Here is a 66592-nt window from a genome sequence, read left to right as displayed (position 1 = left end):
AGCTCGGGGGGTGCAAATCCCGGTCCCCCAGCTCCGTCAGTCCGGGATTTAATGAGTTTCACCTTGTTGGACCCCGTCTCCGACGGGGAGAACCCCCCGGGCGTTCACGGCTTTGCCACCAGAGGTTGGTTTGGGGCTGGATGGAGGCACAGACAGCTGAGATCCGGGGCCTGGGGCCACCAGCTGGGACCTGTCCCTGCTGTTCGGGTCCCTCTCTGTCCCCCCACTGGCCGGGGTGCTGAGCAGCGCCGTGCCTCAGTTTCCCCTCACGGAGGTGACACAAGCTCAGGGGGGTGACACGACACTCCCTGGCTGCTCCCGGGATCCGCTGGGCTCTGAGGAAGGGCTTCGGCTCCGTTCCCATCCCCAGACGCTGCCGGGGAGGGGCACAAAGCCCCCGGTGCCCGGCGGGGTCCCCTCGGAGCGGAGCCCACCCCGGCGGCTCCCCGGGACAGGCGTTTGGGGAGGGTTTTTTGTTTTTTAATTCCCTCTCTTTTTTCCCTGTTCTCCGGGATTCCCGGAGCCAAAGGGAGAGCGCTGCTTCCCTCTAGCGGCTCCGGGAACAGGAGGGGACAGGAGGGGACACGGCCGGGGAATGAGGGACCTGTGTCCGCAGGGGCACAGCGGCTCCGGGCCCCTTTTCCCCCGGGACGAGGGAGGAGCGTTTAATGCCGGTGTCCACAGCTCGGGAAAGACAAGGAGCTGCTGGAGAGGGTCCGAGGGAGGCCACAAAGACGGTCTGGGGTCTGGAGCATCTCGGATGAGGAGAGAGGGGGAGCTGGGCCTGGTTAGGCTGCGAAGGGAGGGCGGAGAGGGGATCCCACCAAGCCAGGGAAGTGTCTCCGGGAGGTGTCAGACTCCGTTCAGCGGTGCCAGGACCAGGAGCAATAGCCAGAAACTAAACCACGAGTTCCACCTCAACAGGAGGAAGAATTTTCCATGGAGGGTGGCAGGCACAGGTGACAGGGAGGGCCTGGCGTGTCCCTCTCTGGACCCAGACATCCCAAGCCACCCCTGTCACCGGCTCCAGGTGACCCTGCCATGGCAGGGGGATGGACTGGGTGGTCTCCAGAGGTCCCCTCCCGGCCTGTTCTGGGGTTCTGTAAGCAGGACGTGCTGCCTGTCCCCTGTCCCCCGCATGTCCCCCGTCCCCGCACGCCCCCCACATGCCTCCCCTCCACCAGGACTACATCTCCCAAGAGGCCTTGCGCGTAGCGTGAAGCCCCAGCCAATAGTGCGCTACTTTGCTCAGCCAGCGGGCCGCCGCGGGGCACACCGGGAACTGTAGGCCGCCCTGCAGAGGGCATGGTGGCGGAGAACTACCCATCCCAGAAAGGCACGGGAGGCGCGGGCCAATGAGGAGCGCGCGTCTTGGCCTGGCGCGCAGGCGCGCTGGGGCGGGCGGCCGCGGATTCATGTGGAGGTCAGCGGCGCGGCGGGAGCGGCGGGGCCGGGGGGCGGCGGTGGGTCCGGGCCCCGGCAGCCCCGGGACCGGGGGGAGCCGAGCCGGGACCGAGCCGCGGCCTGAGGGCGGGCGGGCGGGCTGGAGACAGCGAGGCCTTGGCCCGTGGGGTGCCCGTGCTGGGGGCGAGCGGCCTAGGAGGGAGCGGGGAGGGGGAGGCCTGGGGGGCGTTCGGGGTGCGGGGGTCGGGCTGTGGGGGGACGGGGAGAGCTGGGAGGGGTCCTGGAGGGGTGTCCGGGGTGCTGCGGGGCCGCAGGGTCAGAGCCTGGGGAGGGGTTGCGGGGGGAGACCCCCGGGCTGAGGAGACCCCCGGGGCTGAGGTGTTTGTGGGGCCGAGGGAGCCCCCGAGGCGGGGCTGCCCTGCCCGGGGTGGTTCGGGATTCCGGGCGGGGGTCGATCCCCAGGGACCCCCGCAGCACCCCGGCCGTGCTCAGTGGGCTTTGACCGGCCCGGGGGGGTTTTGCAGGAGGGTTTTGGAGCGGGGGCTGGAGCTGGAGCTGTGAAATGGCTGCGAAGGTGTTCGAGAGCATCGGGAAGCTCGGTCTGGCCTTGGCTGTGGCGGGCGGAGTTGTCAACTCTGCTCTTTACAACGGTGAGTGGGACGAGCTGAGCGCTCCCCGATCGCTTTATTCTGTATTTTCGTCCAAATCTTGATTTCTCACTGCTTTTATTGCCCAATAAAGACAGACTGAGGCCTCGCACGGCTGTTTATACCACGAGCATTGTGAGTTCCTTTCTCCAAAAGTCACGGAGCTGCTCCATGGGGAGCAGACTGGGAGGCCCTGGAGTTCCATCTGCAGCTTCTCTTTGCTTTTTTGCCCTAAATGATCCCATTAATTCCCTGCTCTGCTGTTAGTTAAGGCTTTAACCCTCCCAGCCGCCCCGTTCCCGTGGCTTTGGTGGCAGCAGTGACATCCCTGACGTGCTCTTTCCCTCCCCAGTGGATGCAGGACACAGAGCTGTGATCTTTGACCGGTTCCGGGGGGTCCAGGACGTGGTGGTGGGAGAAGGGACCCATTTCCTGATCCCCTGGGTGCAGAAACCCATCATCTTCGACTGCCGCTCGCGGCCCCGCAACATCCCCGTCATCACCGGCAGCAAAGGTGGGTGCTGGCCCCGGGGACACTGGATCCAGGGGATCCAGGGCTTTGGGTTTACCCTGCTGGATGTGGAACTGTGGTCCTAAAGCCCAGGCTGTGAAAAAACAGCCAGAAACGTTAAACGAGTTCCGCTTTGAGGGACCAAGCACTGAACAGGTGACCAGGAAGGGCCTGGAGTGTCCCTCTCTGGATCCAGACATTCCACCTGTGTCACCCACTCCAGGTGACCCTGCCTTGGCAGGGGGTTGGGCTGGGTCATCTCCAGAGGTCCCTTCCAACCCCAACTGCTCCTTGATTCCGTGGAGATCCCACGTGTTCGGAACAGTCAGGAGTGGTTTGATCTCTTTAATAAAGGACGGGTTAAAGGACTCTTCCTTTGGTGCTGTAAATCACTGAACCCCAAGGAGTTTGGGTTGGAAGGGACCTCCTGAGCTCTGCAGCTCATGCAGGGTCACCTGGAGCAGGTGACACAGGTGGGGTTGGAATTCTCCCTTTACAGCAGAACACAGGTGGATCCTAGGGGAAAAAGGGGAGTGAAACCAACTCATTTTTTCTGGCAAACCCGAGTTGGGGAGTTTATTCCTTCTCCTCCTCCTGCTGCACTGGAGAGGAGAGGTCCCTCGCTGACCCTGTGCTGCTCCCCAGACCTGCAGAACGTGAACATCACGCTGCGGATCCTGTTCCGGCCCGTGACCGCCCAGCTGCCCCGCATCTTCACCAGCATCGGCGAGGACTACGACGAGCGCGTGCTGCCCTCCATCACCACCGAGATCCTCAAGTCTGTGGTGGTGAGCACGCCCTGAGCTGCTGCGCTGCCCTGGCAGGGAGTGGGGAACGTGCTGTGCCCTGGAACCGCAGAATTCCAGCCTGGTTTGGGTGGGAAGGGACCTTAAAGCTCCTCCAGCTCCACCCCCTGCCAGGGGCTCCACACCCCGTCCACCCTGGCCTTGGACACTCCCAGGATGGGGACGCCAGACGTCCCTGGGCAGCCCTTTTTGGTGGGGAAAGGCCTCCTGCTGTCCAGGCTGGTGCAGCCGGAGGCCGTGTCCTGCCGCTGCCCGTTGCCAGAGGTGTCTGCCCGTTGCAGGCTCGCTTTGACGCCGGGGAGCTGATCACCCAGCGGGAGCTGGTGTCCAGGCAGGTCAGCGAGGACCTCACGGAGAGAGCAGCGACCTTCGGCCTCATCCTGGACGACGTGTCCTTGGTGAGAGTTTTCCCATTTCCCCCTTTGGAGAGAAGGGTGGCCGGAGGATGGTGGGCTGGACGTTCGGACATTTGGACACTGTGTTTGGAAGGATGCCGGGGTCACAGCTCTGGTTTTGTCCCTGCGACCTTGGGCAGCCCTTGGTGGCCCCTGGGTGTCCAAGCCCTCCCTGTGCAGGGCTTTTGCAGCTCCACCAGGAGCAGATGCTGCTGAGGGTGATGGATGGCGCTGCAGGTGGTTTGGGATTTGGCAGCAGCTCCACAGGAACCACCAGGAGTGAAAATCCCCACTTGGACAGCAGCTTTTCCTACAGAGGGTTCCTCCTGGAACCTGCTGAGATACCCAAGGAGGGAGCTCTCCCCTCCCACCTCCCTTTATAAGTTCAATTTTTCCTTTTGTAAGTTAAATGTTGTAATCAGGCTTGCACACCTCTCCCTCTTTGCCTGGGGTTTTCCTGCCGGGAGCACAGGGAGGTGCAGGAGGCAGCCTGGACACTTTGTTTCTGGAGCTTTCCCGTGCCCCATCCAGGAGGTGGCAGCGGGCTGAGCACACCGGGACAGGGATGGGGATGGGATCCCCACCTGTCCCACTTTGTTTCCGTCCCCATCCCAGTGTCCCAGAGCTGCTGGGATGTGTCCCTGCCGTGACCTGTTTGGTTTGTGCCCCCCAGACCCACCTGACCTTCGGCAAGGAGTTCACGGAGGCGGTGGAGATGAAGCAGGTGGCGCAGCAGGAGGCAGAGCGCGCCAGGTTCATCGTGGAGAAGGTACCCTGTCCTTCTGGGAACCTTGGGGCTGCCTCTCCTTCCCACTCCAGGGGTTTTTCCTTTGAATATCCTGTCCCAGCCTTCCTGGAATGCTGAACAGAAACGTTTTCCCAAATATCCAGCATAAACCTACTCCCAGCTGGAGAAGGCTCCTCTCTCCAGCCCGGCCTGCGGCCGTGCTCATTGCTTGTTCCTGGGTCACTCCAGCTGCTTTGACTCGCACTGGAGGATTTCTGGGAGTCTCCAGCAGGAGAATGGGATTAACGGCTGTTGTGTCATCTCAGATTTCAGCTGACTGGAGAGCTCCGGGTTTGGGAGCATCCCTAGGGACTGCAAAATAATCGGGATCTCCGGGTGGGATGGATGAGGTCAAAAACCAGCTTGAAATTCAGTTTGAAATTGGCTTTTTTTCTTTTCCCACAGTAGCCAAATTGGCTTCTGTTTTTTCCCAGAGTGGCAGCAAACCAGTTTAAAGAACCCAACCCTAAACCAGAACCATTTTATCCTGTCCCTGGCAGGGGGGAACCCCCGCGGGGTGGGGCAGCGCAGTTCCGTCCGTTCATTCCGCTCTCGCTTCCTGCGCTGCCCGTCCCTTTTCTTCCCCGTTTTCCTCGCAGGCTGAGCAGCAGAAGAAGGCGGCGGTGATCTCTGCAGAGGGCGACTCCAAGGCTGCAGAGCTCATTGCCAACTCGCTGGCCACGGCGGGGGACGGGCTGATCGAGCTGCGCAAGCTGGAGGCGGCCGAGGACATCGCGTACCAGCTCTCGCGCTCCCGCAACATCACCTACCTGCCCTCGGGACAGTCCGTGCTGCTGCAGCTGCCACAGTGAGCCAGCCCCTGCCTGCCCTGCCCACGCCAGCAGAAGAACAGCAAAACAAAACAAAAAAAGAAAAAAAAAAAAAATAGGAAAGGGGAAAAAAAAAAAAAATCATTGCAATTTCCTCGCGGAGGAAACGGAAATTTGGCAATTGGAGGGATTTTGGGGATGGGTAATCAAATAAAAGCGAACGCTCGCGACACCAGGCCTGCGGTTCCTCCCCTGGGCGGTCACAGCGGTGGCTTCAGTGGCTCGGGGAGGTTTGGGAAGTGCCCCTTTCCAGGCAGTTTGAGCACCAGGAGCAGAGTTGTCCTGGGATGAAGCCCGGGTGAGTCCCTGGCCACGGGTGCTGCATCGATCAGGTCTCAGAGCTGCCTCAGTGCCTTCAGGCTGGCCGGGGCCATCCCACACCTCCTGGGCTGTGGGACAGCGATGCTCAGGGCCCTCAGCCAAGCCAGTCCTCTTCAGGTGTCACCTGAGAGCCAGGGGACACCTCAGCTTGGGGCAGGGGCTCTGCTGTGCCTGTGGCAGCCGCGGCGCTGGGTGAGAGGAGCAGAGATCCCCTCTGGCACGGTGGAGAGGGGAGTTCCTGTGCAGGAAATCCTCCTGGATCCGGGACATCTCCTCGTTCTCCCCCTGAGCCGTCCCCCTCTCCTGCCCCGTGGGCTCCTGTCCCAGCCCCTCGCTGCTCCAAGGCTCGGGCAGAAATCCTCTGTTCCATCCATGCTCCTTTTACTGAGGGAAGCTGAACTGTGAGGAGGATGTGATGGGTGTGATTGTGTAACCAGCCTTCAATAAATGTCACAGTCCCAAGGGTGGCACCGTAGGTTGCTGCTTCTTTTTCTGCTGCTGTCTCAGGAGAGAGGGAGGTCAGGGTCAGTGGGGCACGGGCTGGGGTAGCTGGGAAAAGTCTTGGCACAGGCAAAGAGGGATTGATCCCGACAGCTTCGAAGCTTGGCCTGTGAGTTTTCACGGCGTTCCTGAGGTAAGAGTGGCACTGTGGAGCCTTTTCCCTGCACGGTTCCAGCCTGGCACCATCCTGGGCTTCACCTGGGGCCTGGTGTCCCTCAGGAACGGCCTGGCCCGGGTGTCAGTGCTGCCCTGAGGGTGCTGCTGTGCGGTGCGGGCTCCTTCCACTCTCCACATCCCCCCTACAGCCTCTGGAGCCCTGGGAAGCCTCTCCTGCCCTTTCTGCCTGCAGCGGTGATGAGGTGCCTGAGCTCACACAGGGTTTCAGGCAGCTGAGTCGGGTGCACAACTCCCAAATAACTTCCAGACCTCTTTCCCCTCTGGAGCTCTTTACTCCTCTGCTCTCCCGCTCCAGACGCTCCGAGGGCAGCTCCCACTCGGCTCCCAAGGCTCCTTTTGAACCCTCCCACGGCGTTTCCTGCGTTCCCCTCTCAGTTTCGCGCTCCAGGTGTTGGGCTCTGCAGAGTGTGGCTGCAATCCCTTCCCAGCTCCCGGGGCTCTGCATTTCCAGGGAGTGGGGAGCATTTCCTGCTGCCTTTGCTGTTGGCCCCTCTGGAGGAGGTGCCTGAGGCTCCCTCGGTGGCCCCTGGGGCCGATTGTTCGCCATTTCCTTGGCTTTTGGGGGTGATTCTCCCTACAAACGTTCCCTTCTCTCTCCTCTGCTGAGAGATCTGGGGTTCCAAATGAATCATGGAATGTCCTGAGTTACAGGGGACTCACAGGGCTCATCCAGCCCAGCTCCTGGTTCGATTCACTCCAAACTCCCACCCTGTGCATCCCTAGGAGTATTGTCCAAAAGCTCCTGGAGCTCTGGCAGCCTCGGGAATGTGCCCATTCCCTGGGGAGCCTGGGAATGCTTTCCTGGCCTGGTTCTTTCCCTTTCTGCCACCTGTTTGCCCGAACTCCCCAAATTCAGTCTATCTGACAGCTTTTAATCCCCATCAAAGGGCACTCAGTGCCCTCCTCTCGGCTCTCCCTCACACCAACATCCCACCAAGTGCTCCTGGACCTTCCCATCTTCCAGCTGCTCTCCCGGTGGCCCTGCCTGGGACTAGAGGAGCTCCAGAGGTCCCTTCCAACCCCAGCTGTTCTGTGATTCTCCAGTTGTCCCGTTTGGCACCGACATGGCAGAGCTGGGGGTGTTGTGCGGGTGAGTGGCGGAGGTGCAGCTTTGCTGCTCGCCGTGACAGGAAGGATGGGAAGAGGTGTCCTTTTCCCGAGGTGCCTTGTCCCGAGGTGCCCTTTTCCAGGCTCAGGGGGACACCCCGAGGAGCAGCAGGGCCGGGCTGGTTCCCACCAGGTGGCAGCAGCAATCGGCCCAGAGGTGGCCACCCGTGGCGACAGCAGAGCCCCGAGGTCACCCTGGCCAGGACAGGATGTGGACAAGGACGGACAGAGTCTCCAGGTGGGGAAGGAGAAGCTCAAGCTGGCACAGGAGCTGCCTGAGGTTCCTCAGAACCCTCTGCTGCCCCTTCCAGCTTCAGGTTTCCACTCCTCGAGCACTCAGAAAGGTCCAAATTCCTGTTTTCCCCCCAGCCCTGCAGGGCTCCAAGCTTTCCTCCTTTCCCACCTGCCCGAGGTTCACCTGGCTCCCTCGGGAACTGCAGGAATGTCTGGGAACGGGCTTCGGAGGTGCGAGCTGGTTGAGCTGGATTTCAGGAAACAGCTCTGAGTTTTTGGGTCCAGAACGTTGTTGTGGTGATTAATCCGTGCTGGAGGGAAAAGCCTGGCAGCTGTTCCCCTGCAGCTCTGTGCTTTCAGTGATTAATGGCAGCACAGACTGGTTTTTGCTTCCTGGGAGACTTTTCCCTCCCTTTTTCCTTCCTTGCTGGTGGCAGGGAGCTCAGAGCAGCCAGCCAGGCTTTTGTTCCCCATAAACAAACAGGAAGCTGCCTGATTTCCTCTGTGTTCACCCTCCCTGAGCCGAGCCTGCTCTGTGGCAGACACCCGGCCTGCCTGGCGTGAGGAGGACACAGCCAGGAGCACGGGGAGCAGCCTCTGGAGCAGCCAGGACCCGCCTGGCTGGGCATGGAAAGGGGCACCTGCTCCTGCTGCAGCCGGGCCGGAGCCTCCCCGGGCCAGGCAGGTCCCGAGGCTGGGATAATCCGTGCCCCGGAGCGAGCTGGCAGCGTGGGGAGAGCCGGGCACGGGGAGGAGTTTCCTCACGGCCTCCTTTGTGCTGTTGAGGTCCAAGGGGACCCTGAAAAACAGGGGCGGTGCGGGAGGAAGGGCTCGTGGAAAAGAGCAGGAATAACAGCCCAGGGCAGGCTGGGAGATGGGGAGCCACGCTCAGCGCCAAGCTTGGATCCAGGATTCCTCGGCTGGCAGCGGGGCTGAGCTGCTCCTCCTGGGCCTGTTTTCCATCAGAGCTGCTGAATTCAGCCCGGCACATCCTGGCTCCAGGGTGAGCCTCGGGAAGATGGGGTGGGAATGGAAAGGACTCCAGTTAAACCAGTTTGTTCCTCACCCTGGCCAAGGCCAAGGACCCTTCCTGCACTCCTCTGATGCCGATGTGAGCAGAGGGCGTCCTTTAGCGCAGGGACAGGAACGTCCAGCACCTGCTGCAGTGACGTTTGTATTTAATAATTGCTCCAGCATGAACTTTAGAACTTCCCTCAGGAGGAATCTAAAAAAAAAAAAAAATCTAAAAAAGGGAAAAAAAAAAAAAAAAAAAAGCACAAAGCCAAGGCTAACCAAAGGGAAATTTTACTTTTTGGTGGTGTTCATGTAGAGGCTGCTGGCTCTGATCCCGCAGTCGTGTTCCCCTGCCCCCAGGACCCCAAAGAAAAGTGAACAACCCCCACACGGAGCTGCCTCTGATCGCAGGCACAAGGAGGTGCTGGTGGGTGTGAGCTCTGCTCTGTTATTTGGAGGCAATTAATCTTTAATTGTGCCTTTCCACTGAACTGGGAAAGGAGAACGGGAACAGGAATTTCCTCTGCTTGAACTTCTCCTCTGCAGTGACACGGCCTCAAAGCCCCGGTGCCTCTGAGCTCGGTGGCGCGGCTCCCTCGGACAGCACAGAGCTTCCTGTGGCAAAATCCAGCAGGAAAACCCCTTTGTTTCCCTTTTGCTTCCTCTCCCATCGCTCCAGGGCATCCTGAGCAGGAGATCTGAAAGACAAAGCCTGACAGTCTGGCTGGCTTGCAGAGCTGGAGGTGTCAGCAGCACCTGTGCCTCAGTTTCCCTCCGCAGAGCCTGTTCTTTCCAGGATCCTCGAGCAGCACCAAGCTCCAAGGACTCTTCTCTTTTGGGTAAGGAGAAATTGTCCCAGCTGTGCCAAGTCCTGCTGGTGCAGGCTGTCCCTAAGGCAGCACTGTCAGGATTCGGAGGCCTCACAAACCACCAGGCACAGGGTGAAGAAGGGCCAGTGCTGCTCCGTGAGGAGCAGTTTTCCCAAGAATCCTCCCAGCAGGAACGGGGCTGAGGCAGGCCCAGAGCTCTGAGCTGGGCCCCCGAGCAGCGCAGCTCACGTGGCACGGCGGGGCTGGGCACTGCCAGAGCATTCCAGCCCTAAAGCCGTGTCGAACACCCAGAGCAGGCGGCCCCGAGCCCCCGGGCTGGCAGAGCCCCGGATCCTGCCCACAGCACCGGCAACCTCCAGCTGGGGCCATCTGCTCACCTCTGTGTGAGCTCCTCCTGCCCACGGCGCCGGGGCTGCTCCCTGAGCAGCAACAGCTCCCCTCTGCTTCCTCGGCAAGCCCAGAGCAGCCAGGCCTCCAGGAAAAACCCCCAGGTGGGTGGCACCACGTTCTGCTGTGTCTGCAGCCCCTGGGCCAGCACGTTCTCCTACTTTTGCTGTACTTTTCACCCTGAAAGGCCCTAAGCTGCTCAGACAAAAAAAAATCTGGTTTGTAGGGGAAGCCAATGTCACCCACAGCTGAGAGACTGCAGGGGCTCAGGGGGCAGATGACGATTTGTGTCACCTTCACCTGACACAGGAGGGTTTTTCCCACTCTGGTTACACCTGGAGAGAAGGAAAATGCAGGGGAGAAGGACACCAGGAGCCACAGCAGGGCCAGAGCTGCCTCTGATGTCACCCAGCAGCAGAGGAAATGGGGCAGATAAGGATCTCCGGCTCTGGGGCAGGTGTGTGCTCAGAGCAGAGCTGCGGGGCTGGGGCTGCTCGGGGCTGGTTTCCCTCTCTCTCCGTGCCCGATGTGTTGGGGATCCCAGGGAGGGATGGGGAGAGCGATTCCCTGTGGGAACTGGGCCGTGGAGCTGTCAGCTGCCTCAGCCAAGCAGCAACAGGGGAGTGTGCCCTGCTGGGTGCCCTGGGGACAAACCACAGCGTGGGGACAGCAAAAGTCTCTCAGCAGCTGCCCCTTCCCTGGGCCACCCCCGGTGCTGGAGGGACACCAGCAGGGCTGGGAGGACAAGTCCCTTATTTCCATCACGCCAGGAACCCAGAGATTTTTGTATCTGATCCCCTTGGTGGCTGTGGAAGTGGTTGATGGCTCTGCTCCTCCTCTGTGCTCCTCTGTTTCACATCATCCCTCAGCTGAGATCCCACCTTTGGGAGAGGGGCTCTGTCGCTGCTTCTTGTGCGTTCATCTTCCAAGGAACAAAAAATCCCCAGTGTTGTTCTTCTTCCTTCCCTCTCCAAGGCAGGGAATTCCAGCACCTGGCATCCTCCACATCCACGGAGGTATCCAGCAGCAGCAGCTGCCCTGACATCATCTCCCTGCTTTTCCTCCAGAGGCTGCACTGCCCAGGGGCGCTGGGCTCAGATGGAGCAGTGTCCACACACTCCAAGGTTCTTCCAGGTGACCGCTTCCAGCAGAGATTGGAACAGCTCTGGACTGGGTGAGGCAGCACCAGCTCCCGTGGGCTGGGTCAGCGTGTCCTGTCCTGCTCCAGGGATAGCTGGGGCAAGGAGGAAAACTGGGAGCATTGTTCTGATCCCACCCCGGGGCTTCCCCAGCCTTCCCTGCCCTTTTAACTTGGGCCTGAATTTGCGTCTGAGAGCTCCAATCCCTGCTCTGCACAGGGAGCTCAGATCTGGGGTTTATGCTCAGGAATCCAGAGCAAGTCAAACCCTCTGGAATTTGGTATTTCTAACTCCGGGGGAGTGAGGGCGCTGAGATTTTTTGGCAGAATCTCAAATCCAGTGCCCTACACTGTTGGGGGCAGGGGGGCCATTTGCAGATGAGGAAACAAACCACAGCTAGGGATTGTGGACTAAAGGATTTAGGAAAGGAACTCAAAGTTGAAAGCGGCAAGAGAGAGCCCCGAAGTCCTCGGCAAACAGCAGCGCTGCCAAAGGGGTTGGTGCCCTTCCCCCTCTCGGTGCCTGCTGCTCTCACTAATTCCTTCACGGCTGCCAAACCCAAACCACAGCAGCGCTGTCCCCTCCTACACAGCCCCAGCAGTGGTTTTGGGGCTGTGGCCGAGGCTCTGCAGCTTCCCAGGGGAGGTGGCACCTGGAAAAGGCAGGGCCAGCCTGCGAAGGAGCGGCCCCGACCTTCAGGAGCCCCACGCCCGTCACCAACTACCTGCCGAAGGTGCTGCTCCTTGTCACATCGCTCTCATTCATCAGGGTGTAATCAAGAAACCGCAGGCTGGAGTTAAGTAGTTATTAGCGTGTTAAGGGGAGAGGAAGATTTGAGCAAGTGGGAGCTGGGGTTTGGCACCGGAACAGAAGGGCCCGACTGCTGAGGCTCCTGCAAATCACTCGGGGCCTCGCTGAGGAGGCGCTGGGGCCTTACCTGGTCCTGAGGGGCAGCTCCGTCACCTCCGAGGGCAGGAGCCATCCCCGGGACTCCGTGAGGCCTCAAGCCGGACTTACCGCAGCGCGGCCACGGCCTGCCCGGCTCACCTGGCTGTGCTAATTAGAGCGGGCTTGTTAATTACCCGCGCCGAGTAACGGACGAGCGGGCGGCCCCGCTGAGGGGGAGCCGGGGCGACCCCCACTCCGTCACACCCCCCCTACCCTCGCACAACCCCCGCGACCACCTGCCGGCGCTAATTAGGGCACGGTCGCTAATTACGCGCGCGGGGTAACGGGCAGGCGCCCCCCGCCCCTCAGGCCGCCCCCTCCCTGTCCCCCGCGCATGCGCGCCGCTCCCCCCGGCCTCACCTGCGCCCCGCGCGCGCCGCCGCCTCAGGTGAAGCAGCGGCGGGAAAGGGGCGGGCGCGCGGGAACGGCCCCCGGCGGCGCATGCGCACAGCGCCGCCTCCCCCGGCCTATGGGTGTCCCGTGTGTGCCCCCGTTCTAGCCGTGCGCGCCCCCGCGCCCCTGCGCGCTCCCCGCCGCCTCTGTGCGTTACCCCCCCCCACCGTGTTATCCGTCCGCGCTCCCGCACGCGCGTGCTTGCCGATCCCGCCACCGCCGCCTCCCCGCTCCCCTCGGCCTATGTGGTGTTTCCCCCCCCCCCCCCCCTTCCTTCCCCCCTCAGCACGGTCCGTTCCCTCCCCGCCTCCGCGCGCGCCCGCGCTCCCGCACACGCGCACTTACACACGCAACCACCCCCCCCCAGCCGCCCCCCCCCCCCCCCCCAAAACCTCCCGGCCCTTCAACCGCGGCCTCGGCCCGCGCGCGCTCCCGCCGCACAAGCGCGCTCCCCGCCCCCCCCGCGCGCGCTCCCGCCGCGCACCGGTACAGGCACGGGGCGCGCCTCCCGCCGCCACCCCCCCCCCCAACCCCGCGCGCGCGCGCGCGCGCCCCCGCGAGGACCGGCGGCGGCTGCGGCGGCGGCCACGTAGCGCTGCGGCGGCGGCGGCGGCCGAGGGGGAGCGGGAGCTGCGTCCGCCCGCCCGCGGCGGCAGCGCCTTGGGCCTGAGCGGCGGCGGCCCCGGGCTGAGGCAGCGGCGGCGGCCACTCGAGCGCGGGGGCCGAGCGGAGGGGCCGGAGGGAAGGCAGGGAGGGAGGGCCCCGGCCGCCCTGCCCTCCGCCCTCCGCCGCCGCGCCCGCCCGCGCCCCCCTCCCCGCGCCGCCCGGCATGGACGGCGGCGGGGGCGGCCCCGAGGGCACCGGCCTGGGTGAGTGCGGGGCCGCCCGCGCGGCCGCCGAGCCCCTTCCCCCTTCCTTCCCCCCGGGCCTGGCGGCGCAGCCGAGCAGCGCTAGGCCCGGCCCGGCGGTGGGCGGCGGGGGGAGCGGGGCACGGGCGCCTCACGGCCGGGAGGGGAGCGGAGGCACCGGGGGAGCGACGGCGGAGCCCCCGCGGGGGGAGGAGGAGAAGGGGGCGGGCGGCCAGCGATGGGGCTGGGGGTCGGAGGGCTCTGCTCGGGGTCGGGGGGGTTCCCCTGGGGTTGGAGGCTCTGCCCGGGGGCTGCCCCGGGTCCGGAGGCTCTACCGGGGGCCGGGGGTCTCCGTCCGGGGGTTGGAGGCTCTGTGTCCCCTCCCCGCGGGGACCGGGCTGTGTCACCTGCCTGGGGGAGGGGAGGGAAGGTGAGTTCCCGGAGCAAAGCGGAGGGAAGACAACATTCCTGCAGGATTGGGTTTGGACTTGGATGTGGAGCGCGTCCCCTCGGCCCCTGCCCTGTCGCGGTTTGTGTCACCCGCGGGTCCCGCGGCCGCGCTCGGGTTTGGGGCCGGAGTTGTCACTGGGGAGGTGAGGAGAGGAAGCGTTACCGGGCACCGTGCTCTGGCTGTAAATCGGGGGGGTTCTCTCCTCCTCAGCCTCTTCCTTCAGCTGCCTTCCCCTTCCCTGCGCTCCCGGCTCGCGTTGTGCTGCGTGCGCCCCGGGCTTGGGGTTTTGGGCGTGATTTTCGAGCGCCTTCCGTGTAACTTTGGGTGTCCCGGTGCAGGGAGAAGCCGAGGCAGCGACAGCGGCATCTGCCCGGGCTTACAGCATTACATAAGGACCTTTAATCACAGCTGAGTTTTGGCATCTCATTTGTGCGTGGAAGTGATGGAAGGGAAAAGCCACGGAGGTCCCGCGGGCAGGAAGGATGTGAGGAATGCGCGTTTTTCATCCTCCCAGGGGCTGCCCTGGGCTGTGTTGGGCTGGCAGTGGCAGCTGGCACCGGCTTTGTTGGCAGCGGCGTGGGGAGCGGGAGGCTGCTGGGGCTGGGGATGAAGGAGATGTGGGTTTGGGAAGCACCTGGGTCGTTCCCAGCTGGAAGTTCTGTTCTGTTTCTCCCTCGGTGCCTGGTCTGTATTTAAAAAGTGCATTTTCTAGATGGTGTTAAGAGGGTTGTGGAGTTGCAAAGTGCGATTTTAAAAGGGCTTTGTGGCTCTGATAACTGATCATTCCCCCTGTGTTTATCACAGCTGATAATTTACCTCCAGTTTAGCGCTCTCACCCTATTTTAACCCCTTTACCTCTCTGCCTGTGTGCCAGGTGCATTTCTCTGCTGTTTTCATGGAGTTTAATCAATCTCCTGCAATCTGGAGGTGCTGGAGAGCCCCATCCCTGCCCCGGGCAGGCAGCACTGACATTTCAGATGTGATCAAAAGGTCTGGATACGAACTCCCAGCACAAGGGTGCAGCGGAGGGACAGAAATTCGGAGAGCTTTTCCAGAGGCTGTTGGAAAGAAAAGTGCAAAATCACGGAGGCTTTTTATTCTTCCAGCTAAGCGGTTGCGCTTTGTGGGCTGCAAAGGGTTAAGGGTTGATTTATCATTTTATTTTTCTGTGGGATGAGGCTCAGGGCTGCAGGGATGGAGATTTGGGACCATCCCTGGATGGTTTGTGGCTTGGGATTGTTTGTCAGAACAGCTTTTGAACATTGATCTGATCAAAAGGGGCTTTGGCATTGTAGATTGTTGTGAGTTTTGAGGGGTTTAATTGACTTTATTACCTAAGAGTGGTACGGGAAACCTTTAACTGATGTTTTCAGAGGGAGTTTTTCTGTAGGAAGGGTCTAAATAGGGGCTAAATTATCCAAAAATAGAAGATATTGGGGTGCTGGGCTTGTTCCCCTCTGCCAGCATCATGGATCGTAGGAATTTTACCCCGAGAGCTGCGATTTCACCTAAAAAATTGGAAGTTTTTATCTATGCCAAGTCTTTTCCTGGGGTCAGAGCAGGAGATGTCTGTGCAGGAGCGCCTTGGGAAGGATTCCCCGAGTTCTGAGCGCTGCCCGAAGTGGATTTTCACAGTAAACAAGATGTCCTGGAGGAGGAGGAGGAGGAGGAGGGATGTGCCCAGAGCACACCTGGGACAGGCACAGGTGGATTTCGGGTGCTTACAAAACTCCCTCTCATCACTGACCCATTTCTGCCGCTCGCAGGGGCTGAAAAAAAAGAAAAAAAAAAAAAACCCAGAAATTTATTCCTGGCCCCACAAAAAAAGCCCCAGGCAGAACTGAAAGGAAGCCCCAGGCAGCTGAGGAGAGGGAGATGCTCTCTAATTTTCTGTGGATAATTATGATATTAAAATATTTTATAACCATCCCCGTGGTTAAATTCCTCCAGCACAGGCTCTCAGCATGCTCTGCTGTCTCCCTGCAAGATCCAGGGCTTCTGAAAGGGAGATGAAGTAAATTGTAAAGATAATTTTCCCTCTCAAAACAGCAGTAATTTACATTTTGCTGAATCTGTGCTGTTTGTCCTTTCAGTATTTTATTATGTGAATATCTGGAAGTTTTTATTCCCTCCACGATAATTAGGAAAAAAATGTGGATTTTTCTGCAGAGTTCGTTTTATTCCCGTGAAGTTTCACACTTGAAATGTTAAAGCAGATCCTGGCTCCAGGTGAGATCCCTGTCCTGAGCTCCCTCAAGGGAACGTGGTTGAGTTCTTCCAGTGTTTTCCAACAAAAAAGTGCCATTTTTAACCTGTTCCTGCCGTGGATGCCAGGGCCTCATTCCCGGCTGTTCCCACTGTAAACACAAGGCCTTAAAAAGCTTCCCAGCAGCTCCTGGATTGCAGCAAAATGCAAGGAATCTCTTGACCCAGAGGGGGGTTTCATGTGGGATCTGTCACAGATTTGATGCCTTAGAGAGCATTTTAATCAAAGGCTGATCTGTTTAAACTGATTCCCATCTAAATGAGGCAAATTCTGTCCCGGTTTGTGCCTTTCCAGGGTGTTTTTCCAGGATTTGGGAGCAGAATTCCTGTCGTTCTCACAATTGGCAAAGCACAGGAGACTCATTTCCCTAAAAACCCCAAACTCCCAGTGCCCAATTCCCAAACTAAATTCTTTTTCCCAGGGATTTTGAACCTGGAATTTTGTAGGTTGCTCCTCCCTCCTGGAAAACAGGGAGTGAAACTCCGGCGGGGTGATTTCCGTGTGGGATCTGTCACGGATTTTCCCCCTTAAAGAGCATTTTAATAAAAAGCTGATTTCTCCTTGAGGTTTATAAACACATCCCATAAAAAAAGAGGCAAATTCTGTCCCAGTTTGTGCCTTTCCAGGGTGTTTTTCCAGGATTTGGGAGCAGAATTCCTGCTGTTCTCATACCTAATAAAGCACAACAGGCCCATTTCCCCAAAAACCCAAACTCCCTGTGCCCAGTTCCCAAAGTACATTCATTTTCCCAGGGATTTTGAACCTGGAATTTTGTAGGTTGCTCCTCCCTCTTGGAAAACAGGGAGTGAAACTCGGACAGGGCCTCGGTGCCAGCAGCAGCTTAAACTCATTAACAGAGGAGCTGCAGGAGGCTCCTGCGCCCTTCCCGACACCCTTCCCTCGGGAGGTTTCACACTGGGAGTTTTCCCAATATTTCCCAGCAGCTCTTCCAGCACTTTCTGCTGGGGCTGCTCTCTTTGGGAACAGGATTTTTTTTCCCTGGAAATGGGATTTTTTTTTCCCTGGAAAGGGGATTTTTTTTTTCCCCCCCTGGAAATGGGATTTTTTTTTCCTCCTGGAAATGGGATTTTTTTTTTTTCCCTCTGGAAATGGGATTTTTTTTTTCCCCCCCCCTGGAAATGTGGGGTTTTAGGGAGGTGATGGGAAAGGCAGGGGAGCTGCTGGGATCGGGATCTGGGTTAGGATTTGAGGGAAAACCTGTTCAGCCAAGTTCATTGGGATAAAAACAAGGGAAAGTTTTCCAGCTGGAATTCTGGGGGAATGTGGAATCATGGAATGGTTTGGGTGGGAAGGGACCTTAAACCCCATCCAGGGACACCTCCCGCTATCCCAGGCTGCTCCAACCTGGCCTTGGACGCTCCCAGGGATGGGGCAGCCACAGCTTCCCTGGGAATTCCATCCCAGCCCTTCCCAAGCAGGAATATTTGTGGTACCTGGGAGGAGAAAGTGGCAGAAATTCTCTTTTTTTCCCCCTCCCCGAGTAGGAAGTTCTGGAGTTGAAAATTGACAGACGAGCGTCCATTGATCCGCAGAGCTCCGGGATTTTTTGGGAATGCTGTACACAAAAAAAAGCTGCAAATATTTGAGTTGGAGCCCGGCTGGGCCCTGCAGGTGCAGGACTTTGCTGCTGCTGTGCCTGGCAGGAGGGAAAACCTGCCCCGAAATCCCCAATTCCTGCTTATTTGAGGTTTTTTTAGTGCTTCTCTGGTGGGAAGAATTACAGAATTGTGGAGTTATGGGATGTGCCTTCGTGGGGAGGCAAATTGCACGCGGTGACCGAAGTTGGATAAGGAATTAAAGGGGAAAAATGGGATGAAATAAATGAAATTCAGGGAATCGGCGGGATGGGATGTCCATAGTTGCATATGGACTTAGGGGGGGAAATGGGATAAAATAAGTAAAGTATCAGCAGGATGGGATGTCCGGAGTTGGACAAGGAATTTAAGAGGGAAAAATAGGATAAAATCCATGGAACCGGTGGGAAGGGGGTTTAAGCTTGAGACCTGTAAAACCTGGGAAGGTTTTTTGGGATCAGGCAAGGATTTTTGTGTCTCCAAGGCCAGCTCTGGCTCCCTCGCAGAGGTGAGATCCCTGCCCGGAGGAATTCTGTTGGGATCTCATTCCTGGAGGAATTCTGTTGGGATCTCATTCCCAGAGGAGTTTTGTTGGGATCTCATTCCGAGAGGAATTCTGTTGGGATCTCATTCCCGGAGGAATTCTGTTGGGATCTCATTCCTGGAGGAATTCTGTTGGGATCTCATTCCGAGAGGAATTCTGTTGGGATCTCATTCCTGGAGGAATTCTGTTGGGATCTCATTCCCAGAGGAGTTCTGGGATCTCATTCCCAGAGGAGTTCTGTTGGGATCTCATTCCCGGAGGAATTCTGTTGGGATCTCATTCCCGATAAACCCCAGTGGGGCGGGACGCGCTCGGCCACGTTTTGTCCGTGTTGTCAAAGCCAAATCGGGCTGTTTTCCCCCAAAGTTTACCTTGTGCTCCCAAAACAAGCGCTGTGGGAGCAGCTCGGCAGCTCCAGAGGCTGCGGAGCTGCCGGAGATAAGCCGGGAATGGCGGGAATTGCGGGAGCGTGGCGACACCGGGGCAGCGGGGAACACAATGGGGGAGCTTTGGGGTTGGCACGCGGAGCTTTGGCAGCACCCGACTGAATCCGGGTCACACCGGCCTGGAGCGTCCTGGTGGCAACCTCGGGGCCGGTCCAGGAGGATTTGGGAATTCAGCTGCTAAAATCCCCCTGGGAAGTGTAAAACCGACCCCTTGAGGGTGGATGAGGCGGGGATTTTATGGGATTTTGGAGGGAGATCCCAAAAAAGGTCCAGGTGAGGACAGGAAGGGGAAGCTCCTGGAGCTGTTTGTTTGTCAGCACAAGGAGAGTTTGGGATTTCAGCAGTGAAAATCCCACTAAAAGACACAAACCCAGAGTTTTCAGGGGTGTTTTTGTGGGAATTTGCGAGGGAAATGTGGGAGGAGAAGTGCAGGTAAGGAAAGGAAGGAAAAACTCTTGGAGTTGTCTGTCAGCACTGAGGAGAATTTGGGAATTCAGCTGCTAAAATCCCCCTGGGAAGTGTAAAACCAACCCCTTGCGGGTGGATGAGGCGGGGATTTTATGGGATTTTGGAGGGAGATCCCAAAAAAGGTCCAGGTGAGGACAGGAAGGGGAAGCTCCCGCCGCCAGCCCTTTCTTCCCCTCGGGATTTTCCAGCCCTGGTGCCTCATTCCCGGAGCTGCAGCATCTCCCCAGGGCAGCCCCTCGGGCTTTGGGGCAGCCCAAACTTGTTGGGGGATCCCGAAATCCAAATTTTGCGGGGTGCAAAGAGCCCAGAATGAAAACCGGGGAGGATTTTGAGCCTCTCCATGAGCACATTCCAGTGGAGGAGCAAACTTTGGGACCAAACTTCCAGTGCACGCTTTGGGAAGCCAAAGAGGATTTTTTTTAATGTTTTTTTGCTGTTTAAATCTTCTTTTTTTCTGCCGCATTCCGCTCTCAGCAGAGCTCCAAAGTGTCGAGCAGGGCTTTTTAGGATGAGCTGGCAGCCTGGAAATGAATTCAGAAGCGTTTAAAAATGATATTAAGCCGTGAGTGAGAGACTCTCTCAGTGGGACATTCTGATGGAATTATTCCAGCGTTTTATTATTACAAAATACAAATTGGGCCGGGGCAGGGATGTGCAGTGCGAGAAATTGCTGAATTCTTCTGTAAAACCCCCAAAATCTGCTGGTTTTCCCCATTTTCCCCATTGCAAAAGTTTCATTTAAGAGGCTGGGCATAAAAAAGTCTTAATTTTTGCCGAATTCCTGCTTAAATGGAGATTTTTCCTGCAGGGAGGTGCCCAGGTAGGAATTGCTCCTGGAGCTTTGGGGCAGGACATTGACACTTCATTTACACCTCTGCATATCCAAAGACACCGAGACACCTCTGGGGCCTCTTTGGGGGCAAAAATGCTAATTTTGGGCAGGAGATCCTGATGACAGATTTCCTTTTTGGGATTTACACCGGGTTCCTGCGACCCTGTGCCAGCTCGGGGTCGGTGATGATTAGTGGGAAGTGCCATAATTGAAATAAAATCGGAATTAAATCTTAGCTCAGCTTTCATTTTCCTCAAGATACGTGAGCAGAGAGGGGTGAAAATAGGAGGTTTTAAAGGAAAAAAGGAGTTTGGGCACCTGTTTGGAGAGTTTACAAATTTAAAGAGTCAAAATGTGATCACAGAAAGCTTTTTTTTTTTCGTCTAAAAATTACCAGATTATGATAGAAAAGGGATAGATGGGAGATGTGAGTGGGAACCACCTGGCGGTGTTTTAATCTTATTTTTGGGGGGGGGGGGGGGTTTGCAGGAAGATGCAGGAAGAGATTAGAAAACCTGGAATTTCCTAATTCAGCCACAGCTTTTTAATTTTTAGGTGTTTCAGGTGGTGGGAAGGGCCTGGAGTTGTGATTTGAGGGTAAAGAACTAAAACTTTAAGATTTCTTTTTTTTTTTCTACCTCAAGAAAAGCGTTGAGTTTGCAGCTGTTGAATCTAAAACTCCTTTAGAGCCAATGAAAAAAAACCCCATTTATTGCAAAATCGGAGGGGTTATAAAATTCCCACATGGAAACCTCTGGGACGATTTTTTGTGGAGATAATGCTTGAACGAAATCCAGGAGTGGCCGGTTTGAAAGGCTTTGTGTCTCCCAAATTTCTGGATGCAGCCGGATCATTCTTCTTGAAGAATGGGAAGAGCCCGAGGGTTTCTCCTCGTGGTTTTAATGGTTCAGTGGCAGGATTTTATTGATTTTTTTCTTTCTTTCTTTTTTTTCTTTTTTTTTTCCTGGGATTTGGGAATCAGATTTTCCAGGAGCCTGTGGGAACACTTGGAGGCAAGCTGCCAGCTGAGTCAGCAAAATACCTACCCCGGGTTATTTTGGGAATGGCCAAAAAACAGCTGGAAAAGCAGAAGGATGAGGTGGGAGCTGCGTTCTGTCCTGTGGGACGCACTCTGGAATTGCAGAATTTACAGGATTTACCCCCTCTTCTCCAGGCTCTTGTGTCCCTGCCAAGGCTCTCTAGGACCTTATCCCTGATTATTTTGGGAATGGCCAAAAAACAGCTGGAAAAAGGGCCAGATGAGGTGGGAGCTGCATCCTCGGGTTATCCTATAAAAAACGCCTCTGCCCAGCCCAGGAATTGCAGAATTTACAGGATTTATCCCCTCTTTTCTGAGCTTTTGTGTCCCTGCCAAGGACCTCTCCCTGATTATTTTGGGAATGGCCAGAAGCCCACCCAAACACAGCCCCACGGTCACCACGGACCCGATTCTTCACAGGAATTGAGGGAAAAGCTGTTCCGAGGGAATTCGGGGCTGGCAGTGACAGGAGGAGCTCTGATTCCTCTGTTTCCCCCAGGAGCTGGGAATGCTGTTCCCAAACGTCGCAGCATTCCCAAATTGTGGCAAATGGGATTTCCCTTCCCCGGTTCCCTTTCCAGGATTATTTTCCTGGTCATTTGAGGCTCTGCTGAGCTACTCTTGCAGGGTCCCGAGGTTTGGGAATGGGAATGGGGATGGGAATAGGGTCGTTAGCAGCACTCATCTTTTTATTTTGCATTTATTTTGCATTTCCATGGGCTCAGGCGGCTCCAACACTTCCCATGGAAATGCAAAAGCACCGGGATGTGCCAGAGTGAGGCTCTGGGAGATAAAATTCACCACTTAAAAACAGATTTTCAGGGGTTTTTTGCACCTAAAGCAGGCGGGATGCACAAGAAAGAAGGGATTGAGGGCTGAGAGAAATAATTTAAATAATTCCCTCCTGTGGGATAGCCCTGATTGCTCTTCCTAAGGGATGGAACCGGGACCAGATGTGTTTTCCCACTGTTTGGGAGCGGCTGGGCCTGTTCCAGGCACCTGTGCTTCCAACCGGGAGAGTTTATTGAGGCTTTTTTATTGCAGTATTGCAGAGTTTTTTTAGCTCTTATGGACCCGTTCGTGGAATCTTGGCATATCCTGAGTGAAGGGACCCACAAGGATCGAGTCCAACTCCTGTAGAGGACACCCCAAAAATGGCATTTTAGCCCTCACTTTGAGTTTTTCCACTTCAATCCGTGGTTATTCCCTGCCGGTTCACGCTCCAGAATTCACGTCACCTGAGGATTTCACTGAGTTTCAGTGAGAAAACATCCTCACATCCTCAGCTTTTCCTGAAATCCTGAGCTCCTCCTCACGCCCTCAGCTTTCCCTCCCCCCCTCAGCTTTTCCTAATATCCTCATTTCCCCCAAAATCCTGTTTCCCTCACATCCTCAGTTTTCCCTCACATCCTCAGTTTTCCCTCACATCCTCAGTTTTCCTCACACCCTCAGCTTTTCCTCAAATCCTGTTTCCCTCCCACCCTCAGCATTCCCTCCCACCCTCAGCTTTTCCTCACACCCTCAGCTTTCCTGAAATCCTCCGTTTTCCCTCATCTTTTCCTGAAATCCTCCGTTTTCCCTCATCTTTTCCTGAAATCCTCTGTTTTCCCTCAGCTTTTCCTGAAATCCTCTGTTTTCCCTCAGCTTTTCCTGAAATCCTTAGCTTTTCCTCACACCCTCCGTTTTTCCTGTTTTCCCTCACGCCCTCGGGCTTTTCCTGAAATCCTGTTTTCCCTCACACCCTCGGGCAGTTTTCCCCCAGTTTTCCCTCACACCCTCGGGCAGTTTTCCCCCAGTTTTCCCTCACAGCCTCGGGCAGTTTTCCCCCAGTTTTCCCTCACACCCCCGGTTTTTCCTCAGCTTTCTCCTGGAATCCCGGCCTTTCCCTCCAGTCCTTCCCGGCTCCGATCCCACCGCCCGTCCCCACACAGCGCTGGCCCCGAGGCCTCCCCAGCCGAGCCCGATTCTCTCTATTTTTAGTGCCGATAACACCAAAAAAAATGCGGTTTTTCTTCAGAAGCTCGGTGTGAAGTCGCTCCCACACACTCACAGCTTCCTCCACCCACACTTTTGTCTGCAAATTGTGCTCTTTTTTTGTTCGGAGTTCCAGCCTTTCATGTCGGAGACTTTGCAAACCTCGTGTGATCTTTGATTGCTTGGGTTCGCTCTGCAGATATTCCCCAGGTTTGGGGCTTGATAAGCATCAAAAATCGCTTTGAAACTCTTGTTTCCTTTTTACATCTTAATCAGGGTCTGCATCTCCTCTTTGGCAGCGTGACTGGAATTCATTCTGTGGAAAAATCGGCGTTGATAAAATTAAATTCACCTTTAAAACAACAAAAAAGGAGGGGGATTAAAAACACCCAAACGCTGCTTTGGGATTAGAAATTTAAAAGGGGGGGAAAAGTGTTTTAAGAGCATTTTTGGGGCAGTATTTCAGAGCTGCTGTTTGTAGTAAAGGGCTGAGGAGGGCTTTGCTTTACATTTAAATAATGGTTTTGAAAGTTGTGGGTCCCTCGAGGGTGGCAGTGAAAGGTTCAAAGCCACAGCAGCGACTGATGCTGCAGAGTGAAGTGGCTTTCAGAGCAAGCAGCTTTGATAATTCAGAATAAACCCCTCTGTGGGCTTGATTTGAGGTGGTACCTGTTGATACAAAGTGGTTTTTTACACATAATATCCCTTCAGTGAGCAGAGGTGAGACGTTGACAGGAGTTTTTTGCCATTCAGTAAATGGGGGGGGAAGGTGAAATTTCCTTTTCCTGGCAAATGTTGTGCTTTCCTGGCTCTGCGGTGGAATTCCTGATTTCCTCCTGCAGATTCCTAGAGATGCTTAACACGATGAGGAAAGGATCAGGTATTTTCTGCATGGAACAGGGATTTTTCTGAGCTCCTGAATAATTCATTCCGCTCGAAGGAAAAGCTAAACTGGGATTCATCCTTCCCACGGCTTCCTGGGTGTAGGGTTGGGAATTTTGCCTCAGCAAAACCACATTATTTTATAATTTTTCCGTCTGAATGTGAGTTGTGACCACAAGCCAGTGTTTACAGCCCATCTCCAGGGATTTCCTGTGGAGCTGGGAATGTGGGATTTGAGGATGGAGCAGTGGGAATGGGCCCTGCTGTGGTGCTGAGGCTGCAGGCACTGCCAGGCACCTTCAGGATGCTCTGGAATAATTTGGGAACCCTGGAGAAGTGGTCAAGAAGCTGTTTTAATTAAGTTTATGATCAAACTGGTTATTTTTCCATTCTTGCCCCAGTGTGACACTTCACAAAAATTATTATTGTTATTATTATTATTATTATTATTATTATTATTTCAATATTTATTATTTAGGCTTTGGTGGGTTCATCTCCTCTTCGCTGAAAATTGACTCCAGAGGGGGAAAAATTGTGGTAGAAGGGAACAGAAATAATAATACAGGAATCTCTGGAAGTGAGGAGGATTGGATGGGATCTTGGGAAGGAATTCCTGGCTGGGATGGAATTCCCGGAGCAGCCGTGGCTGCCCCATCCCTGGAAGTGTCCCAGGCCAGGTCGGAGCACTCTGGGATCGTGGGAGGTGTCCCTGGATGGAACGGGATGGGATTTGATGTCCCTTCCACCCCAAACCATCTGAGGACGTCTCTGTCTTTAATTCCCCCTCCCCACACCCTCAGATCCCAGGTTTAGCTCCGGAATTCCCAGGGTGTTCCTGATGGGATCAGCCGAGCCCGAAGCCTCGGGCTCGGTGTTGCAATTCCCAGCTCCCAAACTGGAGCTGTCCCGGGGGAGGGATCGATCCTTTGTGTCCCTGAGGAGCGAGCACGTGGCGCTTTCTGCAGGAGGAAGTGGCAGCGTCCTGGGCAAATTCCAGCCTGGAAAACCGCGGGGAAATGTGGATGGGCACACTGATGGTGTTCGGCTGCCGCACTGGGGATTAAGGAGCTGGGGGAAGGGAGAGCGAGACAAAGGGAGAATTGCCTCCAATCCCTCAAAATCCAGGGGCTGCCTGAGGGGTCTCTGGGGTGTTCCCGGTGCGGGGTTCAGTGCTGCAAGGTGAGAACGGCTCCGCTGAAATTCTTCAGGCACCTCTCCCTTGTTGGAATGCGACTCTGGAATAGGCGAGGATGGGCTGGGGGAGGTTCGGGGCGTTCTGGGGTGGGTGTGCCCCGTGTTTGTGGGGGCAGAGCGGAGTTTGGCGGCCATCAGTGCTCCCAGAAACCCAGGAGGAGGAGGAGCGGCTGTGGTGGTCTGTGGTGGATGGAGAGTGTCCATTGCCTGGATTTCCATCCCTGGGAATCTGCTGCCAGTCCCGGTCCCTGCTGTTCGTTCCTCCCTTTCCCAACCCATCCCGCCCTCAGCTCCTCCTGGAAACACCCCCGGTCTTTCCCCCAGCCCTGCAAAGGCAGAGTTTGCCGCGATTCCAGCGATTCTTTTCCGACTGACTCTTCCCTCCATTGTCTCTTGCAGATAAAATGCTCGAGGGCTCCTCGGCCGCTTCCTGCAGAAGAACCCTCCCCGCCCTGCCCCTGCCGTGATCCCGACCCCCGCCCCACCGCAGCCAGGACCCCGAACCCCGCCGGGCTCCGATGGAAGAGGCGCCGGGCCCGAGGAGCCCCCGCGAGCCGCAGCTCCCCGCCGGGTTCCGTGGGATGGAAGGCGCTCCATGAGCCGGAGCAGCCCCCCCAGATGAGCCAAGCAGCCAAGGCCTGCCAGCAGCTGGGGGAGCCCCCCGGGGCGGGCATGGCGCAGGAGGACGCGCGCCGGGCGCAGGGGCCGCCCGCCTTCTACCCCAGCCAGGAGCTCGACCTGTCCACCAAGGTGTACAAGAGGGAGTCAGGGAGCCCCTTCTCGGTGCTGGTGGACAGCAAAATGAGCAAAGGCCACCTCCACGAGAGGGAGGAGCAGCCGTTTTTCAGGGAGAGCAGAGCGGTAGGAGAGGTCCGGGCTGTGAAAGAAGACAGGGAAAACTCTGACGACTCTGAGGAGGAGGAAGAGGAGGAAGATGAAGTGACTTACAAAAGGGAGCAGATTATAGTGGAGGTAAACCTTAACAACCAAACCTTAAATGTGTCCAAAGGGGAGAAGGGTGTCCCCTCCCAGTCCAAAGACACTGCTGTCCTTAAGACCAGCAGTGAGGAAGAGGAGGGTGACAGTGGGGAAGAGGCCACGGAAGACAGTAATGATTATGAGGAGAATGAGAGGCAGAAGAAAAAGGAGAAAAGAGTGGAGAAGGTTAGTGTTGCCCAGAGGAGAACGAGGAGAGCCGCCTCTGCCGCGGCAGCCGCCACCTCCCCGGCACCCAGAGCTACGCGGGGGCGTAGAAAGAGCGTGGAGCCCCCCAGGCGTAAGAAGAAAGCTGCAAAGGAGCCCAAGGCACCTGTGCAGAAATCAAAGTGTGAAGAGAAGGAGACTCTGACCTGTGAGAAGTGCCCCAGGGTGTTTAACACACGCTGGTACCTGGAGAAGCACATGAACGTCACTCACAGGCGGATGCAGATCTGCGACAAATGTGGGAAGAAATTTGTGCTAGAGAGTGAGCTGTCCCTCCACCAGCAAACTGACTGTGAAAAAAACATCCAGGTAGGTCTGCTCACCTGCTTGCCAGATCCCCACTCCTCCCGGCGTGCCCTGGATCCGGCTGCTGGACGCTTCACAGGGGGAAAATCTCTTTTTTGCACAGCCCCAGGTTCTGAGCCAGGCCCTGTCTCTGCCTCATCCCACATTTTGGGGTCTCCCAAAAGGAGGGGATGGCAGGGAAGAGAGGGTTCAGCTGCTCTGAGCAGTTGCTCCAGGAGTAAACTGTGAGTTGGGAACACAAAGCTGCTTTAACAGGGTCAGAATCCAGAGTAACTGCTCCCAAAAATCAGAAGCTCTGTGGTCAATCCTCCTCCTCCTCCTCCTGCTGCTGAGCAGCCGCAGCTCTCACCGAGTTCAGAATTCCAGGGCTTTCAGTCCCACAGCGTGGCCAGGTGAGGTTCCCAGGGAAAATGGGATTCCAGAAATTCACTGGAACGGGAAATCTCTGAGGTCCTGGAGAGGCAAGCAGGTGAGAGAGGCAAAGTGGAGTCAAGACCTGAGCTGGGCTTAAAATGGGACCTTAAACCCCTCTGAGACAACGGGATACAGGAATTCCCAGAGTGCTTTTAGGGGGTTGGAATTCAGAACCTGAACCCCGAGCCTGCCCCTTCCCCAGCGTGAAAACCCCACAAATCTCTCTGAAGATACCAAAATCTCTGTTTTTCTCCCCAGCAGCTCCGATTTGCCCCCAGCAGTGGGAGGAACAGCTCTGGTGGGAAGTTCTGGGAGCTGTGGGAAGAGCTCTGGAGTCTGTGATCCCTCTGGGGTTTGTGCCTGGCCCGTGGGCACCTCTGTCCTGGGAAATTGGGGCAAATCTGCTGCTTTCTCTGGCACCCCAAATTGGCTTTTTTGGCCTTATTCTCGCCCACCTCCTCCTGAAATCCTCCCAGCAGCAGCAGCAGCTCTGGTTGGATTTTTGGGCAGCTGGAATTTTTAGGGCAAGAAGGGGTTTTTTGTGAGAGTTTGGCCACAATAACTGAACATTTTGTCACTCTTTGTTTGCCTTCAGTGCTGAACTGGGTTGATCCTCAATCCCCTCTGTGTGGGAGACGTGGAATATTTGCTGCAATTCCTCTTTTCCAAGCTCTTTTCCCAGCTCTCTGTGACTCTGTGCTGGTTTTTTGTTCTCCTTATGTCTCAGCCCAGAGCAGGAAGACTGGAGGAAGGATTTATTAATACAAATTTAATTTTTGCAGCTTTTGAAAGAAGTATTTTAAAAGTTCAGTGCAGCAGGGAACGTTGAAGTGGGAATTTAAGGGATGCCCCAGCACCCAGGGGGGCTCATTCACAGCATGGAATTTAAGAAGGAATTAAAGCAGGAATTGAAATTTAAGCAGGAATTCCTGAATAATTTGAACACATAAAGTGGAGAAATACCCTGCAGTCATCCACACACCAAAAGTGTCCAAAAGTGATGGGAAGAGGAGAAATTGTAGAATTTATGGTTTAAATCCAGAGGAATCCGGTCCAGAAACGTCCCCAAACTTCCCCAGTGCCAGCAGCACTGAGAGTCACCTCAGTATCCAAGCCTAAATCCAGCAATTCTTTTCCTGTCCTGACCTTTGGGATGTGTTTTCCAGCTGCCTGTGGATGTGTTTCCGTTCCCCTTGGCGATAGGAATTGAGGGAGCGCGAAAATTTCCCTTAATTCAGGGTTAAATGTGTCAAGGGGGGAGCTTTGCCCCGGAATAAAACCCGATATTGGAGTGGAGTGATAATCAGGGCTGGCTTCTCCCAGATTTTCATCCCAGGGATGGAATAAATCCGTTTTTTCCAGGTAATTCCTGCTTTTTCATCCATCAGAATCGGCGCCTTCACTGAATTCCTGGTGTCACCTTGAGCTCTGCGTGCTCCCTCTCGGTGTCGGTGTTTTAATCCTCAGTTGTGTTGTAGATGTGACCTCTCCAAGGGCTCATTTCACTGGAAATCCCGGGATTTGGGAGCATTCCATAGCATTTCTTTACTCTCTAGGAATTTCCCCCCCCCTCCATCCCTCCAAGAGGGAAATCCCAGCGGGAATCGTGGAGGCAGAGCTGCACCAGAATTCCTGAGCCTGCAGAGATCCCAGCCCTGTGGACGCGGAGAAGAAGCAGCCCAAACGAGCAGAATTGATTAATTTGTTCATTAATCGGCGCCCAGCCCTTCTGACTGACAGGGAAGGGGGGGAATTGATGGGCTGGGAAATGGAGATGTCCCAAAAAAACCCCCACAATCCTGAGGTGCCAGAGGTGAAGATGATTCGGTTCCCTCACACACCCGGATTTCCAGCTGGAGTTTTCCACGTCAGACACAGATTTTTTTAATGGAGTTTTTAGGAAGAGCTGCCTGAAAACCCATGGATCCCCTGGGGGCTGAGTTCCTGGACATCCCACAGGAGTTTTGGGAAGGAATTCTCACATTCCGGTGCCGCTTCGGACCTCCAGTGATCCCTTTAATAAACGAGGAGCCAGAACACGGCAGGAGGAGGAGGTGACGCCTGGATTTGCTCCAGGAGCTGATCCCAGAGTCTCCAGCGGGATGGGAGCTGCTTTCCATGGAGAGGCAGAAGGATCAGGGAGCTTGGACTGGCCACACCAGGATTGAGGGGTCAGGAAGGGCTGGATGGGGTTGGAGGGATTTGAGTGGTGTCGGCCTCCTCCAGCTCTGCGGGGCTCTTCCCTCTCCAGGGGTTTGGATTCTTCCTGCTCTGAAGATTTGGGTTTTTATCACTGAAAGGGGTTGGATTTTCCCACTCCAAGGGTTTGGATTCTTTCTGCATCAAGGGTTCGGATCCTTCTCGCTGAAAATGTTTGGATTCCTTCTACTCCAAGGGTTTGGATCCTTTTCTCTCCAAGGGTTTGGATCCTTCTCACTGAAAATGTTTGGATCCCTCTCTCTCCGAGGGTTTGGATCCCTCTCTCTCCGAGGGTTTGGATCCCTCTCTCTCTGAGGGTTTGGATTTTCCCTCTCTGAGGGTTTGGATTTTCTCTCTCCGAGGGTTTGGATCCCCCCCAGCAGCACCAGGCCTGTGAGGTGTCCCTGGGCGGCTCTGTGCTGTTGGATTTTGGGAATCCTCCCCTCCTGCTCCTCTCAGGTGGAAATCACGAATTGAACGTTCCAAGGCAGCCTTTGCACCGTTTGGGGCTTTTTTTTCTGTCGTGCCAGAGCAAAACCTTGGCTTAACCCCCCGAGCCCGACCCTCCCTCACCCCCGTCCCTCTCTCTGTGCCGTTCCCAGTGCGTTTCCTGTAACAAATCCTTCAAGAAGCTCTGGTCCCTCCACGAGCACATCAAGATCGTGCACGGCTACGCCGAGAAGAAATTCTCCTGCGAGATCTGCGAGAAGAAGTTCTACACCATGGCCCACGTGCGCAAACACATGGTTGGTGAGTCGGGGGGCACTGCTGGGAGCCGGGGTCGGGGCTTTGGGAAGGAAAATTATCTGGGAAAATTAAAATAATCAGGGAAAAAACAGGCTGGGAGAGGTGGGGAATGTTCAGCTGGAGAAGGGAAGGATCCCAGGGAGAGCTCAGAGCCCCTTGCAGGGCCTAAAGAGGCTCCAGGAGAGCTGGAGAGGGACTGGGGACAAGGCATGGAGGGACAGGACACAGGGAATGGCTTCCCACTGGAATAGGGCAGGGCTGGTTCGTCTCCTTCCCCCAGCGTGGCACTTCCCAAAGATTATCATTATTATCATTATCGTTATTGTTATTATTAATCTTTATTATTCAGGCATGGGCTGGTTCCTCTCCTGTTCAATTAAAACTCACTCCAAAGGGGGAAACTTGTGGTGGGAGGGAACAGAGATGGCAGCAGGAGAACCTCTGCAAGAGAGGAGGTTTGGGTGGGATTTGGGATGGAATTCCCTGTGGCTGCTCCATCCCTGGAAGCATCCCAGGCCAGGTTGGAGCCACCTGGAACAGCGGGAGGGGTTGGAACTGGATCTTTAGGGGTCTTTAACATCCTTCCACCCCAAAAACATTGGGATTCCGTGAAAACCAGACAATCCCGGCCGTCTGAGCTTTGCTTTTAGCACAAAGTCCGACGGCGGGAAAGCCCCGGTGTGAGCACAGCTCGATCTGTAGCCCCAAACCGGCGGCAGGAATGGGTTCCCTGCTCGGGATTTTCGGGAATGTCTCTCCCAGCCCCTCTGTGACCGCGCTGTGTTGCAGCCCACACCAAGGACATGCCCTTCACGTGCGAGACCTGCGGGAAGTCCTTCAAGCGCAGCATGTCCCTCAAGGTGCACTCCCTGCAGCACTCGGGGGAGAAGCCCTTCCGCTGTGAGGTGAGGCAGCTGCTGCTCCCGGGGGGAATCCGTGGCCGTGGATCCGTGGGGAACGCTCCCAGCAGGGGGGAATGGCACTGGGTGCCCCGGCAATGAGGGGCGCTCTCGTCGGAGTTTTGGGAATTCTCCATGGGGAGGAATCGCCCAGCGGCGATCCCAGCACAGAGCACCCCCCCCAACCCCGCCCTCAGGGATCTCCGGAGGGATTGAGGGGGTTAAATCCATAGGGAATACTTCCAGGGGGTGGGAATGGGATTGGTTGGTGTGGGGATGAGGGGTGGTCTCATCGGAGTTTGGGAATTCTCAGTGTGGAGGAATCACCCAGCGGCGATCCCAGCACAGATGGATTTGCTTGGTTGGTTTTTTCCCACTGAAAAAGGATTTGAATCCCAGTTTTCCCTGCACGGCAAATCCTTTTAATTTTCCCTGGAAATGGGAGCTGGGAGAAGTCAAAACTTTCAGTTTTTTGGGGGAAAACCCGGAGTTCTCTGAGAAACTCCCAAAAATCTGAGCCAGTGCTCCGAGTTCAGCTTGGTGGGAAGTGGATATTCCCTGGTAAATTCCTGGGAATTCAGGGTTGGAATTCCCTGCCTGCCCTTGGGAAGGGGCTGAAGCAGGGAAGGGGATGGGGAAATCTGTGGGAATCCTGATGGGATTCGGGGCTGGGAGAGACACGGAGCAGGAACAGCGGTGGTGCAGGCTCGGGGATGAGAATTCCAGGGACAGAAATTCCCTCTGAAAGAGCCGGGGAGAGGCCGGGAAGGGCGGCGAGGAGCTGCTTTGGAGGGATGCAGAGTCCTCTAGTGGAGACAGGGCTGAGCTGGGACCCGGCAGCTCCAAACCCACGGAAACCCTTTTTTCTTGGAATAACCCCGTCCCTGCCAGGCTTTCCCCACACGATCCCAGCTTCCCCCACACGATCCCAGCTTCCCCCACACGATCCCAGCTTCCCCCACACGATCCCAGCTTTCCCCCACTCGATCCCAGTTTCCCCCACACGATCCCAGCTTTCCCCCACGCGATCCCAGCTTTCCCCCACTCAATCCCAGTTTCCCCCACACGATCCCAGTTTCCCCCACGCGATCCCAGTTTCCCCCACGCGATCCCAGCTTCCCCCACGCGATCCCAGCTTCCCCCACACGATCCCAGCTTCCCCCACACGATCCCAGTTTCCCCCACACGATCCCAGTTTCCCCCACACGATCCCAGCTTCCCCCACACGATCCCAGCTTCCCCCACACGATCCCAGTTTCCCCCACACGATCCCAGTTTCCCCCACACGATCCCAGCTTCCCCCACGCGATCCCAGCTTCCCCCACACGATCCCAGCTTCCCCCACACGATCCCAGCTCTCCCCACACGATCCCAGCTTTCCCCACACAATCCCAGCTCTCCCCACACGATCCCAGCTCTCCCCACACGATCCCAGCTCTCCCCACGCGATCCCAGCTCTCCCCACGCGATCCCAGCTTTCCCCACACGATCCCAGCTTTCCCCACGCGATCCCAGCCTCTCCACCCTCCTGACCCTCACCTTTATCCCAGCCCGAGGCCCGCCCTCAATAAATCCCTTCAATCCCTCATTTCTGTGCGGTGCCGCTGCCCAAGCCCAGCTGCCCTCCCCTCCCTCCCCTCCCAGGGCTCATTCCCAGCTTCCCAAAGCCCGGAATTCCCGTTTTTCCCGGCAGAACTGCGACGAGAGGTTCCAGTACAAGTACCAGCTGCGCTCACACATGAGCATCCACATCGGGCACAAGCAGTTCATGTGCCAGTGGTGCGGCAAGGACTTCAACATGAAGCAGTACTTCGACGAGCACATGAAAACACACACGGGTAAGGGCAGGGAGAGCCTCCAGGAGGAGACATTCCCGCTGGATTCCCTCGGGATTTGGGGGTGCGGGTGTCACCCGGCTGGAAAATCGGGTGGGAGGGGTCCGTTCGTGGCCTTGGATCCGTTCCTTGCCGCTGTAGGAATCTGAGCTGGGATTCCCCAGTTCAGGGGGAGTTCCCTGGGGGTTGTTTCCTGCTTGGGTTGGGCTGGGCTGGGGGAGCCCCTTGCCGGAGCCCTTTGGCCCCAAACCCCGAACGGAGCCAGGATTGCCTAAAGCCCCCTTGATCCCCGAAGGCAGCGGTGCTTCCCCACAGATGAGGGGAGTTTTCCAGGGCTTCTCCCAGGAGTCAGGGGACTTTTCCAGCCGCTCCGTGTGTGTCAGGCAGGAGAGAAGCCCTTTACCCTGAGGAGAACCAGGATTTCAGAGCCGTTTGTCCCCAAACCCCGTTGGCCCCCAAGGCAGCGGCTGCGATGCCGGGCATTCTCCCAGGCACACGGGGAGTTTTCCAGGGCTTCTCCCAGGAATCAGGGTGGCATTCCAGGTGCCCTGATGGCCGCGCTGTGTGTGTGTGTGTGTGTGTGGGGCAGGAGAGAAGCCCTTCATCTGCGAGATCTGCGGGAAGAGCTTCACCAGCCGGCCCAACATGAAGCGGCACCGGCGGACGCACACCGGGGAGAAGCCGTACCCGTGCGACGTCTGCGGGCAGCGCTTCCGCTTCTCCAACATGCTCAAAGCCCACAAGGAGAAATGTTTCCGCGTCACCAGCCCCGGCACCAGCCCCGGCCCCGCCGCCGCCGCCGGCCCCGCGCTCCTGCCCGGCCCCTGCCCGGCCCCGCCGGCCGCGGGGACCCCGCTGGGGCTGAGCCCGGCCGTGCCCCCGCGGCCCCTCCCGCACCCCTACGGCCCCCTGGCCCTGCCGCCGCCCGGGCACCACCCCCACGGGCACCACCCGCAGCACCTGCCCGTGCCCCCCGTGCCGCACCTGCCCCCGCCGCCCGCCCTGTTCAAGAGCGAGCCCCTGAATCACCGCGGGCACGGCCACGGCGACGGCGGCTTCCTGCGGCACCTGGACAAGGCCAGCCCGGCCCAGCCGCACTGACACGGCCCGGGGATGGGCTCTGGGATCCAGGATGCGCTCTGGGATGGGAGCCGGGATGGGATCGAGCCCCTGGAGCGCCGTGGGCACGGTGACGGTGGCACCTGGACGAGGCCAGCCCGGCACAGCCACACTGACAAGCTCTGGGATTTGGGTCTGGGATCCAGGTTTGGGATCCGGGATCCACCCTCCCACCACCCCACACCGCGCTTGGGATCGGGGTTTGGGATCCGGAATGGGATCGAGCCCCTGAACCACCGCGGGCACGGCAGCGCCTGGACGAGGCCAGCCCGGCACAGCCACACTGACATGGTCTGGGATCTGGGATCTGGGATCCAGGTTTGGGATCTCGGATCCAGCTTTGGGATCTGGGATCCACCCTCGTGCCGCCCCACACCGCGCTGGGGATCAGGGGTTTGGATCTGGGTCTGGGATCCAGCTTTGGGATCCGGGATCCAGTTTTGGGATCCGGGATCTGCCCTCCCACCCCTCTCCCTGCTCCTGGGCCGAGCTCTGCCCCAACCCCCCCGGTCACCTCCCACGGAACCCCCAGGACCCGCAGGACTGAACCCCCCCCGAATTTGTGTTTTCCCGGTGACTTTTCTAAATTCCAGCTACTGAGACTGGTGGGATTTTCTAATTTCATATCAGCTGATGAGGTTTGCTTGGCTTTTATATCCTGGCCTTCTCCTCAAAGAGGGGACGGGCCCGGGGCTCTTTGTACTAATGGGAAAGGCTGTGAGTTAATTAATACAGAGCATTAATGATCACTGTGTATGTAATGGTTCCTTTCAGCACCCCGAGCTCGGAGCATTAACCCAGAAAAGCAAAAAAAAAAACCCCCCAAAAAAAAAAAAAGGAAAAAAAACCCCAAAGTTCCTCTTGTTTCCGTGTAGCTCCCCTAACACACTCTTTATTTTACTACAGAAATTATTTTAGAGGTTTTTTTGTATAGATCCTATTTAGTAGAATCTGTTTCTAAAACAAAAAGGAAAAAAAAAGGAAAAAAAGGAACAAAACCGAATGATGCTAATGATGCTAACGATGCTAATGACGGCGATAACGACGATAATTGTATCTCCGGTGTAATTTTTCAGTGTAGCTGCACCTCTGTTGTACAATAGAGAAATTTTTATAATCAGCCCAAATGTGATTCCTCAGAAATGCTTTTCCCATATCCCCCAACCCCACAAATCCAAGGTGCTTCAGGGAAGAGAGGGAAAAAAAAACCCCCCCGAGGTCTCTGGAAGGGTCTCCCCCCCCTGCGGGTGGTTCCTGGGTTTAATTCATCGCTCGGGATCTTCCCTGGGGTTTTTATGGGGTTTTTTAAACTTTATTTCCCTTTTCCCGGTTTCTCTTCAGCCGCTGGGGTCGGACGCTGCTGCTGGACGTGGATTTTGTTGGGATGGGCTTGGAAGGGAGACTTTGTCCTGCTGGTCCGGGGAAGTTGGGAATGGGAAGCGCAGCAGGAAGGAGGGAGGGATCTGCTGGAGGGGGGAGCGGGAATGTTCCGCTGCGGGATTCCCGACTTCCCGAGGGATGGCTGAGCCGAGGGATGAATGCAGCGCTGCTCTCCAGGACTCAGGGAATTCCTGGGAGCGGGGAATGCAGTGGGACCAGGGACAGGGAATTCCTGGAATTCTGGGGAATTCAGTGGGATCAGGGACAGGGAATTCTGGGAGTGGGGAATGCAGTGGGACCAGGGACAGGGAATTCCTGGAATTCTGGGGAATTCAGTGGGATCAGGGACAGGGAATTCCTGGGAGTGGGGAATTCAGTGGGACCAGGGACAGGGAATTCCTGGGAGTGGGGAATGCAGTGGGATCAGGGACAGGGAATTCCTGGAATTCTGGGGAATTCAGTGGGATCAGGGACAGGGAATTCCTGGGAGTGGGGAATTCAGTGGGACCAGGGACAGGGAATTCCTGGGAGTGGGGAATGCAGTGGGATCAGGGACAGGGAATTCCTGGAATTCTGGGGAATTCATTGGGATCAGGGACAGGGAATTCCTGCCTGGTTTTTGGGACAGGGAGAAGTTTGGGATGAAGCTGCTCCTGGATGTTCCCGGGCAGCTCCATCCCAGGAAACCCGGGATGGTTTTTAGGGATCAGAGTCGGGGATTTTGGGGAAATCCTGGTCCAGGATGGGCGGCTGGAGCTGTTCCCGTGGGAATTGCCCCGTTCCAAGGGCTGGGATGCCGGGGCCCTTTGGAACCCCTCAGGTTGGATTTTCTCCCACTGAATCCCCCCTGGATCCAGGATTTTGCTCCCTCCCTCCAGAGCAATGTCCGGCAAATCCCTTTTTCCTGGAAATTCCTCCTCCTTGTGCTGCTTTTCCCAGCCCAGTCCCACCAAACTCCGAATCCTGAGATTCAGAGGTGGAATTTTGGCCTGGTTGTGGTCGATGGGATTTGTTTTGATCCAGAAAAGGCAAAATTCTCCCCCAGGATTGGGAAAACCTCTGGAATTTGCTCCTTCCTGGATGTTTTCCCACCATTTTCCTAATCCTGATGTTGGTTTTTCCAAAACATCGGAACCTTCAGGGCCATTTTGGCCCCAAAAACCTCACTTTTGGTTGAGCTGAAAACCCCTCCTGGCAACAGAAATGGCGGTTTTTAACCATTCCCTCCAGGGTATTTCGATCCCCCTCTCCCCTCCGGGCAGGAAAAGCCAATCCCGAATTCCCAACCGGTGGAATTCCGCCCTGGAATTCTCTGCATTCCACACCTGCAGCCGCGGGCGGTGCCGCAATTCCCTGCCCGGGCCTGTGGCAAAAGCCGAGCTTCAAATGCTGGAATTCCCGAGAAAATTCCCGAGAAAATTCCCGAAAAATCCCGGCTGGATCCCGCTTCTGCAAAGGGATTTTTTTTTCCCCTTTCTCAATAAATTTTCTGGTTTCAGGCTGCTCTTCCAAGAATTCCAGAAGACCTGGGACAGTTTTTTTTCCCTGCTCTTCGCTCCCCGGCCTCGAGGCCGCTCTGTATCGAATTCCTCTGAGGATTTATGAACTTCCTTTCTGTGGAAGAAGATTAAAAATTCCAACCCCTCTTCCCGGTCTGGCGGTGATGTGAGATGCTGGGAGGGCGGGGCGGGGTCGTTTCCAAGGGATTTATTCCAGGAAAAAAAAGGGGGGAATTCGGTTAAAAATGCAGGAAATCCAAAGCTGGGATTTCTTAATTGTTCCGTTTTCATCTTGGCTGCGCCCGCGGAATTCCACGGGGATGGAAAACCCCGAGGGATCTGTGCGGGTGTTCCCTCCTTTGCACACCTGTCACACAACGAACGGGAGCTTCTGTGATTTTTACGGAACTGATGAAATTAAAGGTTGATTTGGGTCCTTGAAATGAAATTCTCCCACTTTGGGGTTGGATGTTTGGGAAAAGGGCCGCGATTTTCCCGGGGTTTTCCCTCCCTTTGGGCTTCTTGAGCCTCGGGAGGTTTTAATGGAATTTTTAAATTGTATTTTTTAAACGGGGGGGAATTAAACGGAGTTGAGGGAGGCTCGGGAGCTCGGGAGCGTTCCAGGCTGAGCATTCCAGGCTTTCCCTTGTCCGGAGGGAAAATCCCTGCACCCCTCAGGCCCCAGGGATTTGAACTTTGTCCCGGCTCATCGTTCCCCTCTTCCAGCAGAACAATTTCCCCCGCTCTGGGATTATTGCACTGGGATTTTTCATTCTGGTCCTGTTTCACCACTTCCCCCCATTTTATTTGCTCTTTTTTTCCCATTTTCTTGCCTTTCCCCCCCATTTTATTTTGTTTTCCCCCCTTTTTTTGACTTTCTTTTCCCATTTTATCCCTCACTGGAGCCTGGGATCGGCGCCCTCCGAGCTCGGCGCTGTTCCCGCGTCCCCGGGAGCTCCTTCCCGAGGGTTTGGGATTCAGTCCGAGCCCTTTCCTTGCGGAGAACATTTCGGGGCGGCTGAGCCAGGAGAGGGCGGTGGAGCTGCCGGGATCGCTCCAGGAGCGACTCCCTGGACCGGGGAACGTTCCCGATGTTCCTCAGTAATTCCTCGCCGGGGAATCCCGGGATGTTTGGGTGGGAAGGGGAAATCCCATCCAGGGCCCCTTCCCCGCTCCCAGGGTGCTCCAGCCTAGCCGGGGACACTTCCAGGGATCCCGGGGCTTCCCTGGGAATCCCATCCCAGCCCCTCGCAGGGAGGAATCTCCCTGCTCCCTCCACTTTTCCCATTTTCCCGTTGTTTTCCCTCTGAAGTGCCGCAGCGGTGCCTTTTCCTGGGAATCCCCGCGGGCAGAGCTCCCCCAGGGAATGCTCAGGGGCGGATCCCGGGAGTTCCTTCTCCAGCTTTCCCAAATTTCCCAGCAGCTCCAGAGTCCCCGTCAGTCCGTGCAGGATCCAGTTGTGCTGCAGGTGCCGTTCCCGGTGGAGGAGTGGCAGCAGAAGGAGAATTCCCAGGTTTCTGAGCCTTTTTCCAGAGGCTGCCCCGTGTCCATGGGAAGGAGGAGCATTCCCGGCGGGATCAGGGAAGCGCTGGGATGCGGGGATGGGGCTGCGCCGCCGGGAAGCTCCTCCAGAGGGATCAAACCCATCCTGTTCCCTGTTCCCTGATTTCTGCGAGTTCTGTGGAGCAGCGCATGAGCAGGGATAGAGCAGGAAAAGGGGCTGGGAGGGCAGGACACAGGGAATGGGATCCAGGGCCAGAGCACAGGGATGGAATTCCCAGGGAATCTGTGGCTGCCCCTGGATCCCTGGAAGTGTCCCAGGCCAGGCTGGAGCCACCTGGGATGGTGGGAATTGTCCCGGGATGGGATTTAAGGTCCTTCCCACCCCAACCATTCCATGATTCCGTATAAAACACTTCGGTTCCCGATGGGCCCTGACTGAATCCCAGCTCCACAGGGGGAATTTGGGGAATTCGGGAAGGCCTCGGCTCCAGCCCTGGGCCCTTCCCGTGCCCGCTGTTCCCAGCGGGGGGACTCCCGCGGGATAAATGGAATTTTCCTCGTTGGTCAGCTCCGGAGGGTTTTCCCCTCGTATCGATCACGGAATTTTACTCGGCCTCCGGGAATGTGCTGCTCTAAAATCCGGGATTTTGGGGTTGTTTGTGTGGGGCAGGAGGGGAGTGGCTGCAGCTGGAAGTTTCCTTATCCATGGGCTGGGAAAGCCGCAGCAGGAATTCCCTTGGGAGCGAGGGGAAGCCTCAATTCCCTCAGAACTGCCCCAGACCCCGGCGGGCTCCAGCGCCGGGAGTTTGGATCCCGCGGATCTGCCGGGCCCTTCCCAACCTTTGGGCTGCTGCTTTGGGGCGGGAGCGACACGCGGGGACAGCGCCGCCGCAATCCCAAAATCCGGGACAAACCTGGGGCGGGCGGAGCAGCGCGGGGCTGTCCCGGCCTCGGGGGAATCCACGCGAGTCCAAGGGCCGGGAAGAGGCTCCCGCGGCCACTCAGGAGCTGCCCGGAGCGCCCATCCCGGGCTCTGTCCTCGCCTGCTCCCGGGGCTCTCCGCAGTGGAAAATCACCGGGAGCGCCCCTGCCAAACTCCTGGCGCTGGGATGAGCCTGGGATGAGCCTGGGATGATCTTTGCCCGCCGGATCCCGGTGGGAAGGGGGCCGGAGGCCGTGGGGAATTCGCCCTTTGGAGTCTCCCGCTCGGCCCCGCGGAGAGCGAGGCTGGAGCGGCTCCAGAGGGGGGAAATCCCCGGGAGGAGCAGCCCCCGCCGGGCCGGGGAGCGGGGAGCGCATCCCAGAGCCGGCGAGTGCCGGGGGGAGCAGGTGATGAAAGAATTCCCTGAGAGAATTCCCTGACATTCCCCAGGAGAGGCCGGCGGCCCCGTGGGGCCGGGTCGGCGCCTCTGGCACTGGGGAGCCCGGGAAGGTCCCAGAAACGCCTCGAGCTCTGCTGTGGGACGGAATTTTACCAAAAGGAGGGAAATTTCCAGCTTTAGGGACTCTGACCCCGGCCCAGGGACAACGTGGCACTCCCAGGGCGGCCGCCCTGGCACGGAGCGAAACCCGCGGCTTTTCCAGACCTTTGGAATCCTGTTTGCGCCTTTCCATTCTTGGACACTTTTAATTAAAAGCCAGCACAAAACCCCAACCTCTGCTGCGCTTTTTGGTCTCTTTGCTGCATCTCCAAGGCCGAGCCGGTGCCTCCCCTCCCTCCGAGGGCGCTGCCCGGGTATTTTTATCTCGGCGCCTCCTGCAGCCCCCGCGATAGCGCCGGAGCAGCGCCGGAGCCCCGGGCGGGGCGCGGACACCGCGGCCGCTGCCCTGGCACGGCCACCCTGCAATTCCCTGTCCCGGCTCCCAAAATTAGCGCGTGGCCACCGCTCCCCGCCCGGCTGAGGCCGGGGACGGGCGGGGCACGGAGGGTGGCGGGGCCGCCCCCCTCCCCCCCCCCCCACCTTCCCCGGCTTTATTTTGGGGACAATTCGGGCGTTTTTCTCACTCAGAGCCGCAGCGCCTCGCTTGGCTTTGGGGGCAGAACCCCTCCGCAGCCGGTTTCAATTACACAACACCAGAGCGGTTATTGGGGGGGGGGCGGGGGGAAAAGGGGGATTTTGTTGTTTTTACCCGATTTGGCAACTTTCGGGAGCGCAGCGGGGGCGGCCGGAGGGACCCGCGCGGGGCGCGCTCCCCCCGCCCCTCGGAAAGGGGGCGTGGCCTCTTCGGGCCCCGCCCCTCCGCGGCGGGGAAGCTGCGCCGCCATTGGCTGCGCGGGTGATGACGTAGGCGCACTGCGGCGGCTCCGCGCGGCCCCGGTGGCGTCGCTTTAAAGGGGCCGCGCTCGCGGCAGCCCCGGCGGCGGCACCGGCCCCGAACCGGCCCCGAACCGGCCCCGGACCGGCCCCGAGCCCGGGCTGCCCCCGCGCCGCCCCCGCACACTCCGGCACCGGGGCGGACCGGGCGCTCCCGGCAGGTTCCGACCCGGTAAGGAGGCGAGAGGCGGCACCGCGGCGGTATCGGGAGGTGCCGGGTGTCGGCACCGGGAGATGCCGGATCCGCCACTGCCGGTACCGCGGGGTCCCCACCCGGCCGGACCCTGCCGGGAGCGGATGGTGCCGGTACCAGGGGTCCCCACCCGATCGGACCCTGCCGGGATCGGATGGTGCCGGTACCGAGGGGTGCGGATCCGGTTGGACCCTGCCGGTACCGGGGCGGCTCCTGCCGGTACCGGGGGGTCCGCGCCCGGTTGGACCCTGCCGGTACCGCTGCGGCTGCTGCCGGTACCGGGAGATGCCACCCGGGCACGGAGCGGCCGTGATTCAGCCCCGCCGGTAGCGGGGGGAGCCGCGGAGCTCGGGGAGGGGCTGTGCCGGTACCGGAGCCGCTGCCGGCCCGGTGCCACCGGGCGAGAGGCCACGGCGGGATCCGGGGTGCGGGGCTGGGTGCCCCAAACCGGCGCCGCTCCCTCCCCGCCGCGTTTTGGGGCCGAACCGGCCGGTTCGGGGCGCCCGGGGAGCGGAGCCCGGGGTTGCGGTAACGCCGCGGATTCCCGGCAGGAAAAATAAACACCGGGAAAAGCCGCAGCGGCCCCGTAACCCGAGGTGACCCGGGAAGGGTCTGCCCGTGCCCGTTCCCGGGAATTCGGGGGGAACCGGAGCCGCGGAGCCCGGGAAGGGGCCGGGGCTGGCGGGGACCGCTCCGAAATCCAGGGATTTGCCGTGAATTCCCTCCTTTTCCCTCCTCCGGGAGCCGCGGAGCAGCCGGGGGCAGGTTTAGCTCCAGCGGCGGTGGAGTCGCGTCCCGGTCCCGGCGCTGCTGCAAAGGGAGCTTTTCCCCTCTCGGCTTTTGGGGCAGCGGGATTCTCCCCTCTCGGTTTCCCGGGAATTCTCCCCTCTCGGTTTCCCGGGAATTCTGCCCCGGAGCTGGAATTCGCTCGAGGGCACGAGTTGGGTTTGAGTTCATTAAAAAACCCGACTATTTCTCACGCACCAAAATCATCTTTGGGGTTAAAAAAGTCCAAGCCGGGCAAGATCAGAGAGTGCCGGGGGGAACCCGCGGCCGCCCCGGGAATTCTCCCGGTATCCCGCGATTCCCAGGCTCGGCTCTTCCCGGCTCCGGGAGCTGACCCCGTTCCCGGCTCTCCCGATCGCGGGGCGAGACGGTGCCGATTTCTGGGAATCGCGGAGCTGAGGAGGGCGCGGGGAGGCTCCGGCCCTTCCCCCTCGGCCGAAAGCCCCGAAATTCGGGGGATAAACCGCGCCAGGAAACGATTCCCAGCAGTTCCCGGCTTTCCCAGGCGTTTTCCGACGCTCATCCCAAACTCGGGGAGTTGAAACCTTTATCCCTGATGGGATTAAGGAGCAAAAATCCCATTTATTTTCTGTCCCGACGCTCCGGCTGCGCTTTTTTGGGGGGTTGCGGGGGGAGGGAAGTGTGGCTGCTTCTCTTTCCAAGGGGAAAAAGGGGAAAAATCCCTTTTTTTTTTTTTTTTTGCGGGAAGGCGCGCGCGGCTGACTCATCCCGGAGCAGGAAAATAGGGATCCGCTCCCGCCGGGATTTCCCTTCCCGCTGCCCCACAGGGGCCGGCCGGGTGTGTCCGTGGATTCATTCAGGTCCGGGACGTTTCCTAAATGATTTTTTTCCCCTCCCGTGGGAGCAGGATCAGGGGTGGAGCCGGGAATTCCAGACCCCGCGGCTCAGCCGGGCTGCCTGAGCTCTGGTTTCTTGGGTTGGGATCTCCTTTTCCGGATCCCAAGGGGAGAGCAGCGCTGCACTGGGGTTTTGTGGGGTGCCCCGCAGCCCTCGGGGGCCGGCGTTGGGAATCCCAGCCGGGATTCAATCCCGAAATAACGCCGGCTCCGCTTTTAGGGCCCATTTTGATCTCATTCATCGCGGTTTTGGGGTCGGTTTTGGGGGAGCAGGAGCAGCTCCTGCAGCCGCATCTCGGGGATGCTCGGAGCTCCCGCGGGGAGGTGGGGCTGGGATTGTCCAGCTGATCCATGGATCAGCGTTTTCCTTAGAAATTCCCTAGGAATGGCCCCGCTGGGCTCTGTCCTGCCCTGAGTCGAGGGGGGGACACCGGGATGGGGAGGCTCCGGTTGAGTTTTCCAGGGATTTGGAGCAGCGGGATCGATCCAGGGAGAGCTGGGGGATGCGGGGAGGGGGGAACTGCTGCAGGAGCTCTGCTGAGGGGAATTCTGTCCTGGGAGCCTTTCCCGTTCCACAGATCCCAATCCCTTGGGCCCAGAGGAGCTTTTCGGGACAGTTCTGCTCCCCGTGTCCCTGCCCCAGTGTTCTCCGGCCATCCCAGGGCTCTTTCCCTACCTCTCAGCCCCACGGACTCTCTCTAAGGCTCAATCCCAAATTATTTTCTCCCTGCTGGCAGTGACCAAGCAGGGAACATAATTCCAGCGCTTCTTTCATGTTTAATCCCATTTTTTTCCGTCTCTCCCACTTTGGAAGCCGCTCCCAGCCTGGCTGTGGCATTATTTGGCTCCAGATTATGTCTGTAAATAAACCCTCAAGTTCGGATGGGTTTTTCAGCAAAGAAACCTCCAGTGTGTGGTTCCAGGCCTCACCAAAAGGGATTTTTCCACGATTTCCAGCCCAGGTTTCATCCCAGGCTCCGTTTCCCTGTGCCAGGTGCCGCTGCAGCCGCGGTTTTTTATTTCAGCAGAGTCATGGATCGTGTTTGTGCCCAAAATAGTTGGAAGCCGGGCTCCAATCCAGCCAAATTCCCCACAGATCACCTTCAGTGCAGAACTCTTCCTGTTGCCGGGCTGGTGACAAATCACCGGTGCTCAGCTCGAATTCCCAGTGGGATATTCCTGAATTCCCAGCCATCAGGGTGATTTTCTGGGAGGTTTCCCCTCGCCGTGGACCGTCAGGGGTCGGCAGAATTCCGGGTTTGGAAGGCAGGCCCTGCCTTGGCACATCCTGCCGGGTGTCATTCCAGGATAATCGCTCCATCAGAAGGAACACCCCAAACTAGCTGGGAGGAAATCGGGGATTTTGGAGCAGGGCCGCTGTTCCCGGGTTTTTCGCTGTTCCTGGGGTTTTTCACTGTTCCCGGGGTTTTTGCTGTTCCCGGGGTTTTTCGCTGTTCCCAGGTTTTTTCGCTGTTCCTGGGGTCTTCTGCTGTTCCCGGGGTTTTTCGCTGTTCCCAGGTTTTTTCGCTGTTCCCAGGTTTTTTTGCTGTTCCCCGGTTTTTTCGCTGTTCCCGGGTTTTTCTGCTGTTCCCCCGCTGCCCTCACGGGGAATTAGGAGGGATCAGAGGCATTAAGCGGGAGCTCTGCTCTCCTTTAATTCCTCTCTCCTGGAACAAAAGGCCCTGAGCCCGGGAGTATCCAGGGAAAACCCCAAGGATTCACCACATTCCCTCTTTTCTGTGGTTCGCAGCCCTCAGCCCGCGGTGCCGCCCGGGGATGCTCCCGCCATGAGGAGGTGCTGCGAGGGCGTGGGGCTGCCATGCCTGTTTAAGGTCAGTGCCGCTGTCCCCTGCCTGTCCCCAGGTGACCTCTGCCGCGTCCTCTGTCCTCGGGGAGGGCAGAGATTGGCTCCCCATCCTGCAAAACTCCACCCTGGAGCAGCCGGGAAGGGCCGAGGGGAGCGGGGGGCTCGGGCTGGGGTGATTTTGGGTTCGTGGGGTATCCTGAGCTGGGAGGGATCCCCGAGGATCAGCCAGCGCACCCCAAAATCCCATCCTGTGCATCCCTCCAAACACTCCTGGAGCTCTGGCAGCCTCGGGAATGTGCCCATTCCCTGAGGAGCTGTTCCCGTGCTTATTCCACCCTCTGGATGAAGAACTTTCCCCCTAAAATCCCACCCAACCCTCCCTGGCTCAGCTCCAGCCGCTCCCTGCTCCCACTGGGGCGGCTGCAGGGCCCATCCCTGGGGAGCTGCAGTGGGGGATGGAGCGAAAATCAACCTGTGGGGCTGGGGAGAGCCAGGGCGGCCCCAGGACATGTCCCTGTCGCAGAGGTGGCACAGGAGAGGCTGGGCTGCTGCCCCCACACCAAGCCCAGGTGTGCTGGGTCAAAGGTCGGGCTGGATGATCCGGGAGCTCTTTCCCAACCCCGGTAATTCCCGGATCCAGTGAGCTCTGTCCCGCTCCCTCGGAGGCACAGTGACCTCCTTGCCTGGGGCCGGGATTAGCCCGGCAGAGCGATCCCTTTACTGGCAGGATGAAGATTTAGGGCCGCGCTGGGCCGTGGCACGGGGGATTAACCCCCCCCCCAGGCCCAGCTGGGCTAATCAGCCCAGGCTGAGGTGGCCACGGGGCGGGGCTGGCCCGGTGGCCTGGCAGTGACCGCCACGTCCCGATAACGGCGAGCTCTGTCCTCCCCCGGCAGGGCGTGGGAATGGCCGGCACCCGGCCGCCCCGGTTCCTGCTGGTGTTCGACTTCGACGAGACCATCGTGGACGAGAACAGCGACGACTCCGTGGTGCGGGGCCGGGCGCTGCCGGAGCAGCTCCGCCAGAGCCCCCGCGAGGGCTCCTACAACGAGCACATGCAGCGCGTGCTGGCCTTCCTGGGCGAGCAGGGCCTGCGCGCCGCCGACTTCAGGGCCGTCTACGAGAACATCCCGCTGTCCCCCGGCATGGCCGAGCTCTTCCAGTTCCTCTCCAAGCACCACGAGCTCTTCGAGGTCATCCTCATCTCCGACGCCAACATGTTCGGCATCGAGGCCAAGCTGCGGGCGGCCGGCGTGCGCTCGCTGTTCCGCAAGATCTTCAGCAACCCGGCCAGCTTCGACCGCCGGGGCTTCCTCACGCTGGGGCCCTACCACAGCCACAAGTGCCTTCAGTGCCCGGCCAACATGTGCAAGAGGAAGATCCTCACGGAATACCTGGCGGAGAGGGCGCAGGAGGAGGTGGAGTTCCAGCGCGTCTTCTACGTGGGGGACGGAGCCAACGATTTCTGCCCCTCCGGGACTCTGACGGCGGCGGACGTGGCGTTCCCGAGGAAGGGCTACCCCATGCACAGGATGATCCAGGAGATCCAGGAGAAGCAGCCTGGAGCCTTCCAGGCTGCCGTGGTCCCGTGGGAGTCGGCCACGGAGGTGGCGCGGTACCTGCAGGAGCTGCTCAAGAGGAAGTGCTGAGGGCGGCTCCGAGGGCTCCGCGCCCCGCACGCGGCTGGGAAGGGGAGCCCGGGGCTCACGGCCCCCCGCGCACGCACTGCTCGCTTGGCCCCGCTCCTGGGATGTTTCCCTGCCTTTCCCAGCTCCTTTCCCTGGTGAATAAAGCACTTTCTGCCGGCCCCTCTCCCTGCCCTGCCGCGGGGTGACAGAGCCGCGGCCACGGCCGGACCCTGCGCCCTTTGCCAGCACCGATGGGGATTTTTTTGGTGGAGTTGTTGCTTCCTTTCCCTTTTGACCTCAAAAGAGAATTCCTAAAAATCCAGAAGCCGGTTTTCCCTGTGGGCTGGGCACATCCTTCCTCCTGCCCCCGGCCTGGCTGCCCTCCTGGCCACGTGAGGAGCTTGCCCCAGGCTCCTTCCCCCTTCCTGAGCCCACCGGGAATTCGGTCTGGGAAATCCCGGCTCCCTGGCCCTCCACACCCCACCCTGCGGGCAGCCGAGCCTTTCACTGGGGTTCACTGTCCCCGGCACTTGATTCTCTGAATAAAACGTGCCCGGAGCATCGGGAAAGCGTTGGAAAGGTGGCACAGCCTCTCCCACCCGCTGGCACAGGAACCACACCCCGCTGTGGGGAGCAGGACCTCGCCTCGCCACTTCCATCCCTGCTCCTCTCCCGGGCTCAGGTGTCCCTGTGTCCCCGGCAGGTCCCTCCCTGCCGCGAGCCCTTTCCAGGCGTGTCCCCGTCCTTGCTGGATCGTGTGAGGCCCGTCCTACCCCAGGGATGGACAATCGCCCCTGAGCTGGGCCAGAGGTGCCAGCCCCCCCGGGAGGTTCTGTGGCACTTCTGGCACCGGCTCCCCAGAGGCCAAACCCCCCCCGGCCACGTCCCTCCTCCCCACTGCAGTATTAATTACCCCTTCTAATTGCACTCTGCAGGGGGGACCTGCAGGATCCGCTGCTCTCTGGTGTTGGCTTCTCCTGGATTTATCCACAGCCTTACCAGCCCCCGAGGGTGGCTCCGAGTCCTCCAAACCCTTGGAACCCAAACCCCAGCAGGAAATAACCAAAGCAGCCCTGAGTTGTTCCTCCTCTGTCCCATCCCCTCTCCTTTGTTCTTCCTCCTCCGGACCCCGTTGGACTGTGTGGAACTCAAAGCCATGGAATTAAAGATACGGATGGACGTACACAGGCAGAGCTCTCTGTATTGCAGCAACCACGAGCTTCTTGTGTCCAGGGCGTCAGCCCGGCTCTGAACAGCTCTGACCCTCACCAAAACGTTGTTCCTCTTCCTTGGGCTGCTGCGAGTTTGGGGAGCGGCGTTGGAGCAGCAGAGCAGGGTCAGGGACGAGCAGGGGACCCTCTGGGGTGGGGGATTGGGGCTGGATCATCCCTGGAGCCCACGGGGACAGCGGGCAGCTGCTGTCCCCACTCTGCTCCGTGCCCAGCGTTCTGTTCCTGGGCTGGCATCCAGGGCTGCATCCTAGGATCAGCCTGGGCTGCCTGCCGCGTTCCCAGCTCGGTGTCCCGGCCCCAAACCCTCCCGAGGAGGCATGGGGGAGAGGGGGAACGCTCTGGAAGCTGTGCCAGCGGTGCCAGCTGGCCTGGCTGCCAACCCCCCGCAGCCCTGCGCATTCCCAGCGGTGCACAAGCCGAAATTTCGAGGCGAAGCGCGGTGTGGGGTGAGGGGTGAGGGGCTCAGAAGGGCTCCACGTAATTCCCGGGGAAGAACCCCTCCTCCTGGCCCATCACCCCCTCGCACCAGCCGTCCGAGTAGCGGCGGGTGATGAACAGGAGGGTGCCGGGCTCGAAGGAGAGCTCGTTGTCCTTCTGCCGCGTGTAGGGGTACAGGGCCACCACTGCGGGAGGGAGAACAGGGGACGTGGAGCCTGCTGAGGCCACCACAGGGGACAGGCCAGCACTGGGAGCGGGCATGGGAGCGGCCATGGCACCGCTGGGCATCCCACATCCGTGCTGGGGTGCAGGCAGCGGCTCAGCCAAGAGATCCAGGGGATTTGGGATCCTCTGTACCTTTCTCCAGGTAGTTCTCCGGGGCCCACGGAGGGTCCTCTGCAGCTGGAGGCGGTGGCAGGGCCAGATCCTCGAAGTCGGGCACAGCTGATGGTGGTGGCAGCAGCTCGAGGTCATCGGGGGCTGCGAAACCCCCAGAGTGGGTGAGGGATGAAGGGGCTCAACCCCCCAAAATGGGTGGGGGACGGGTCACAGGCAGCCCCCCTGTCCCTGTGACCCCCCGGAGCACTGAGCACTCACCTGGGGGCAGCAGGTCCGGGGGGGGCACAGCCAGGTCCCCTGGAGGAGGTGGCAGCAGGTCCTCGGGGAGAGGTGGCGGCGGTGGGACGGCAGCTGCAGGCGGCGGGGGTGGCCCTGGAGGGGACGGTGCCAGCAGGGATGGCCCTGGCAGGGGCGGTGGGGCAGGAATTCCTTCCCCAGGGGCTGCCGGGGCTCCGCTGGAGCTAGGGGGAGGAGCAGCAGTGTCAGGGTGGGGCTGGCTCTGTCCCCACGCTGAGCACGGACATTGTCCCATGGCAGGACAAGGTGCTGCAGGAGACCCTGCAAAGCCCTTCCATGTCCCGTTTCCCCATCCTTCCCCGTCACCATTTCCCCTCTCCCTGAGAGGGTATTTTTGCTCTGGACACGAGCACTGCCAGGGCAGCAAATGCCCCAAATCCTTCATTTTCCCACCACTCCCCCGAGCAGCTGCGGCTGCCCCGACCCTCCCTCGGCGCCGCTACCTGATGGACACCAGCGAGGAGGTGGAGGAGGCTGCCGAGAGCTTTCCCTCGGGAACCACGGGCGGCTGGATGGGCTCGGGGACACGGGTGCTTCTCCTGCAGGGAAAGAGTCCAGGGATGGGATGGGATGGGATGGGACCCCCAAAGAGCCCACGTGCCACCCCTTGGTGACACAGCAAGGCCAGTACCCACCCCCTGGCCCGGCTCACCCCAGGGTTCCTGCAGCCTGTGCCGATGAGGATTTGGTGCTCTTCCGAGCCAGGGTGCCGGTGCGGGACAGCTGGGTGCTGGTGTCCTGCGGCACGGGGACACGCGTGGGTGACACCGCCTGCCCCACCACCTCCCCGTGCCCCCCAGGGCTGGGACCCCCACCCCAAGGGAAGCAGCCCCCCGGGGCTCTGCGGCCCCTCTGGGGAGCAGGGAGCCAGCGGAAGGAGCCGGCGCTGCCGGGGCTGCGGAGGCGGCCACGAGGCACCGGCACCGTGGGAACCGCGGCTGCCGCGCCACCACTTCCCCCCCGGGCCGCCGGGGCCTCTGAACCCTCCTGTGGGCGCCTTCCGGAGTGGGGAAGGTTCTGTGGGGCTGAGAGGCCTCCAAAAAACCCTTTTGTGGGGGTTTTCCAGAGCAGGGAAGGTTCTGTGGGGGTTTTCTGGATTGGGGAAGGTTCTGTGGGGCTGAGAGGCCTCCAAAAACCCTTCCATGGGCACCTTTCAGAGTGGGAAAGGCTCCATGGGGCTGCAAGGCCTCCAAAACCCCTCCCGTGGGGGTGTTCTGGAGTGGGAAAGGATCTGTGGGGTGCAAGGCCCCCAAAGCTGAGTGGGCTGCAGGGCACGGACCCCAATTCTCCATCGAGGAGGGGTCTGAGACACCTGTGCACCCCTCGGGGCAGCGCTGGGGACACTGGGGACTGAAAAACCCCACCCGAGCCCACTGTGGGACCCCCTCCTGGCCCGGGCTCACCTTGATCCCGTGGCCGATGTCGTCCAGGACGCTGAAGTTGAGGGGTTTCCTGTAATAGGGCTCCAGGACGGGGGGGTTTGGGGGGGCCACGATCTTCTGGTAGGTCGGGAACCTCTTGCTGATGGTCAGCGAGCCGATCTCCCGGCGGGACACCTTCTCCTTGTGGATGTCCACCCTCTGCAGAGGGGACACTGTCCCTGAGCTCCCATCCCAGGCTCTCCCTCCACCTCCTGCAGCCCCTCCAGGCCCCACCATCCCTCGCTGCCCGTAAGAGAAGGGGTGGAGGAGAGGATCAGGACTGGCAAAGGGCAGATCCTGCTGTGCCCCATCACAGCCCTCACGTCCTTGATGCCACCACAGCGGATCTGACCCTTCCTAAGACAGGGAATGGGGGAAATGGCACTGGGAGGGGGGATGTGAGATGCTCCTAAGCCCCCTGAGCTGCTTTCCTGCTGCTTCCAGCGTGACCCCAGGGTTCTGTCCCCTCCTGTGGCTGAGCAGGCTCCAGGACGAGGCCGGGTGGCCGCGGGACTCTGCAGCAGTGTGGCCAAGCTGCAAGAGGACGAGGCCAGGCAGCAGCAAGGGGACAGTGTGGCAGCCAGGCCAACGCTCTGAGCTCCCACTGTGAAGTTTCCTGGGCAGTTCCCTCCGCTGGGATTTGGGTGTGTGAGGGGGAAATGCCCCAGAGACCAATTCCTGATGCACTGGGGAACCCCCACCCCGTGCCAGGAGAGGGTTCTGCATTCCCACTGCACGGCGAGGGTCTCCAACCCCTTGGAGCTGCCCAAACCCCTTTTCCCAGAGCCCACCCCACGGAGGACGGTCCCACCTGTGCCACGCAGGCGACGTCGGCCTCCACCTGGCGCAGCTGAGCCGCCTGCAGGTCCAGCAGGCGCAGGAAGGCGGTGGCCAGGCTGCTGACCTGGTAGGTGACACTGGCCAGGGACTGCGTGCTCAGAGCCATCGTCTCCTCCAGCGCCTTCCTCTTGTCGCTGGCCTGCAGGGGACAAACCCAGCTGTGGGACGAGCCCTCCCCGCCTGGCACGGCCACCGGAGATGTTTCCTTCTGCTTTCCAAATGCCTCAGACTTCCCCCGGGCCCAGCACACCGGCCCCCGGCGGGCGGGAGAATCCCAGCGCCGGGGATTCACCGGATTCCTCCCCGGGTGCTGATGTTCTGGCAGGTTACGGAGCTCAGCGAGTGCCCAGCTCAGCCTCCGGCCACCCCTGCGGACAGCTGGCCATGCCAGCAGAAGGCCACATGCCACCTGGCCGTGGCACCAGCTGTGCTGGGGACGCTGTCTCAGCTCTTGAAATAGCTCAGTGCATTTCCCCTTCGGTTCTGCCCCAGGGGGTTCAGGCCCTCGGGAGCAGCCTCGGGGCTGGCTCGAGCCAGCAAGGCCACGGCCACGGCCTTGGTGAAGCACACGGGGACCCCTCCCCAGCAGGGAGGGCCACAACAAGTGTTTTCCTTCGTATTTCATCTCCAAAGCTCCTGCCCCGTCCCACAGCGGAGCCAGGCAGGGAGGACGAGGAGGATGAGGAGGACGAGGATGAGGAGGAGGAGGACGAGGATGATGAGGAGGAGGATGAGGAGGAGGAGGGATGTGCCAGCAGAGCTTCACGCTTGCCCTGCATGTGCAGGCCCTGCCAGGTGGCACCTCCCAGCCCCTGTGACAGCCCAGGACACGCTGCTGGCCCTGGCCCTCTCCCGAGGCTTCTCCAGAGGCACCAAACCCCTGGGGAATCCTCCCTCCATCCCAAACCCGGCCTGAGAGCTGCTGTGGAGCAAGAGGAGAACCCAAGGCACGAGGAAAACGCAGCAGAGGGCGGCACGGGAAGCCGGGCTGGGAGCCAGCGGGGATTCCCAGCTCCGAGGGCAGAGCCTTCACCAGCCACCCCTCGGGACCACCCCGCAGGGCTGCCCCGGGCATCGCCCCCAGCCCAGCCCCTCAGCCGGCCCTGTCCGTGCCCTGACCTGCAGGTAGTTGCTGTGGCAGTACTCGGCCACCCTGTGCAGGTTGTCGTGCTGGTCGCGCAGCAGCTGCTGGCCCTCGGGGATGTTGCGCTGCCGCAGCTGCTCCAGCTCCGACATCGCGCCGGGCTCGGCTCCCACTTCCTCCCCGGCCGCCCCAGCGCTGCGTTTTGAAGCCGGTGGCGGTGCTGACGCAGGGCCCGCGGGCGCCGCGGTGTCCCCGTCCCCCCGAGGGACACCCCGCCCTGCCACGGAGAAGTGGGGGGCCAGCGGGGAGGAAGCCGGCGGGGCCCCGGCCCCACGAGGGACGGGCGTGGGGGCAGCTCCCGGGGGGGCTGGGAATGGCAGCGGGGAAGGATGTGCATCTCGGGGAACCGGGGCTGCAGGGTCGGGGGGGAGCGATCCCAAAAGGATCCCGACCCCAAAATGATGCCAACCCACAGCTCTGCCGCCTGTGCCCGCTGTCCACGAGCCGCTGCTGCCGTCCCGGGGAGCTGGGGCTGAGCCAGGCTCGGGCACGTCCAGGAACGCAGGGAACATTCGCTGCCCTTGGCTGCGCGCCTCGCCTGGCTGATAAGGGCGAAGGGAAGGGAATGTTCCTTGGATCCCTGCACGCTCCCAGTGCCAGGTGCCCCTCCCTGGAACAGCCCCGCGTGCATCCCGTGCAGCATCCCCCGCAGCTGGCAGCGCGCAGGGCACAGCGGGCCGTGCCCAGCGACCCCCGAGGTGCCCAGCATCCCCTGCCGGCTGGGGACAGCGGGGACAGCGGGGACAGTGTGTCCTTCCCGGTGCTTCGCTAAGGATGTTTCACATCCCCACGGGCGAGGCCGCAGGAAATTCCCACTTCTCCGGTGCTTGGAAAGCCCCTCCACCCTCTCCTCCTCCTTCTCCTCCAGTCCCAGGTGCCTCCTTGGGGCCTCCCGGGCTCTGTCCCCAGCGCCGGTGGCTTTGCGCAGGAGAACCCCCAGGCTGGGGCCTGGCCCTTCCTGAGCCCGCGGCCCCGGCGGTGCAAGGCCAAGGGAAATGATGGATTTCCTCCGGGCCGGCCCAGCTCCTCACACCCCCAGCGCCGGCCCCGCCGAGCCTGCGGCACCCCCGAACCTCCCCTCGGCCCAGCTCCCCTCCCAAACTGGGGGGAAGCTGCCGTGACCCCCCAGGGGTCAGTCCCAGGGGTCATTCCTGCTGCTCCGGGCGGGATCCGGACACGCCACAGGCTCAGCCACCCACGGCAGGGCCTCGGGGGCTCCCCGGGTGTCCCAGCCGGACCCCCGGCCACCCTTCCTGCCCACCTCCCCCTCCCCACCCCGATTAGCCCGGACTTTGAGGCTAATTCCCAACACCTGACCAGCTTACGCTCCTGAGTCCATTATCAGCTTAAGGAGCAAAGACATCTGCTTCCCTCTGCTCTCCCAGAGAGCCCGAGGAGCCCCAGCTCTGAGCAGGAGCAGCTTCTCCCCTCGGATGGGTCTCTGAGCATCTCCAGGGTGCAGAGGGGCAGCCCCCTGGCCCCCCCAGGTGAGTGGCTTTGCTGCCTCCAGGTCAATTTTGGGGTCCACCTGGATTGGGAGCCGCTTTCCCCCCCTACTTTTGGCTCCTCACGGAGCTCCCCGGGGCTGGTGGTGTCCCGAGGGATCCACGGGGATGGAGAGGAGCACGGGGCACGCGCGCCATGGCTTCTGTGGAGAAAAGAGTTGGGTTTTCCCAACCTCCACAGCCCCAAAAACTTCCAGGGGTGTGCAAATAGCTGAGCTCGGGGCCATGGAGGAGCCATAATCCAGGCTGTAAAGGCACAAGGAGGAAATGAAAAATGAAATGTGTTTAATTCCTTAGAAAAGCTGGGAAGATGCTGCCAAGACCCAGGACACTGACCAGGGACATTGGGGGGGGGCTGCAATCCCACTGGGACAAAGCAATAACCCCAATAACGAGCTGTTCCCCTGCAGTTCCAGGGCAAGATGGCTCAGGACATGACAGAGAAGGAGCTGCTGAAGATGGAGCTGGATCAGCTGAAGAAGGAGGTGAAGAACGAGAGGCAGATGGTGAGCTCCTCACTCCACCCGCGGCGTAACCTTCTCACCCAAGGGTGACTTTCCTCCCCTGAAGCGAAGGGAAAGAACCCCAAGCCCTAAAATCAACCTGAAATCAACCCCCAAACCCAGGCAGGAGCACCTGCACTCCCCCTCTGTCCTCCCAGCCCCACATCCCAGGGTCCAGGGGCTCCAGCCCCACACCTCGAGAGGTGTCCGTGGCACCCCGGGGATACTTTGGGACACCCCAGGGACGCTTTGGGACACCCCAGGGACGCTTTGGGACACCCCAGGGATGCTTTGGGACACCCCAGGGATGCATTAGGACACCCCAGGGATGCATTAGGACACCCCGGGGACGCTTTGGGACACCCCAGGGATGCATTGGGACACCCCAGGGATGCTTTGGGACACCCGAGGGACACTTTGGGACACCCCAGGGATGCATTAGGACACCCCAGGGACGCTTTGGGACACCCCAGGGACGCTTTGGGACACCCCAGGGACGCTTTGGGACACCCCGGGGACGCTTTGGGACACCCCGGGGATGCTTTGGGACACCCCAGGGACGCTTTGGGACACCCCGGGGATGCATTGGGACACCCCGGGGATGCTTTGGGACACCCCGGGGATGCTTTGGGACACCCCAGGGATGCATTGGGACACCCCAGGGATGCTTTGGGACACCCGAGGGACACTTTGGGACACCCCAGGGATGCATTAGGACACCCCAGGGATGCATTAGGACACCCCAGGGATGCTTTGGGACACCCCAGGGACGCTTTGGGACACCCCGGGGACGCTTTGGGACACCCCGGGGATGCATTGGGACACCCCAGGGACGCTTTGAGACACCCCAGGGATGCATTGGGACACCCCGGGGATGCTTTGGGACACCCCGGGGATGCTTTGGGACACCCCAGGGATGCATTGGGACACCCCAGGGACGCTTTGAGACACCCCGGGGACGCTTTGGGACACCCCAGGGATGCATTGGGACACCCCAGGGATGCTTTGGGACACCCCGGTGCGGGTGGGATGTCCCTGGGCGCTGTTCCACTTTCCCAGCTGCACGGAGGGGTTCGTGGGGCGAGGATCCCGCCCCAGACTGGGAATGTCTCGTTCCCTGGCAGGTCTCCAAGACTGGCAAGGAGATCAAGGAGTACATCGAGTCCATGTCGGGTGAGGACCCGCTGCTCAAGGGCGTTCCCGAGGACAAGAACCCCTTTAAGGAGAAGGGAGGCTGCACCATAAGCTGACCCCCCGCTCCCACCGGGCATGGGGATGTTCCCGTGAGCACTCCAGGACTGTTGGCAGGATCCTGCTTTCCCTCTAGTCTGCCCTCGGCCCCGGGCAACCCAGAACCAAACCCTAGCGCAGTTAAAGGACAGCAAGAGAAGAAAAAGAAGAAAAAATTACATGTAAAAAAGCAAAAAAAAAAAAAAAAAAAATCCACCCCACCCCCCGCTGCCGCCGGGGCTGAGCTTCGGCCGCTGCAGCGCCGGCGACTGTGGGCTCACAGCTGAGCTTTGGTTTCCCACGAGCAAAAAAAGCAAAACTTCTGCATTTTTAGCAGCCTGGGCAAGCGGGGGTTGATGGAATCACCGAGCTGTGTCTGCTCCGAGCCTCCCGAGCCCGGCAGAGCCTCCCGGCAGGACCCGCTCCCCAATTCCTCCACTCGGCATTCCCACCTGGCGCAGCCCATCCCGCTGCTCCGAGCCCTCCAGGGACCTGGATCTTTGTTCCCTTTATCCCAGAACATCCCAGAGCTGCCCACCCCTCGTGCCCGCCCTCCCTCCTGTCGGGATTCCATCCTGGATCGGGCACCGCGAGGAGGGAGATGCCACCACCGCCCCACCTCCTCCTCCCAGTCTCGCTTCCTCCTCTGGAAAAGCCTTGGGAATGCCAGCGTGTGACCGCCGTGTCACCTCCCCCGCGCTGCCACCGGGCCCGGGGGGCTGCCAGCCCCATGCCAGCGTGTCCCAGCGGTGTCTGGGGTGAGCTGGAGCCATCCCTGGAGCACCACAGGGCTCTCCAGCCCTGAGCTAGGCCGCGATCCTGCTGCTCCCGAGTTACTTTAAAGACAAATTTAATCCCCTGCTTGACAGAAAAAAAGCTGGGGCACACTCAGCTCCAAATCCAGTGGGGTAGGTTTGTGGGGTTTGTTGTCTGGAGACGTTTTGCTTTTTTAAAACCCCATTCCAGCTCCACGTAATCTTGGGGAAAACTCTCCCAGAACTGCCCCAGACCATCAACCCCGAAAGAGAAGCAGCAGCGATTTGAATTTCTGAGTGGCTCAGGGTGCTGTCCCCATCCCAGAGGAGCAACCCTGTCCCACTCTTCCTCCCAGACCGCCCCGAGACTGGTTTAAATCCATGGAAATTCCTCTGGATCCCACCTGGAGCGGTGTTTTCCTGCCTGCTGGATCTCTGCTCGGCCTCGCCCACGTGGGGCTCACCACGAGGCAAAGGCGCTTCAGACACGGGGACACCCTAAAAAGGGGAGGACAAGACATAAAGAAGTGGATTTTCCTCAAGCAGGGGGTCCCCCCAGTCCCCTGCAGCCAGAACCCCCTTCCCTGCGCCTCCCTGGCCCCCCAAAAAATCCCAAAATCAAGGAGGTTTTGTTCTTTCTCGCAGACGCTCAATAAACCCGCCAGCACCACCACGGCCTCTGTCTTTCTTGCAGGAAATACCCTCCAAAAAGTAGAATTTGTGGGCTTTCTTTTCGCTCTAAAGTGGCCTTTATTTGCTACAGCTCCAGACCTAACCAGTCCCAAACGTCCACTTGTGACTGATGCATTATTCTTTTAATATTTCATCATCCTGTGGTTTTTTACCTTTAAAACTTGGATGCACAGGGGGGCTGAATCCTGGTTTTTGATGGTTCTGTTGGGGGTTTTTTGGGAGCGCAGAATCCTATTTTTTGATGGAGTTGGTGGTGGTTTTAGAGGGGTGTAGGAGTAATTAATTTTTAATTCATTTTGGGTGCACCCAAAGGTGCTGCTTCTTCTCCTAGCCAGCGCTCCAAGACAATTTCAGGCTAATTAGGTGGAAAATAAAACCGTACATTCCTGTCATGGCCCTGAGGCGATCGGCTCCACCGGGGCCTGAGCTGCCCCTAATCCGTGGTGATAACGGGGCCGCGGGTGGAGGGGATTGACCCGTTAATCGACGTTAAACGGCTGGAAACCTGCGTCAGAGCCGGCTAAGCCGCCTCTGAGGGGATTCGGGACGCTGTCGGAACAACAGCGGCTTAAGGCAGGGCCAGAGGGGCCGCTCAGCGCCCACGAGCGATGGAAACGCGTCGTGAGGGCTCGAACCCGCCATGAGGGGATGCTGAGGGGGAGGCGGGCCAAAGCGCGCTCCCAGCCAATAGCAACGCGGGATTGTCAGAGTGACATTTCCTTCAGCCAATCAGCGGTGGAGAACGGAGAGCGCGAACACGCTCCCGGGGGAAACGGCTGCTGAAGTGGGAGGCGGGGTAGAGAGATGGTTCAGCCAATAGCAATGCGATGTTGCGAGAGTGACGGGAGGCATAGCCAATCAACGGTGGGAAACGGAGCGCGCGAACTCCCCGGGAGCTACGGATTGCTGCAGGAAGAGGCGGTGCAAAGAGCGCTCTCAACCAATAAAAATGCAAGCTTTTCGGAGTGACAACTCGGGTAGCCAATCAGCGATGGGAAACCGGAATCGCGACTCTCCCCGCAGGGCTCCGGACCGTGCCGGTGGAAGGCGGGGTGAAGTGCGCTGCCAGCCAATAGAAATGCAGGATTGCGAGAGTGACATCCCATTCAGCCAATGAGCGGCGGAACACGGAGAGTGCCCTCCGGCTTCCACCCACCGCCTTCCCCCCGCGCCTGCGCCGTGAGGCGCCGGCGCCCACGCACAAAATGGAGCGCGGCGGCTGCCGGTGCGGGCCCGGCGCTCCCGGTGCGGCCCCCGCCACCCCTCCGCCTTCCCCGGTCCTCACCTCTTCCCTCCTCGGCCCCGCGGGCAGGCAAAAAGAAGCGCGAGGTCCCACCGAGATTTGAACTCGGATCGCTGGATTCAAAGTCCAGAGTGCTAACCATTACACCATGGGACCGCTGGGTGTACCGGGAGGCTCCGCGCGCCCGCCCTATCCCTCCGCCCGCGGTAAATAGTCCCGGCTCCCGCCGGCCGCGGATTCCCGGGAATTCCGGGACATTCCCGGCCCTAAAACCGCCCTTAAATCCCGGCCCCGGCCCCGTTCCACCCTCTGGGACAGCCCCGAGCTCCGCCGCTGGCAGCCGCGCTCCTCGTGCCCAGCTCTCTGATTCCCACCTTTATTTTTGGATTTTTTATTTATTTCCCCCTTTATTCCTCTGGGTTTTTTCCCTAATTCCCCCTCCTTTCTTTCTCTGTTTTCCTCTAATTCCCGCTTATCCATGTGTTTTCACTCGATTCCCCCTTTATTTCTCTATTCCCCATTTATTTCTCCTTTTCCCACTTTCCTCCTCTTATTTCCCAATTTTATTTATTTTTATCCATTTCCCCCCTATTTCCCAATTTCCCTATTCCCTTTTATTGGTCCCCTTTCCCTCTATTACCTCCATTTCCCTCTTCTTTCTTTTCCCCTCAGTTTCTCTTTTTTCTCCATTTCTCCCTTTATTTCTTACTCCCGTTTTTTCCTCTCTTCCCTTTACTTATTCCTCCCCATTCCCCCTTTATTTATTTTCCTTTATTTTCCTATTTCCCCCTCTAGTCCCCTTTCGTTTTCCCTCTATTCCCCTTTTTTAAAACAAGAATTTCATTTTAAATTCCCCATTTTTTCCTCCCCTCTTCATTTCCCCCCTCCCCAATCCCACAAAACCGCACAACCACTCAGATTTGTTGGTTTTTTTGCTTCTTTCTCTGGTTTTGCTCTTTATTTTTCACAACGAAACAGTGGAAATAAAGCGGTTTGTGGCAAAAAACCAAATAAAATAAAATAAAAATAAGGAAAACCATCCTCCCTGGAAAAGAAGCAGAGCCCAACATCCATCCCTAATCCCGGGAAAAGGGAAGGACACGGATTAGGAGAGGTCAGAGGAGAGGGAGGGGGGGAGAAAAGGCGAAAACAACTCAGCAAAGAGGCAAAACATCCCAGAAATGACAATTTTTACCTAAAGAGCCTGAAATTTCCTGGGAAAAGCAGCAAAGCAGCACCTTTGGATGCTCCCAAAATTCAGCTCCATCCCCTCCCCCCTCCCCCACGCTGCCATCACCCAAAAAAACCCCAAAAACCACTGGAAAAAAACCCCCAAATGATCAACTTTGATTCCCCCAGCCCCGAATGGGGAGGCCAGAGGAGCGAGGAGGATGGAGGGGGTGGAGAGGGAAGAAGGAAAAATCTGAGGAAAAGACCCAAAAAAAAAACCCAAAAAAAAAAAAAAAAAAAAAAAGAGGGGAAATCGAGTCTTAAAAAATAAAAATAAAAGTAAAAGTAAAAATAAAAATAAAAGTAAAAATAAAAATAAAAATAAAATCAGTCCCAGCCCGAAGTTGGGACTGGTGAGGTCTGGAGCTTCAGAGGACTAAAAATCCACTTTCCTCGAGGGAAAAGCGAGCCCATAAATCCTGGTGGTTGTTGTTGTTGCTGTTGTTTTTAAGGAACATTTTTCTTTGGAAAAAGATGAATTTTTATTTTTTTCCTGTTTTTTTTTTTTTTGGTTTTTTTTTTAATTAAATTTTTTTTTAACTTTTTTTTTTTTTTCTTTTTAATTTTTCTTTTCTCCCTAAAAGCTCCGCCTGGGGAGGTGCCCCTAGCGAGAGTCCCCTACGGCTAAGAGGTAGATAAACACAGCTGGGTTGGTTCTGGATGAGGATTCCCGGGATCACTGCCGGGATCGCTCCGGGGCCGCAGCCCAGCGGCTCCGTGGGCGCTGCACGTTCCAGGCTCTCGGGATCGCCTCCGTTCCCCTCCTGCTGCCCCGGCTTGGAATTCATCCCGAAAGGCGCCGCGGGGCTGTGGGTTAAGGCTGGGTTCGCTCCTGGAATTCCAGGGAATTCTCCGTCCCGAGGCGAATCCGGACGAGCCGATGGAATTCCGGGCTGGGCGCGGAGCGCTGGCGCCAATCGCGGATTTTTAGGGATGAATTCCCGCCCTGATTGCGGTGAATCCCATCGATTTCCTGGGATCAGCCGTGGGAGAGGCGCTCCCTCTCTTCTTGCCCCAAAAATTCCCGCTGGATCTGGCATCGCTTTGCAGAGACCGTCCCCAAACCGCTCCGGAAAATTCCTTCGGTTGTGGAAGATCCCAAAGGCCGCGGCTCCGGGAGGGATTCCTCTCCTCAGAGCGGGACTGTGGAGTTGGATCCTCAGCACCCGAATCCTCTCCGGGTGGGAATTCCCTGCTCCCAAGGGAATGAGGGGCTGGAGCATCCCGGGGCCGGAGGATCGCACCGGGGTCTGGGGGGAATCCCAAAAATCATCCCAACGCCAGGATCCAGGAATTCATCCCTGTACGAGGATCTGAAGCCATCCCACTCCCAGGATCCCAAAAATCATCCCACTCCCAGGATCCCAAAAATCATCCCACTCCCAGGATCCCGACAACCATCCCACCACTGGGATCTGGGAATTCATCCCATTACCAGGATCCAGGAATTCATCCCGCTCCCGGGATCTGGGAATTCATCCCATTACCAGGATCCAGGAATTCATCCCGCTCCCGGGATCTGGGAATTCATCCCATTACCAGGATCCAGGAATTCCTCCACTCCCCAGATCTGGGAAACCATCCCGGAAATCATCCCCACGCTCTGCTGGAGCATCCCAAAATCCTCCTGGGCCAGGAGAACACCCCAGAACCGCCGTGGTCCATCAGAGCCTTCCCAAAGTCCGGCGGAACATCCCGCCCCGGCTCATCCCCCTTCCATGGTTTTGGTGGAACATCCCAGGAATTCCTCCACAAAAAAATCTCCAGGAATTCCATCCCGGGCAGGAAGCCGCTGGGATCAGCCAGACTTTTCCAGGGGATTCTCGGGAATTCTCCCAGCCCACTGCCTTCCTGGGATGCTCCGGAGCCTTCCTCACGGGCTGCTCCTCCTCCTTCCCCCCCATGGAGTGATCCCAAAATTCTGCCTCCAGCGGGAAGATCCCTGCGGAGCCGGGGCCGCCCCCACCCCCCCGACTCTGAGGTAGTTCCAGGTGTGTGTTTCCAGCTGGCAGCGCTTCCCAAAAAAAATACAGGAAGAAATGCAGGATGGAAGAGCGTCGGGATGGCTCCGCTCCGGAATCTGATCGGCGAGAAAAGGCGGGATAAAGCCAAAATAAAACATGGAGAAAAGCTGGTTCAGGGAAAGGGGGATTCCCCTCCCTGGGGGTATTCCCAAGATGATTCCAGCCTGGATCCGTTATTCCCAGCGCCATTCCAAGGTCGATCCCCAGGATCCACATGGAAATCCAAGCGAGTTCCAGCGCTCAGAGCCTCCCACGCTCCGCTGCCGCCGCCGCTCCCGGAGCGAATCCGCGGCCAAATCCCGGGAAAAGCCTCCCAGGGATGCCGGGATCCATCCGTGCCATCGGGAGCAAAGGGATTTCCTGGGATCCCAGAGATTCCATCCGGGCAAAACAAACGGCGACAGAAAGAAAAAAGGAACTGGGAAGGAGCCAAGGAAATAAATCCAAAAAAAACCCCTAAAAAATCCGCAGCTTTCTCGGGAAATTCCCAAAAAATCCCCAAAAAAGCCTGGGCTGGGTGGAGCAGCTGGGACAGGGAGGGAAAGCCGAAAGGAATTCAAGGAAGGAAAAGTCCTGGAGCAAATCCCGTTTCCGAGTGGTTTCCTCGGAGTCTAAAACCCCAAAACCTCGGAGCTGGGAATGCAAAAAATCCCTTTTTCTCCCTGGCACTGCTGAGCTTTTCCCACTTTTCCTCTCTTTTTTGGGGGGGAATTTTTCCTTTTTTCTGCCCTACGAAAATCAACCCAACCCCAAAGGCCCGGAATTCCCAGGAAACAGAAGATCCGGCTGGGAGGAAGCTTCTTTTCCAATCTTTCCGAGGGATTTTCCGCGGGTGGGATCCCAGGAATCCGTTCCGTGCCCTTCCTCCAAGTCCAGGGAATGCCGGGAAGGCGTCGGAAGAGCTCAGAAGAGAAGGAAGATCCGCTGGGATTTGGGATCCATTTTTTCCCAGTTTTTCCGGCCGGGTGGCGGAAGGAGACTCCGATCCCATGAAATCCAAGTCATTCCAAGGCTCATTCCAGCGATGTTTTCCGTGGGATCCGCCGCTTCCAAGATGGGAATTTCTTCCTGCTCATCGCAGCCCCCCTGGGAATCCAGACCTTTCCTGCAGGGGGAACTGAGGCCCAGGGAAATCCCAGCTTCCCAAAATTCCATTGCCCTGTTCCCAATCCTTCCTGACCCCGTGGATAAGGAAATTCCAGGATCCCGCCGTGTTCCTGGAGGGGGGAATATCCCAAGGAATGAAACAACCCCGGATGATTCCTGCCGGGATGAAACCCCCGGCGCTGCTCCTCCCTGAATTCCGGTTTTCCCTCAATTTCTTGGCACAAAGAGAGCGGATGGAGGATCTTTCCTGCTGTTTTGGGGGGGATTTTTCCATGTTTTTCCATTCCAGGCTGGATCCATCTCGTTCCCAGTTTCCTGCCCCCTCCAGGATCCCATTTCTCCCCACTTCCAGCTCTCCCCAGCTCCAGAGAAAAGCGGGAGATGCTCCGAGGTCTCTTCCTGCCCACAAATCGCTTTGATGTGAATCCAATTCCCCCCCGGAATTCCGACAGCGCTGCTGCCGGGAGCCGGGAATGGGAGAGAGAGGGGAAAAGCACCAAAGATTTCCCTGAATTCTTGGAACTTTAGGTCAAGATCCTCTCAGAGATCCCGGGGTTAGGAATGGTTATTCCCGGTTTTCAGCACTCTCTTGGAATGGGATGGGAAAGGTTTGGGATTCCCGAGGTCTGGATTGGCTGGGAGCGGCAGGAGCCGAGAGCCGGAGGTTTCAAGTATTCCAAACCATCTTTTCCTAACAAAAATTCCAAGAAAAGGCAGGAAAACACCGTCGGAGCTTCCAGCCCCAAAGCCGGCTCCTTTCCCCCCAGATTTTTTGGGAATACGAGCTCGGTGCTGCCCCGCTGCCGGCGAGGGCGGATCCCACCTTCCCCAATCCCAAATATTCTTCGGGAGCGACGGGACGGGGCCAGAGCGGCGCCAGCGGCCGCTTTTCCAGGGCCGAATTTTGGATGGGCTTTTTTTAGGATTTCATCCAAACCTTGGATTTTCCTGCAGGGACAAAAGCAACGGGAATTCAGCCCAGGGAAAATCACCCTGGGAGGGTCTGGGAGCAGCCTCGGGCCGGGAATTCTCCTCTCCCTGCTCCGTGTGCGTCTGGAGGGGATAAAAATCGGCTCCCACCTTACGAAGGAATCCTTTCGTTTCTCTCTCCTCCCTTTTCAAAAATAGTTTTAATCTGGGGGTTTTTTTTTCCTTTTTTTCAAATTTTTTTTTCCTTTTTTAAATTTATTTTTTTCCTTTTTAAAATTTTTTTTCCTTTTTTCAACTTAGTTTTTTATTATTAACTTTTTCCTTTTTTTAATGATTTTTTTCCTTTTTTTAATGAATTTTTTCTTTTTTAAAAATTATTTTTATTCCTTTTTTAAATTATTTTTTCTCTTTTTTAAATTATTTTTTTCTCTTTTTAAAATTATTTTTTATCTTTTTTTAATTATTTTTTTCTCTTTTTTAATTATTTTTTTTCTTTTTAATTATTTTTTTCCTTTTTAAATTAATTATTTTTTCCTTTTTTCATGAATTTTTTTTCCTTTTTTCATTAAGTTTTCTTCCCCTGTCTTAATTAATTTTCTCCTTTAATTAATTCTTGTTTTTTTTTTCCCTCGGTAAAACGGAGGCAAAAAAATCTCTTCTAAAAGAATTCTTTTTTTTTTTTTTTTGTCCTCTTTTTTTGTGGTTTTCCTTTAAGAAGTTCACAGCACCATAGTGGAGAAGATGGATCGACACCACCCCCCCTGGAATTCCGGGAAGGCTGGGATCGCCTTGGGATTCTGGGATCTTTAGGAATTTCTATCAAATATAGAAAAGCAAAAAAATCTCTTTATGGCTTCCGAAAAGAACCCAAAAAAGCCCTTTTTTAACCCCACTTTGCATAGAAAACGCTGCCCGTGAGTGGAAAAATTGATCCCAAAAAATCCCTGGATTCGTGCTGGCTGCCATGGGGAAAAGCCTTTCAACCTTTCCCGGCCGGCTTTGCTTTCACCCCTCGAAATTCCCGGAAAAAAACGATCAAGCAACAAAAAAAAAAAAAGGAAGAAAAAGCCAAAAAAAAAAAAAAAAAAAAAACAAAACCCCAAACCCCAAACCCCGCGAGTTTTTCCCGCTGGGAAATCCAAAGCGGCTCCGAGAGCTGAAATCCAGGGAAAAGCCCCGTGGGAACGGGAGGGACGAGGAGGCTGCGCTGCCGCCAGCGGGGCCGCGATTCCCGGCGCTCTCCACAGGGAGCTCCAGGAACGCCCGGATTCCTCCTCCAACCCGGGAGAAAATTCCAACAGAAACAACAACAACAACAAAAAAAAATCCCCATCCCCCCCCCCCCGCCCCCCCCCAATCCAAAAAAGAAAATTCTCTTTTTTTTTTCTGTTTTTCCTTAAAAAAATAAAATCTTGCCCCGTTCAGCCCTTCTATAAAATACCCACGAACCCCAAGGAAAGCGAGAACGGCCCCGAAAGCCCCGACCCTCCCCTGCTGAGGTAATCGCGCCTGAGGTAGAGTTTTTATCCTTTCTCTGTGGTTTCTCCTCCTTTTCCGGGGGTTTCTTTTGGCCCCCGCGGCTCCCCGGAGTCGCAGAATTCCAGGGAATTCCTGCTGCCGCCTTCCCTTCCCCAAATCCTGCTTTTTCCTGCTGCTTCGAGAGTTTTGGTTCTGGAGGATTTTCCCCCAAAAAATTCCCCGCTGGGAAGGGCTGGGCTCCACTCCACGACGGCAAAAGCGTCAGTGCCGCTCTTGTCCCAAATTCCCACTTTTTTGCCTCGTCTGGGAGCTTCCCAAGTTTCCTTCAATGGCCCTTTTCCCTCACAATTCATCCCAAATTTGCTTTCTATCCCAAATTCCCACTTCTTTGCCTCCCCCAGGAGCTTCCCGGCTTTCCTTCCATCACCTTTATCCCTTACAATTCATCCCAATTTCACTTTTATCCCAAATTCCCACTTTTTTGCCTCCCCCAGGAGCTTCCCAAGTTTCCTTCCGTCATCCCTGTCCTGCAAAATTCTTCCCAAATTTTCTTTTTGTCCCAAATTCCTACTTTTAGCCTCACCTGGGAACCCTCTGATCACCCTTCTCCCTCAAAATTCATCCCAATTTCGCTTTTTCTCCCAAATTCCCACTTTTTAGCCTCGCCTGGGAATCCTCCCATCATCCCCGTCCTGCAAAATTAATCCTAAATTTGCTTTTTGGCCCAAATTCCCACTTTTTTGCCTCATCTGGGAACCACCCAGCTTTTCCTCCATCACCCTTCTCCCTCAAAATTCATCCTCATTTCACTTTTTCTCCCAAATTCCCACTTTTTGGCCCCTCCCAGGGCTTGCTCCCAGCTTTCCTTCCACCACCCCTCTCCCAGTCCATCCCAATTTTCCTTTCCCTCCCTCCCTGCTCCAATTTTGGGGGGAAAAACCGTTGGAAAATCCCCGTTTTTGGGGCTGGAATCGCAGCAGAATCCCTGGAGCCCAGACCTGGCCGGGGGCGGCGGCACCTCCTGACCCTTCCCAGAATATTCCACATCCCAAAATCCCGAATCCATGGAAAATCCCTCTGGGAGTGCCGGGGATCAGCGGCCGCTGCCGTTCCCGCGGGTTTGGCTTTTTCCTCTCCCGGGAACGGGGATTTTCCTGCACAAAGGAGGGAATTTGGGGCATTTTCCTTCTTTTTGCCCCGAAATCGGGAAAAAGCTCGGGAATTCCTCCCCGCTGGAGGAGGGGGATGGGAATGAGGAGCCCCAGGGGGGGCCGGCTTTGAGCGGATCCAAAATTCCCTGGGGCTTTTCCTCCCCCTCTCCAGCTCCATCCCTTCCGCATGGAATTCCCGGCTTCTGATGGTGGAGATGAGGATGAATTCCATGGGTTTTACCAAAAAAAGGGAATTTTTTTTGCCTTTTTTTCCTGGTTTTTTTTTTTTTTTTTCTTTTTTTTTTCGGTGGTTTTATTGCTGTTCCCGGCGGGAAAAGCCAAAGCTTTTCCCGGGATAAATCTGCCTCATCCCTAGGAAAGGTCGTCACCTCCACAGCGGAAATCACCGGGAAAACTGGGGAAAATGAGGAAAAATGAGGGGGAAATGAGGGAAAAATGAGAAAAAATGAGAAAAAAATGAGGAAAAATTGAGGGAAAAATGAGGAAAAATTGAGAAAAAAAATGAGGAAAATATGAGGAAAAAATGAGGAAAAATGAGGAAAAAAAGGAGGAAAAAAAATGAAGAGAAAATGAGGAAAAAATGAGGAAAAAAATGAGGAAAAATGAGGGAAAATGAGGAAAAATACGGAAAAAGGTCACATGTCCCACTCCTGCCAGAATTCCATAGGCTTCCATAAAAAATAAAATGTAAAGGAAATCATTTCTGAGCTACTCTAAACAGGGAAAAAAACCGTTCAAACAATGGAAAGAGGGGAAAAAATCCTGGAAAATCCAGGTTTTCCTGGCTTTAAAGGCTTTCCAAGGCACTGCAGGGAGGGAGGGAGGGAGGGGGAATTTCCCGCCCATCCCGTGGTGCTCCCGAGGGATCCCGGATCCATTCCGGGGGAATTTGGTGGATTTTGGTCCCAGTGGATCCGATCCCAGCACAGGAGGGTGGAAATCCACTGGGATTTGTCTTGGAGGAAGGAAAATTGGGATAGGGAAGAAAGTAAAATGGGGAAAAATAAAAAAAAAGGGGGGGAAAAATTGAGGAAAACAGAGGAAACTAAAAATGGAGGCATGTAAAAAAAATCGGGAAAAGATCGGGGAAAATTCATAAAAAATAGGGAAGGAAAACAGGGAAAAATAGGGAAAAGGTAAAATGAAGTGAAATGAAATGAAATGAAATGAAATAAAATGAAATGAAATAAAATAAAAATGAAATAAAATAAAAATGAAATAAAATTTAAAAAGAAATAAAATAAAAACGAAATAAAATAAAAATGAAATAAAATTAAAAAAGAAATAAAATAAAAAAAGAAATAAAATAAAAACGAAATAAAATAAAAATGAAATAAAATAGGGGAAATA

The 66592-nt window shown here is 57.6% G+C and overlaps 5 protein-coding genes across 6 annotated transcripts; 4 read left to right on the top strand and 1 right to left on the bottom strand.

The window, feature by feature from the left end:
• Window positions 1–1378: 1378 nt before the first annotated feature.
• Window positions 1379–5550, top strand: PHB1 (prohibitin 1). Of its 2 annotated transcripts, none has more exons than XM_082297133.1 (7): window positions 1379–1423; window positions 1929–2054; window positions 2404–2565; window positions 3208–3350; window positions 3650–3766; window positions 4437–4532; window positions 5150–5550. In XM_082297133.1, exons 2-7 carry the CDS (start codon window positions 1967–1969, stop codon window positions 5360–5362), a joined length of 819 nt encoding a protein of 272 aa, XP_082153259.1. In that variant the 5' UTR covers window positions 1379–1423; window positions 1929–1966; the 3' UTR covers window positions 5363–5550. The 2 variants fall into 2 exon arrangements, with proteins under 2 accessions (XP_082153259.1, XP_082153260.1); XM_082297134.1 differs by lacking the exon at window positions 1379–1423 and adding an exon at window positions 1440–1463.
• A 7444-nt stretch (window positions 5551–12994) lies between these two features.
• ZNF652 (zinc finger protein 652) lies at window positions 12995–33866 on the top strand. Its single transcript, XM_082297520.1, has 6 exons — window positions 12995–13300; window positions 25370–26482; window positions 29695–29842; window positions 30629–30744; window positions 32432–32576; window positions 33163–33866. Exons 2-6 carry the CDS (start codon window positions 25589–25591, stop codon window positions 33672–33674), a joined length of 1815 nt encoding a protein of 604 aa, XP_082153646.1. The 5' UTR covers window positions 12995–13300; window positions 25370–25588; the 3' UTR covers window positions 33675–33866.
• Window positions 33867–40396: 6530 nt separating this feature from the next.
• Window positions 40397–46845, top strand: PHOSPHO1 (phosphoethanolamine/phosphocholine phosphatase 1). The gene is made up of 3 exons (XM_082297624.1): window positions 40397–40561; window positions 43976–44057; window positions 44929–46845. Exons 2-3 carry the CDS (start codon window positions 44013–44015, stop codon window positions 45679–45681), a joined length of 798 nt encoding a protein of 265 aa, XP_082153750.1. The 5' UTR covers window positions 40397–40561; window positions 43976–44012; the 3' UTR covers window positions 45682–46845.
• A 48-nt stretch (window positions 46846–46893) lies between these two features.
• On the bottom strand, window positions 46894–51478 carry ABI3 (ABI family member 3). Its single transcript, XM_082297623.1, has 8 exons — window positions 51347–51478; window positions 50199–50366; window positions 49370–49546; window positions 48619–48704; window positions 48410–48505; window positions 47928–48130; window positions 47688–47810; window positions 46894–47515 (listed from the first exon to the last, which is right to left on the bottom strand). The coding sequence occupies exons 1-8, from the start codon at window positions 51461–51463 to the stop codon at window positions 47355–47357; spliced, it is 1131 nt and encodes a 376-aa protein (XP_082153749.1). The 5' UTR covers window positions 51464–51478; the 3' UTR covers window positions 46894–47354.
• A 947-nt stretch (window positions 51479–52425) lies between these two features.
• Window positions 52426–55967, top strand: GNGT2 (G protein subunit gamma transducin 2). Its single transcript, XM_082297596.1, has 3 exons — window positions 52426–52858; window positions 53287–53382; window positions 54504–55967. Exons 2-3 carry the CDS (start codon window positions 53299–53301, stop codon window positions 54627–54629), a joined length of 210 nt encoding a protein of 69 aa, XP_082153722.1. The 5' UTR covers window positions 52426–52858; window positions 53287–53298; the 3' UTR covers window positions 54630–55967.
• Window positions 55968–66592: the final 10625 nt, after the last annotated feature.

The sequence above is a fragment of the Coloeus monedula genome, assembly GCF_965178545.1.
Source record: "Coloeus monedula genome assembly, chromosome: 26".
Taxonomy (NCBI): Eukaryota; Metazoa; Chordata; class Aves; order Passeriformes; family Corvidae; genus Coloeus; species Coloeus monedula.
Note: the sequence above shows the minus strand (reverse complement) of the source record. Positions and strands in the feature narration are given on the sequence as shown.

Coding starts and splice junctions, on each gene's coding strand:
- PHB1 (XM_082297133.1), top strand. CDS start 1,967: ATGGCTGCGAAGGTGTTCGAGAGCATCGGGAAGCTCGGTCTGGCCTTG. Junction 2,055..2,403: donor CAACTCTGCTCTTTACAACG/GTGAGTGGGACG, acceptor TTCCCTCCCCAG/TGGATGCAGGACACAGAGCT. Junction 2,566..3,207: donor CGTCATCACCGGCAGCAAAG/GTGGGTGCTGGC, acceptor GCTGCTCCCCAG/ACCTGCAGAACGTGAACATC.
- ZNF652 (XM_082297520.1), top strand. CDS start 25,589: ATGAGCCAAGCAGCCAAGGCCTGCCAGCAGCTGGGGGAGCCCCCCGGG. Junction 29,843..30,628: donor CGTGCGCAAACACATGGTTG/GTGAGTCGGGGG, acceptor GCTGTGTTGCAG/CCCACACCAAGGACATGCCC. Junction 32,577..33,162: donor GCACATGAAAACACACACGG/GTAAGGGCAGGG, acceptor TGTGTGGGGCAG/GAGAGAAGCCCTTCATCTGC.
- PHOSPHO1 (XM_082297624.1), top strand. CDS start 44,013: ATGAGGAGGTGCTGCGAGGGCGTGGGGCTGCCATGCCTGTTTAAG. Junction 44,058..44,928: donor GGCTGCCATGCCTGTTTAAG/GTCAGTGCCGCT, acceptor CTCCCCCGGCAG/GGCGTGGGAATGGCCGGCAC.
- ABI3 (XM_082297623.1), bottom strand. CDS start 51,463: ATGTCGGAGCTGGAGCAGCTGCGGCAGCGCAACATCCCCGAGGGCCAG. Junction 48,705..49,369: donor ACATCGGCCACGGGATCAAG/GTGAGCCCGGGC, acceptor CCCGTGCCGCAG/GACACCAGCACCCAGCTGTC. Junction 48,131..48,409: donor TCCTCGCTGGTGTCCATCAG/GTAGCGGCGCCG, acceptor TCCTCCCCCTAG/CTCCAGCGGAGCCCCGGCAG.
- GNGT2 (XM_082297596.1), top strand. CDS start 53,299: ATGGCTCAGGACATGACAGAGAAGGAGCTGCTGAAGATGGAGCTGGAT. Junction 53,383..54,503: donor TGAAGAACGAGAGGCAGATG/GTGAGCTCCTCA, acceptor GTTCCCTGGCAG/GTCTCCAAGACTGGCAAGGA.